The sequence below is a fragment of the Amblyraja radiata genome, chromosome 4 (assembly GCF_010909765.2).
Source record: "Amblyraja radiata isolate CabotCenter1 chromosome 4, sAmbRad1.1.pri, whole genome shotgun sequence".
In the NCBI taxonomy this organism is placed as follows: domain Eukaryota; kingdom Metazoa; phylum Chordata; class Chondrichthyes; order Rajiformes; family Rajidae; genus Amblyraja; species Amblyraja radiata.
Genome location: NC_045959.1, coordinates 75820162 through 75892250, shown reverse-complemented (window position 1 = coordinate 75892250; position 72089 = coordinate 75820162). Strand labels below are relative to the sequence as shown.

General features: G+C 45.9%; 1 long non-coding RNA gene across 1 annotated transcript; it reads right to left on the bottom strand.

Annotated features, from left to right (window-relative positions):
- Positions 1–34968: 34968 nt before the first annotated feature.
- Positions 34969–60262, bottom strand: LOC116972284. Its single transcript, XR_004411760.1, has 4 exons — positions 60131–60262; positions 52567–52573; positions 51478–51483; positions 34969–34979 (listed from the first exon to the last, which is right to left on the bottom strand). It is a non-coding gene; the product is annotated as an uncharacterized LOC116972284 (long non-coding RNA).
- Positions 60263–72089: the final 11827 nt, after the last annotated feature.

Here is a 72089-nt window from a genome sequence, read left to right as displayed (position 1 = left end):
GGTTGCAGGAGTTTTGAGGCAGAGACAGGGTAGACAGTCAGAACCTTTTTTCCACGATGGAAATATCAAATATTAGAAGGCATAGCTTTAAAATGAGAGGGGCAAATCTTCAGAGGTCTGCAGGGCAAGTTTTGTTTACACAGACGGTGACAAGTGCCTCGAATGTGCTACCGGAGGTGGTGTTTGAGGGAGATACGATTGTGGCATCTAAGAGACGTTTGGACAGCCATATGGATATATGCAGTAAATGGAAGGAAACGGGGGCAATGGAGCTGACATTGTGAGCCAATAGGCCTGTTTTTGTGCTGAACTGTTCTATATTCTTTGTTCTTTGTATTTCGATATGTCATTTCCATCTTGCGGTTGTGGATGGATGCCTAACCCCGTCTCCTTAATGACCCGAGGTTCTGCTCTCGCTCCCCCTCCTCCCAGCCAGAACAAGTTTAGATTTCCCTGATCCTTATCCTTCACCCCAACAGCCTCTGCATCCAACACATCACTCTCTGACATTTCCGCCACCTGTAACATAATCCAACCATCATTCACGTTTCCTTCGCACCCATCTTCCTCCCTTGCAACCGCGCAATGCAACATCTGAGTGCGCACCTCTCACCTTGTCTCCATGCAGGGATTCCAGCAGCCATTCCAGGTGAGACAGAGGTTCACATGCACCTGCACTAATCTCATCCACCGCATTTGGTGCTACCATCATGGCCTCCTTTACATCTGGGGGATAAGCGTGGAATAGGTGACTGTTTTAAAAACACTTGCAGGTCTGCCAAGGCCTGCTCGATCTCCTGGTTGCTAACCATTTTAAATTGCCTTCAAATTCCCAAACCGACCTTTTTAATTGGGCCTCCTTCATTGCTAGTGTGAAGCCATATGCAAAAAGTCAGAACAGCACTTCACATTCCACTTGGGTTGCTTCCTTCCCAACTGTATGAACATTGAATTCTCCAATTTTAGGTAACTCTCCCCCTTCCCCCACCCTTATTCCTCTGCCTCCCACCCCAGTGCCCCTTACCTTTTCTGACTCGCTACTGTAGACACGTGCGTCCTCAGCGATCACCTACATCTGTGACATCATGTGCACCTTGGCTTCCAGCTCCATTTCCAGGTCTCTGGAATTCACTCACCCAGGCCTGCCATGCACCTCAACTCCATTTCATCCTCCACAAGATTCACTTCTTCAATCAATGCTCCTTCACCTACCTGACCTCCACAAAGGACTGCAAGCTGACCTGCCTCCAGACCAAGCCCCCCACCAACTCTACACGACCCAACCACGCTCCTGGTCGCATGAAGGCCCCACAGCCCGATCGTGCCCCGCAACCAACTGCCAGCAGGATGAAACTTGTGATACAATTGCCGCTGGAGGACACAGGGCCACTGGCACCAAAGATCACCGCCTGCATGTGGTCGGTGCCATGGATCTGACCCTCACCAGTTCCTTGGCCCTGCTACCAGGCCAGAGCCAGTGATGCTATTGGGTTCCCCAGCTATTCGTGGGCTGGGGTTGTGAATAGTTTACTGAACCAGACTAGGGGTGTAAGAACCGGAATCAATATTTGGGGGTTCGTATTTCCAACACAAGTTTGCTATCGAGGAGCTGAATTGTCTCGGATCACGGAAGGAGGAATTGGGCCTCCGATGCAAGTAGTTTTACTACATTGGTTTTCCCCAGTCCAATGGTCTGGCGACGAATTGGTCATTCGCTGACTTGTGAGTGGAATTCCCGACAAAATCAAGGTTAGTCTGGCGAGTACTAGTAGTAGGGTATTGGGTCAGTAGCACAGGGTTGCTGGGGATTGGCATTAGGTCAGTAGCACAGGGTTACTGAAGACTGGTAAAATTACTTACTGAGGATTGGTATTTGGTCAGCAGCTGTCTGAAGGTCAGGACCATTGAGTTGGTTACTGATAAAGGCCTGGACCACTTCCGGTGGCACCATGCAGCTGTGAGAGGCGCAGCATTCAGCTCCGCACCCGATTAATGCGTTAAATCGCTAAAAAAGACGATTAGGAAGACGGGACCGATCTAAAAATACTTACCGGAGATGTCTGACGTCGCGTAAGTGACGTCATCAGAAATCGCCGCTAAATAACGGGGAATAACGGTACTTTTAAATGAGAAAGAGGAATCTTCCCCAAATACATACTACAAGACCTCTTACAAGACTCAGTGTTAAAGAGCTGGGTAAAACTCTGCAAACAACATCAGAAAGCTCTGAAGAAGAAACTGAAGCTCAAAGATTAGCTACTGAAATGGCTACAAAGGATTAAAAAAATGGAACAATCTATAAGAGCTTCGGTAACGAAAGACTTTGCTGAGATGCTACACGAAGAAATTTCTGCACTGGATACAAGTCTGACTAAAAATATGAAGCTCGGGAATCGTGAAGTTATTGAGACAATCGGTACTCTAAGGAAACGTATTGATGAAGTTGAGACCAACTTAAGTGCAGAAATCGGACGGGTTGAAAATGAGTGCAATGAAAAGTTGGACTGTTCTTCATACCACTGAAGCATACAGCACTGCTGTTAGGTATGGGATATAATTAGCATATAATTAGTATATGTGATGTCTTGTGAAGTACGCATGTGCAGGAGGAGTCGGAAGGTGGCGTTCTGGAATAAAGACGTTTGTAAGAGTACTCCTGTGTCTGAGCCTTATTGAAGTCTGTTCCAAGCATCCAAATACACAACAACGACTTCCGGTGGCGCTACGGAGTAGGAGAGACTCGCGCCAACTAGCTCCGTGAAAAAATGAAAAAACGGGGGGAAAAGACAGATCCTCCCTGCAGAAAACGGCACCGATTGTTTTGCACTAAGCCCGTGACGTCATCAGGCGCGCGACACCGGCTGTATGTCGACTCAACATACTCCCCCCGCAAGACAAAAAACGGCAAGACTAAAGAGGTAGGCCCAACTGAAGCCTCGGCCTCAGGTTTAACAGCATCCCGAGAAGATATCTCAAAGAAGAAGAAAAAGTCTGAGATGGAAGAATTAAAAACGTTCCTTAAGGAGGAACTTAAAAATCTTAGACAGAACTTTCAAGAGGTTAAAGAGGAGCTGGCATCTTTTAAAAAAGAAATTAAAGAACAAATTAAAGAAGATGTTACAGAGATTGTACACAAAGTCCTTGAAGACTGGAAATTAGATATGGAAAGAAATATGACTCAAAATGTTGAAGAAATAAATGAAAAACTGAATAAGATGGAATCCAGATTTGATTCTAAACTTGAACCTATTCTCCTGACATTAAACCAACACTACAAGATTGTAAAAGAACTTGAGGAACTTGCTGAGACAAGCACCGCAACTACAAAACAACTCATCACTGAGAACCAACGCCTATCGAAGTTATTGCATCAAATAACTGAATAATGTACAGACTTGGAGGGACGACAGAGGCGTCAGAACTTAAGAATCGTGGGCATCCAGGAAGGCAGAGAGGGGACTCGTGACCCCCGTGAATTTGCTGCAGAAGTACTGAAAACAATTTTGAACCTGGACCAGGCGCCATTACTTGCCCGAGCGCACAGAGTGCCGAGACGTCCCCCAAAGGTGGGGGACCAACCAAGAATAATGATAGTAAAGGTCCAATATGACCATGTATTGGATGACATGATGAGGAAAATTGGCAAAAGCAGAAATCTTGTATATGAAGGAGACAAGATTAGCGTATTCAGAGATTACCCTGTGGAAGTTGCTAAGAAAAGAGCGTTGTTCACAGAAACAAGAAGAATACTGAAGAACATAAAGAATCTGAGATATGGACTGTTATACCCCGCAACACTAAGAGTCAGTTACGAGAAGAAGGAATACTTCTTCATCAAGCACACGGAAGCATTTGAATTTGCCAAGAACATCGAGGACAAGATCAAAGATTGAAAAATATTCAACTCTTAACACCTACCCCGGATACTGCTATCTCGCAGAGAAGATATGGAACTCTAAACTTTAAACTATTATATTTAAGAGTTGCCTAAAATTCGCAATAAGAATTGGGTATATTTCCTGCAACGGATATATAATACTAACATTCTAGTACTAACCTCTAACAACTATTAATAATCAAGAATATTAACTAACACTAACTAATGATAATAAGATTATTTAGATTATTTAAGAATTAACTAAAAGTATGAAATATAAGTAAAGTACGATTCAGGTATTTTATAATGAGAAATGTTTGGTGGCTCTTTCTCTGATGTTTTCGTTTTTGATTATTCTTTGATAAATGTTTATATTATACAAAACTAACATTTCAATTTGAGACTACTAATTATACCATTAATGGAATATAATCAATATTTCTTTCCCCCCCACAAATTGTATGCATCGAATTGGAAACTTTCCTTTCAAGGAAAGTACGGAGCTAGTATTTTTATAAACCAAAAGCTACGGAAGTCCATAGATGCTTAGCCACATTAGGGTGGCTATCACTAACTGCACTAATTGTAGTTGTAGTTGCTTTTCTTTTTTACTTTCCACACTTTACTAACCCTATTTGCTATCACCTTTTTTATCTTATATCATATTATATTTTGTATTTGGAATGGAATTGCATATTTTATTTAAGGAGATATGTTTGGATGGAAAACAGACGTGACCTAAAATTCATCTACCTGATGTTCAAGTATAAGGTAGGGTTGAGTGTGCTGAATCATCTGCTCTACCACTTAATCACAAGATGCAAGACATGAATATAAAAATTGGGGGTGAGGGAATTAAATTCTGTAGTTGGAATGTTAAGGGAATTAATGAACCTATCAAGAGAGGCAAAGTGTTAGCTCATTTAAAATCATTGAAAACAGATATAATATTTCTCCAGGAGACACATCTTAAAAAGGAAGCACAACACAGATTGAAAGCAAAATGGATTGCTAAAGCGTACCACTCTTCATTCTCACATAAATCAAGAGGTGTTGCAATATTAATTCGTAAAGGTATACCCTTTAAACATATATCAACGATAGAAGACATTGAAGGCAGATATATTGTAATAATAGGTGTTATACTTAAAAAAGGTGACTCTCCTCAATGTGTATGGACCAAATTTTGATAGCCCTCTGTTTTTTAAGAGAATTCTTAACAATATCCCGGAAGGTACACAACAAAACTTAATAATCGGTGGAGATTTAAATTGCACTTTGGATGCTTGTTTGGATAGATCATCAACTCAAAGAAAACTAAAATCTCGATCAAGTGAATTTTTAAATTCATACATTAATACTACTAATATTAAGGACGTTTGGAGAATTGAAAATCCATCGGGCCGAGAATATTCATTTTACTCACCAGTACATAAAACTTACTCAAGGATAGACTATTTTTTAGTAGATTCAAAACTTATCCCATTTACCTATAACTCACAATATCATAACATCATAATCTCAGACCACGCTCCATTAACATTTATGATCAAAGTAAACGGAATGGCAGAGACACAATCACAATGGAGATTTAATCCCCAAATCTTAAAAGATAAGTCATGTAATGAATACCTAGTAAAACAGATTAAAATGTTTTTTGAGGCTAACGATAGCCCTGAAATCTCTGCCTCCCTTCTTTGGGAAACATTTAAAGCATTTGTACGAGGAGCATTAATTTCTTCCCAATCATTTTTTAATAAAGAGAATAGGGCCAAACAACAGAAACTGGATATGGAAATAAAGCAATTAGACACAGAAAATGCAGCAGCACCATCCACGATAAAACACAATAAAATTGCAGTATTGAAATATAAATTAAACAAGATTTATTCAGACCAAGTTATAAAACTTTATCAACATACAAAACAATTAAATTTTGAATTTGGTGACAAACCACAAAAACTATTAGCACGTCAACTTCGCAAATTGGATGGGGAAAAAACAATATACAAAATTAGAACAGACAAGGGAGAAACATTAACACTGCCTAAAGATATTAATGATAGATTTCTACAATACTACCAAAAATTGTATTCATCTAAAATAACAGAACAATCAACGGGAATGGAAACATTTTTACAGAATTGTAAGTTTGCGGGTCTAGATCAGAAAGAGAGAGAATTGCTAGGGGCAGAAATTACGATAAAAAACATTGAAGAATCAATAAAGTCCTTAAAAAACGGAAAGTCGGCAGGACCCGATGGTCTAAATTCGGAATTTTATAAAAAAAATTATGATTTGCTTTCCCCACGCCTACAGACAATGTACAAATACGCATATACTCAACAGAAACTCCCAGAAACTCTAAATGAATCTACAATCATACTTATACCAAAAACAGACAAGGATCTTGAAGACCCAGGTTCATACAGAGCTATAGCCCTCTTAAATACTGATCAGAAAATATTAACTAAGATTCTATCTAATAGATTGAGCTTAGTGATCAGCAAATTAATACATCCCGACCAAACAGGGTTTATCCCCAAACGGTATTCATTTTATAATCTGAGAAGATTATTTAATATTATATACTCCAATAGAATCCCTAACGCAGAGCTAGCAATTATCTCGTTAGATGCTGAAAAAGCATTTGACCAGGTAGAATGGCCATATTTATTTTCGGTGATGGAAAAATTTCAACTAGGAGAGAAGTACTGTACATGGGTTAAATTGTTATATTCTAATCCAACAGCTAGAATATTAACAAACAAAATGTTATCAACTAAATTTAATCTCTCTAGAGGCTGTAGACAAGGATGCTCACTATCCCCACTATTATTTGCTTTTGCAATCAAACCCCTAGCAGAAAGCGTTAGAAACCATCCAGGAATATTTGGATACAATACTAGAGACACAAGGAATAAAATCTCCTTATATGCAGATGATATACTAATATATATTACAAAATTAGAAACTAGTATTCCAAACCTATTAAATCTAATAACTTAATTTGGTCAGTTTTCGGGATATAGAATTAATTGGAATAAAAGCGAAATCATGCCAATAACAAAATTCAATTTACATACAATACAACAATCCCCTTTTAAAATAGTTAAAGATAAATTTAAATACTTAGGAATCTATGTAACTAAGACATATACCTCTTTATTTAAACTAAATTTCCCACCCTTACTGAATAAACTACATAAGAATATTCAATACTGGAAAACACTCCCCATTTCTATGCTTGGGAGAATTAATGCTATAAAAATGATTTTTTTACCGCAACTGCTGTACCTACTTCAATTAATTCCGATATATATCCCAAAAACTTTTTTCAAAAAAGTCGATTCCATTGTTACAAGTTTTGTCTGGGATTATAAGAATCATAGAATAAGTAAAAAACATTTATGTAAATCAAAGATAAATGGAGGCCTGGCTTTGCCAAATTTCTTATTTTATTTTTGGGCAGTCCATATTAAAAACATGAATTTCTGGCTGGAAGAAATGGATCAACAACCAGATTGGCTAATGATGGAAAAGGAAGACTGTCTACCTTTTGAAATTGGACCGATCATATTTGCCCCCACAAAACTGCACAAAAAAACCTATAAAGAAAACCCCATAATACATAGTGGAATACGAATTTGGATACAAGTAAAAAAAGATTTAAAATTGAATAATATACCACTCTGCCTTCCCATTGTAAATAATCCTTTATTCAAATCATCCTTTATGGACAAAGGTTTCACACAATGGAAAAATTATGGAATCAAAAATATAGGACATCTTTATGGGAAAGGTACTTTTCTTTCATTTCAAGAGTTACAACAGAATTATGGACTGCACTCAAATAATTTCTTCAGATATCTACAAATTAGAGATTATGTTAAATCTAATACACAAGTCTACAGGAATAGGGAATCAGAAATTCTTGATGAATGTCTGAACAAGCATCCTAATACTGAAAAACTAATAGCTTATATTTATAACACCCTACTAAACAACGAGGTACCACCGACCGAACCATATAGATACAAATGGGAAAATGAAATAGGTCATCCTATCACGAAAGATATGTGGGACGAAAGTTTACAACAAATACATCAATGTTCATTAAATGCCAGACATACTTTAATACAATTCAAGGTCTTACATAGACTACACTTCTCTAAAATAAAACTAAATAGAATCTTCCCACAAATCTCTCCTATTTGTGATAAATGTCTACATTTAGAGGCTAATTTAACACATACGTTTGCAAACTGTATAAAACTTAAACATTTCTGGACTGATATTTTTGAAATAACTTCAGAAGTTATTAATACAAAACTGGACCCAGACACAAAATTAATAATACTTGGAATATCAGAACAAAGCTTAACACTCACAACAAACCAAAGAAATTTCCTCAACTACAGTATAATAACCGGAAAAAAATTAATATTAAAATTTTGGAAAGGCCCTACAACCCCCACAATTAAAATGTGGATTACGGAAATGTCGGAGACCCTATACTTAGAAAGAATTAGACTTGTCTTAATGGACAAACAAGATCTTTTCCATAAAATTTGGGCTCCATTCATTAACTATCTGAAGGGATAGATTGGCACAGCACGAGGACCCAACTGAAACTTGAACTCAGGAATAGATGAAAAGCTATACTTTACAACCTACGAACCTATCTCCATTGATGTATTACAGGTAACCCATTCCACCTCCCTTGTTTTTCTGTTGTGTGTTTTTTTTGCTTTCTTTTTTATTTGTAACTTTCTACCCTCTCTTTTTCCCTCTTTCTATAAAAAATAAAAACACTAGAAGCAGAAGTAATTGATAATGGAAAATTTTAATAATGTATGACTGATGTATATGAAAAGTTTTTTTACTATAATATGTAACTACATTTTATAATATGTCTACTTCTAATAAATAAATAAAAAACAAAAAAAAAACAAATACACAACAACTGCTATGAAAGAAATGGAAACTGCAATGAAGGAAATGTCTGAAGAGATGAAGAGAATGAGGAAAGACCACAACAGTTTCTTGGGGCAACTGGCTAAAATGATGGACAAATGCCTTGATTTGGAAGCCCGATCAAGATGGCAGAATTTAAGGATAGTTGGAGTGAGAGAGGGAAAGGAGACTGGAATGGATTCCCGGGAGTTCGCTGCCAACTTACTTAAACAAGTATTCAAGCTGCCTGACAAACCGAAAATAGATGTTGCACACCAGGCTCGAAGAGCTCAATCGAGGCCAGGAGCCCCCCCCCCCCCCCCCCCCCCCCCCCAAGACAGATCATAGTAAAATTTCATGACATTTCAGCTCTGGAAGACATTATGAAAAAAATTCCATTCGCAACAAATATGATGTTCGATGATGAAATTGTTCGATTTTTTAGAGATTACCCAGCGGAAGTGGCTAAGAAACGGGACCTGTTTAGAAAGACAAGACAGATCCTGAAAGGAATCCCAAACCTAAGATATGGGATAATTTACCCTGCAAAAATGAGGGTCACTTACAAGAATTTGGAACGTGTTTTTACTGATCCAGAAGAAGCATACACATACGCACAAGAACTAACAAAGGAGATTAACGGATAAGTAAAACAGCACGGCTATCAGGAGGTTGCCAGAGAGACGCAGGTCTGAGAGGATAAAAAGACCACCCAACAGATTTGGGGATTGCGTTCTGTATAAATGATATCCCATAGAGTAAGGGGTAAGGTATTGGGTTTAAGGGAGAAGAGTGTTAGGTAAAGTTAAGTGTTAAGTTAGGTCGGACTATTACGGTTACTAGGATGTATTCATGAGATGATTTTAAAAATACAAGTGGGGAACCGTATTCGTCAATTATATTTAGATGAAGGGCATATACAGTGTTGGTGAAATGGTGACCTACCTCCGGGTTAAAGGGGGAGGAGGGTTAGGTACGGGATATAATTAGCATATAATTAGTATATGTGATGTCTTGTGAAGAACGCATGTGCAGGAGGAGTCGGAAGGTGGCGTTCTGGAATAAAGATGTTTGTAAGAGTACTCCCGTGTCTGAGCCTTATTGAAGTCTGGTCCAAGCATCCAAATACACAACAACTGCTATGAAAGAAAGAAATGGAAACTGCAATGAAGGAAATGTCTGAAGAGATGAAGAGAATGAGGAAAGACCGCGACAGTGTCTCGGGGCAACTGGCAACTGACAAATGCCTTGATTTGGAAGCCCGATCAAGATGGCAGATTTTAAGGATAGTTGGAGTGAGAGAGGGAAAGGAGACTGGAATGGATTCTCGGGAGTTCACTGCCAACTTACTTAAACAAGTATTCAAGCTGCCTGACAAACCAAAAATAGATGTTGCACACCGGGCTCGAAGAGCTCAATCGAGGCCAGGAGCCCCACAAGACAGATCATAGTGAAATTTCATGACATTTCAGCTCTGGAATACATTATGAAAAAAATTCCATTTGCAACAAATCTGATGTTCGAAGGTGAAATTGTTCGATTTTTTAGAGATTACCCAGCGGAAGTGACTAAGAAACGGGACCTGTTTACAAAGACAAGACAGATCCTGAAAGGAATCCCAAACCTAAGATATGGGATAATTTACCCTGCAAAAATGAGGGTCACTTACAAGAATTTGGAACGTGTTTTTACTGATCCAGAAGAAGCATACAAATGCGCACAAGAACTAACAAAGGAGATTAACGGATATGTAAAACAGCACGGCTATCAGGAGGTTGTTCTGTTATAAATATCGGGAGAGGGGAAGCTGAGAAAATATGACTTCTTAAATAAATGTAACTATAAATGCTCTCGTTAAGATGGCGGAATACTACACAAAGTGAAGTCTAGACATTTTATCAACTCTGGAATGTTAACCCAAGAACAATTTTTTTTTTCGAATGAAAGACTTAAAACCAAAGGGGAGTCGTGGAACATGGAAAAATTAAATTAAATGGAGTTGGAAGTAATAATTTACTAATAAAAAGATTTTCATAATCATATACTAACACATAAATAACTGAACTAACCTAGCTATACCAATCTAAAATGAATTAGTATAACCGAATAATGATTCACTCCTCCGGGGGAGGGGGTTTATCTTAAATTATTAACGAATCTGTAGGTCTATGATGGCGAGTTAAATATATTGATATATGTTAATATCATACTAATAAACTAAAACACGTGTAACCAATTCGGGAAGGTAAATTCCCAGCTATGCTTAAGATAACCTAAGAATGAAAATAGCTGGAGGGAAACGATTTAAACAACTGGCAAGCAAGCCAAGAGTGTAATTTTGGTTAACCCCTTCCAAACAGCAGGTTCTTATTTTAAGATACTGGGTTTTGATTGCGAAGTTAAATATAATAATTGTTAGTATATAGAAAATACATGTTTATTTGAAGATTTAAGTAGATCCACATGTTTGACATTTCTCTATATATCACCCGGTCTCGAACTGGCCCTTCTTCCTTTCTATAATATTTGTTTAAGGGAGCGGAGCTTAATGTAATTTAACATAGACGGAAGTTTTCAAGAACGTTTCTACCACCAATTGGTGGTTTTCCTTTTGCAGTATCTTTTTTTCTAGATACTGTAATATCACTATTTTTATTTTTATGTCACTTTACACTTTTTTGGTTTTCTCTCTAAGGTTACTTCCAAAAGGGATATACCAACAGAGTTTCGTAGCCGCGAGTACCCACCCAACACCTAGAAGCCTGAGGTATTGTGTTGCACCATATGACATAAAGGTACCAAAGTAATTCATAATGCAAGAAGATACATGGATGGGAAAGGAATGGAGGGTTATGGTCTGAGCGCAGGTATATGGGACTAGGGGAGACTATGTGTTCGGCACGGACTAGAGGGGTCGAGATGGCCTGTTTCCGTGCTGTAATTGTTATATGTTATATGTTATATGTTATACGCAGAAGAAAATTGGAGGAATCACGTTTTGTAGCTGGAACATAAGGGGTGCTAATGAGCCAATCAAAAGGGGTAAGATTCTTGCCCAATTAAAATCACTTAATGCCGATATAATTTTCTTACAGGAAACCCCAAGCTCAGACCAGGCTGAAGGCAAATTGGATCGGCCAAACATATCACTCCTCCTATATCTCTAAATCTAGAGGCACGGCAATTATAATTCGCAAAGGCATACCATTTAAACCAAAGAATACAATAGTAGACAAAGAGGGGAGGTATGTTATAGTTACGGGAGAGATACACTCTACTTCACTTACCATGGTAAATATTTATGCGCCTAATTTTGATAACCCTCAATTTTTTAATAAAATCCTGAATATAATCTCCGAGTTTAATGATCAAAATGTGATAATTGGGGGAGACTTCAACTGCATCCTGGATGAATACCTGGATAAATCTGCACAACAAAAGCGACCTAACATAAAATCAAAATCCAGTGAACTCTTAAATACATACATAAAAAACACTAATATAACAGACGTATGGAGGATTGCAAACCCAGCTGGAAGGGAATATTCCTTTTACTCAATGGTACATAAAACCTACTCACGCATTGATTATTTCCTAGTGGACATGAAATTTTACTTCGGAGTCACCTGATTAAGGATCTGGTAGAATTTAAGACTGCACAAATAATTTATAAAGCAAAAAATAAACTGCTACCTGTAAACATACAAAAACTGTTCAAAGACAGAGAGGGGGGTTATAACTTTAGAGGGAAACTAAACTTGAAACAGCATTATGCTCGGACCAATTTAAAAAGCATATGTATTTACATTTGTGGGGTGGTTTTGTGGAATGGTCTTGACGAAACGATTAAACAAAGTAAGAATATAATGCAATTTAAAAAAATGTACAAAAGATATATCTTTGAAAAGTACAGTAATGAGGAAGGAGAATGTAAATCTCACAGATGTTAATGGTGCTTGTTCTTTTTGTTCTTTTTTTTTGTTCTTTTTTTCTTAATAGCTTGATTGGAGTAGTTTTATTTGAATTGTCTGTTTAGTTTATTTTATTGAATTTTGCATTTGTTAATGGTGAAGAATGGGGGTAGGACTTGACAAGCATAGGCTTCTTCCTATCCCTTTTCGAACGAGTCTAATGTGTATTATGTTGAACTTGGCTTTTGATTTTTTAATTTATGTATGTACATATATGTTATGTATATAACCATATAACCATATAACAATTACAGCACGGAAACAGGCCATCTCGGCCCTACAAGTCCGTGCCGAACAACTTTTTTCCCTTAGTCCCACCTGCCTGCACTCATACCATAACCCTCCATTCCCTTCTCATCCATATGCCTATCCAATTTATTTTTAAATGATACCAACGAACCTGCCGCCACCACTTCCACTGGAAGCTCATTCCACACCGCTATCACTCTCTGAGTAAAGAAGTTCCCCCTCATGTTACCCCTAAACTTCTGTCCCTTAATTCTGAAGTCATGTCCTCTTGTGTATGTGTGTATATGTATGTATGTATATATGTACATGTATATGTATGTATGTGTGTATGTATTTATGTATATATATATGTATATATATAATTTTCCTTTTATTTATTCATTTTCATCTTTTCTTTTCTTCTTTTTCTTTTTAATCGTTCGAAATAAAAGATATCATTCATTCATACGTGAAGAGCCCGCCAGGACGCATGCGTGTCATATCGTCTCACGCATTGCGAAACGACAGGCGGGGTGGAGCGTTCCCCCGCAGCGGTATGTTTAAAACCAAGACCTGCAGGTAAATGCATTACTCTGCGGTCGTTTTGTTATTCCTGTGCTGTATTACAGGAAGAACCATGGACAAAACGAAGAAGTCCACAAGGGCTGCGTCTAAGCTGGCTGGGGAGGACCACGGAGTTGCGGGCAGCCAGCAGCGGACGACTGCACCGGAATCGCCAATAGTGCGATCAGCAGTTCCCGAATTGGCACCTGCGCCGGCCAGATCAACACCACGGCCGGGCGGGAAGGCCAAACAAAAAACGGACAGGCCCGTTGACTCGGACAAGTCGGGCTGTGAGGAAACGCCGCGGGCGGCTAGCGTCCGTGATCGCTTAGGCCGCATGGAGCGGCTTATGGAGCAGATGCTCCACCGTGACAGACTTCGGGAGATGGAGTCTAGTCACATGGGTCTTATAATATACCCATGGCAGCACCTTACCCAGGGCTGCATAGCGCATCTCCCTCGACAGAGGGGAGCACTAGGAGCCATTTCTGGCCTGGCTCTGAAGAGGGGTTGGCTGAAGACTCAACAAGTATGCTGGGGTTGCAAGAAAAGGAAAACCTGCTGGATATGGTGTCCAAATTTGCATTGCCAGCGCAGACAGGACAGCCACTACAACCCAAACTAGCAGCAAGTATAGACCACCTCTCATTTAACCAGCTGCAAGAGCAGGCTGTGATGGGCACAACTGCCAAATATATGGCACCAGTAAGTTGTGTCTCCCTCAACATTCCCGTGGTGAACAGTTCCATCTGGGGGTACTTCGGTGCGGGAGGCAGAAGCCAGCAGGTCAAGCTTCAAAAAATCCTCAAGCTATTGACTTCAGGAATGGCAGCATTTGCCCAGTCAATGGATGGTAAGAAGATGTCAGAATCACAGCAAGACGCTCTGGCATTATTCTGCAATACGCAGTTCGAGATTAACAGTCTCAGGAAGAACGCCATCCGCCCAGCCTTAAACCCCAAGTTTGCAGGGCTGTGCAAACCTGGTGGTACAAAACCACCAATATTGCTATTTGGGGGCAACCTGTCTAAACAGGTCAAAGAGCTCGAATAGGAGGCTAAAGCCGTCGGGCTCATGAAGGCGGCATCGGGCAGGGCCTCCTACCTACGGTGACAGCACCCCTACGCACCCACCAGCAGATCAAGATACACAGAAGCTGATGAAAGCTCAAACGCCGGGCAAACAGGACAGAGGTCTTTTTTAGGCCATGGCCCAGACCGGCCTTCGTGGAAGATGCGCAATCCCCACACTCCGAAGCCTCTACCTCTACGGCAACAGAAGAAGAAGAAATAAACACTCCACAAGTAACCATGGAGGTAGGTGGGTCTGGTTCCTTCCAAAAAACAGGAAGTGTAATTAATACACAAATTGGTGGTAGGTTGCACTTCTTTTGGGAGGCATGGAATGCTATAACTACTGACACTTATATCCTGCACAGTATTCAGGGATATGCAATCAAATTTGTGCACAAAAACCATCCTCCAGTTCAGCATGTACCGAACTGAACGTTCGTACTTTCACGACAGGAAAAACTGGAAGCACATGCTGGGCTGGAGAGGCTCTATGCTAAGGGGGTAATTGAGAGATCCCAACGCATGGGAATTCTCTGGAATTCGTGTCAAATATCTTTACAAAAAATAAAAAAGATAGTGGTTGCCGCATCATTATAGATTTGACCAAATTGAATACATTTGTGCAGTATAATCATTTCAAAATGGAAACCTTTGTTACTGCCAAACAATTGATTTCCAAAGGCTATTTCATGGCTTGCATCGATTTAAAAGATGCATATTATTCGGTGCCTATACGGAAGGATCAAAGGCGATATTTAAAGTTTAACTGGATGGGGCAGCACTGGCAGTATAGAGCACTGCCTAATGGTTTAACATCTGCCCCCAGACTCTTCGGAAACAGAAACACATGGTCATGGCTTACCTAGATGACATATTAATTGTGGGGAAAACTTTGGATTTAGCAAAATCAGCTGTATCAGCCATCAAACAATTGTTTGAAAAACTGGGGTTCATCATCCATCCCGTTAAATCTAAGCTGACGCCTTCCACTACTATGGATTACTTAGGGTTCACCATTGATTCCGTTCACATGTTGGTGACTTTACCTAAGGGCAAGGCAGCAGACTTAACTGAGGCCTGCAACAACCTCATTGTCATCAGTGAACCATCTATTCGACAGGTAGCAAGGGTAATTGGCAAAATTGTGGCTGCCTTTCCAGCCACACAGTTTGGACCTTTGCATTACCAAATTTACAAAGGGCAAAGGTGCAAGCACTCAAAGTCAATACTGGTCATTTCGATAGGCCAATGAAGCTACCAACCAAAGCAATTTCGGAATTACAATGTTGGAGGCAAAATATTTGGCATTGTTCCAGTCCTATTATTGTCAGCAACCCTTCAGTGGTGCTACAAACTGATCAGTGCTCACGGTTGGGGTGCTACTAATTCCATCTCCAGATGTGGAGGTCGATGGGATGCACATGAGGCATCTTTACTTCAGACACTTGGCATAAACTACTTAGAAATGTTAGGTCTGTTCTATGGGCTAAAGGCATACTGTTCACCTGCATGTCCACCTACAGATGGTGGCATATATTAACCATATGGGTGGAATCAAATCGATATCATGTGATGATCTGGCTAACACAATCTGGCAATGGTGTATTCATAAAAATATTTGGATATCAGCTAGTTACCTACCAGGTAAACTCAATACAGTGGCAGACACCAGGTCACGAAGTTTCAATGACAACATCGAAGTGGATGTTGGACCGCAAAGTGTTTGCTGATATTGTATCACGATATGGAACACCAAATATCGATCTATTTGCATCTCAGCTTAATCACCAGTTGCCAAATTATGTTTCTTGGGAACCAGACCCTGGGGCAGCAGTGATGGATGTTTTCTCGCTGTACAGGGGGAAATTGTTTTTCTATGCATTTCCTCCTTTCTGCCTCATCAGTCGGGTCTTACGCAAAATACAACAAGACTCGACGTCTGGTATTTTGGTAGTGCCTGATTGGCCTACTCAACCATGGTTCCCTGTGATGCTCGACATGGTCTTGGAACCATTTATCTCCGTTCCGAAACGGCCAGATTTGTTGGTTCATCCTGTAACGGGCGAAAGCCACCCATGCCATGACAGGACAAATCTGTTGATTTGTAGAATCTAAAGAGACCACTTCTGGACCTGGGGCAGACGGACCGAACTATGAATATAATCACAGCAGCTCACAGGCAGTCCACCAAAAACCAATATCTGGCTTACATCAGGAAGTGGGAGAAATATTGTTCTAGGACCAACATCACGTACTGTACGGCGAACATAACATCTGTTCTGGAATTCCTGGCTAGTCTTCACTATGATGAAGGGCTCAGTTATAGTGCCATAAACTGCGCCATGTTTCAGCATATTTGTGGCATGGATCAGAGCGTCATTCTGTCGGGTCTCACCCCCTAGTAACCAAACTAATGAGGGGAATATTTAATACCAATCCCCCTAGGACCAGGTATTCCCATATCTGGGATGTGAGTGTAGTCCTTACGCTACTGAGGAATTGGTCACCAGCAACAGCTCTGTCCCTGCAAAGACTAACTCAACAAATAGTCATGCTGATGGCATTGGTCTCGGCACAAAGAGTCCAGTCGTTACATAAATTAAGGCTGGACACAATCGCCATTTCAACTAGCAAAATAACCTTTTTCATCTACGAATTGGTAAAACAGAACAGACCGGGATCATCAGGCCTCAAATTGGAATTCAGAGCTTACCCAATAGATGATCGTCTATGCGTTATGACGCATTTATTACTATACATGAAGATCACTAAACAGCTCAGAGGCAATGAGATGGCATTCCTGCTCAGCCATAAACAGCCCCATAGCCATAAAAGGGTATCTGTACAAACTATTTCCAGATGGCTTAGACAGGTTTTGGCGGCTGCCGGGGTGGATACTAACATATTTAAATCTCATTCCACCAGGGCTGCAGCTACATCGGCAGCTAAGGGATTAGAGGTACCCATGGACCACATCCTGGGGACAGCAGGATGGTCCAAAGAAAAAACCTTTCAACAATATTATAACAAACCGGTGGTCAAACCTGCGACGTTTGCAGAATCTATTTTAAGTTCTGTACTATGATTTACCCCATATAAAAGGGGCTATAATTTTGTTTGTTAATAAATTCATCATGATTTTTTCCAATGGCTGATTCATGTTTGAATACGTTAAAAGAATTCCTCCCTTAGTCAACTAAGACAGACTGTGCGGCATGGATTCCACAGCATGAAATCACAGGGCTTAAAAATCTTCACACTCACGTGACTCCGAAGTAAAATAGTAAGATTAAACGAGAACTTACCAGTTTGAAGTTTGATCTTTATTTTATGAGGAGTAACGTTAAGGGATTACGAAATTTAAACTAAACAGAATCTTATCTGCAAGAGTTATCAGATTATTTCAAATCACAAAACAGGGACATTTCAAATTCGGCGATAAACCACATAAATTTATGGCACGTCAGCTGAAAAAACTGGAAAAGGATCATACGATTCCAAAAATTAAATCAGATAAAGGTGAATTGTTAACGTTTCCTAAAGATATTAATAAAAGATTTGCTCAATTTTATCAAAATTTATATACATCCAAAACATCAACAGATAGCATTAAAGTCCTACATTTTTTGGATATCTGCAACCTCCCAAAACTCAATCTGTTGGAACAAGAGGAATTAGGAGCACAGGTTTCAATTAAAGAAATAGAAGAGACAATAAATTCACTGAAGAACGGTAAAACACCGGGACCGGATGGATTCAGTAATGAATTTTATAAAAGATTTTACGAGATAATCTCACCATGTTTACACAAGCTTTACATATATGCTTTTGAAGAACAGACACTACCAGAAACATTAGCGGAATCAACTATCACACTTATACCTAAAGAATACATTCTTTCCATAGAGGGAGTACAGAGAAGGTTCACCAGACTGATTACTGGGATGTCAGGACTTTCATATGAAGAAAGACTGGATAGACTCGGCTTGTACTCGCTAGAATTTAGAAGATTGAGTGGGGATCTTATAGAAACTTACAAAATTCTTAAGGGGTTGGACAGGCTAGATGCAGGAAGATTGTTCCCGATGTTGGGAAAGTCCAGAACAAGGAGTCACAGTTTAAGGATAAGGGGGAAATCTTTTAGGACCAAGATGAGAAAAACATTTTTCACACAGAGTGGTGAATCTCTGGAATTCTCTGCCACAGAAGGTAGTTGAGGCCAGTTCATTGGCTATATTTAAGAGGGAGTTAGATGTGGCCCTTGTGGCTAAAGGGATCAGGGGATATGGAGAGAAGGCAGGTACAGGATACTGAGTTGGATGATCAACCATGATCATATTGAATGGCGGTGCAGGCTCGAAGGGCCGAATGGCCTATTCCTGCACCTATTTTCTATGTTTCTATGTTTCTATGTCTATAAAGATATAGAAGATCCTGGTTCATACAGAGCTATTGCACTGTTAAATACAGATCAGAAAATACTAGCGAAAACTCTAGCAAGAAGATTAAGCAAATACGTTAGTAAATTACTAAATGCGGATCAAATGGGGTTTATACCCAAGAGACACTCATTCAATAATCTGAGACAATCTGAGTCTTTTCAACATAATGCATTCATATAAAATTGAAGAGGAAGATTTATCAATTATTTCATTGGATGCAGAAAAAGCATTCGACCAAGTAGAAAGTATTGCAAAAATTTCAAATGGGAGAGAATTTTATCGCATGGGTAAAATTATTATATGACAAGCTGACTGCTAGAATATTGACCAATACTATACTGTCTCAGAAATTTCAACTATCCAGGGGCAATAGACAGGGTTGTGTATTATCACCCCTGCTATTTGCTCTTGCGATAGAGCCCTTAGCAGAAAGTATAAGAATGCATCCGAATATCCACGGTTATAATACTAAACACTCTAATAATAAAATATCACTATATGCAGATGACGTACTATTATACATTACAAAATCGCAAATTAGCATACCAAACATATTAAATTTAATAGAGGAATTTGGTTCCTTCTCAGGATATAGAATAAACTGGAACAAAAGCAAAATCATGACGATAAAACGTCAAGAGCCGACACCCTTTAGAATTGCTACAGAAAAATTTAAATATCTGGGTATCCAAATGACCAGAAAATACAACTCTTTATTTAATGCAAACTATTTGCCCTTACTTACCAAATTACATGCCTTGACTCAATTTTGGAAAACATTTCCAATGTCTTTAATAGGCAAAATAAATGCCATAAAAATGATTTTTCTCCCACAAATTTTGTACTTATTTCAATCAATACCAATATATCTATCTAAAAACGTTTTCAAAAAACTCGATTCCCACATCACAAATTTTATTTGGGACTATAAATCCCATAGAATCCACAGACGACACTTATGTAAACCCAAAGAATTTGGTGGACTGACACTCCCCAATTTCTTGTACTATTACCGGGCAGTGAATATCAAAAATGTAATCTACTGGTTGGACAATTCAGCCCAACAGGTAGACTGGATAGTAATGGAGAGAGAGGATTTTTCACCTTTTAACATAGGAGCTGTGGCGGCTCCCAAGGGTCATGCCATCATAGTGTCGAACCCCTCGGCACAGGAGTGGTTCAGTCCGGAGGCGGCCCTTAGCCGGAGGCTTTAAAGGCAGGGGTTTGGGTGCCATTTTCTCTCTCGTTTGGTCTTCCCTACAACCGGGAGGAACATAATAAAAAGTGCCTCTCAAAACACGACTTCATGCTTCATTCTGAGACCCACGCACTACATTAGTGACCCCGACGCTCCATTGGCATCATGATGGAGAGAAGAGCAAGCCCTACCTCCTCACAGGCTGGCCCGGCCCTGTCTCTGGACGCGGTCTCCGTAAAACTGCCCAACTTCTGGACCACCCGGCCGCTCATCTGGTTCCAGCAGGCGGAGGCCCAGTTCAACCTGCGGGGCATCACGGTCGATGCCACCCGCTTCTATTACCTGGTGGGAGCCCTCGACCAGGATGCGGTTGAAGAGGTCACGGACTTCCTCGCAGACCCTCCGATCAATAATAAATACCTCGGCCTGAAAGAGCTCCTGCTCCAGATTTACGGACTGAGTAGGATGGAGCGGGCAGGTAGGATCCTGCATATGGGGGGCCTGGGCGACCGGCGGCCATCTACCCTCCTAACGGAGATGGTGGCGCTACTAGACGGGCACACGCCGTGCCTGTTGTTCGAGTATACCTACCTGCATCTGCTGCCGGCCTACATTCGGTTGCAGCTCACCGACGTCTCGTTTGCCGACCTTCGGGCCCTCGGGAGGCGCGCCGACACCCTGTGGATGGCGCGCCCTGATGACGTCAGCGCGCTGGGCATCAGCAGAGACGGGGTCGCGCTGAGGTCGACGCGCCCTGATGACGTCAACGCGCAGGCCGTCAGCAGGCACGCCGATGACGTCACCCCAGCAGCTCCCGATTTCCTCCGGTGAGGCGGGGGAGCTGTGGAAGGAGTGACAGCTCCAGCCCGACAGCCCGCACGATCACCCCCAGCGGCAGTGAGGGGTACTGCACCTGCAGTCCAGCGCCAGCAAGCTGCAGGCACCACCAGCAGGAGCAGGCAAGCTCCAAGTGACTCCAACAAGAGACGCTGGTGCTACTACCATCAACGCTGGGGTGCTGCAGCACGACAATGCCGCCAGCCATGCACATTCCCGGGAAACGCCTGGGCCGGCGGCCAATAGTCCCCGCGGCGGCCGGCCAAATTCACCGCCTTTTCGCCTGGGATCGGCGCTCCGGGACCCGCTTCCTCGTGGATACTGGAGCGAAGCTCAGCGTCCTGCCCCCTTCGCTGGCCGACATTCGTTCCGGTAAGCGGGGGCCCGTCCTCACCGCGGCGAACGGCAGCCCCATCCACACATATGGACTGCGCATGGTTCCCATCGTGCTCGGCTCCTGCCATTTCTCATGGAGCTTCACCATTGCCGACGTCTCCCAACCATTGCTCGGGGCCGATTTCCTCCGGGCGCATTCCCTCATGGTGGACGTCGGGCGTCAGCGTTTGGTCAACGCCACTACGATGGAGCCGATCACGTTGCGTTTGGATCAACCGGTGGGACGGCCACTGGCGTCCGTGGACTCCCGATTCGCACGGATCTTGGCTGCGTTCCCGGACATTCTCACTCCGCAGTTCCAATCATCAACCCCCAGCCACGGGGTGTTGCATTATATCCCGACTACCGGCCCACCACTACATGCACGAGCACGGCGACTGCCACCAGATAAACTGCGTCTGGCATGGCGGGAATTCCGCACGATGGAGGCCTTGGGGATCGTCCGCCCTTCGAGCAGCCCTTGGGCGTCCCCACTCCACATGGTCCCCAAGTCAAGTGGGGGCTGGCGACCTTGTGGGGATTACCGACGGTTGAACGCTGCAACAACAGCGGATCGATACCCCGTACCCCACATCCAGCACTTCACGGCCCATTTGGTTGGGGCCACAATTTATTCAAAAGTGGATCTGGTACGGGGTTATAATCAGATCCCGGTTCACCCGGATGACGTGCCGAAGACGGCGATCATCACGCCATTCGGGCTTTACGAGTTTACTCGGATGCCGTTTGGCCTCAAAAACGCTGCACAGGCCTTTCAGCGCCTCATGGACGGGGTTTGTCGCGGTCTCGATTTCGTGTTCGTGTACCTGGACGACATCCTGGTGGCCAGCCGCTCGCAACAGGAACACTGCGCTCACCTTCGGCAGCTCTGTCAGCGGCTCAGCGAGCATGGTTTGGCCATCAACCTGGACAAGTGCCATTTTGGGGTAAACGAGATTGACTTCCTCGGCCACCGCGTGACTGCGCAAGGCGCAGTTCCCTTGCCTGACAGGTTCGACGGCATCCGTCGGTTTCCTCGCCCACGCACGGTGCGTGGCCTGCAGGAATTTGTCGGCATGGTGGCATTCTACCATCGTTTTGTGCCATCCGCGGCCCACATCATGCGGCCCCTGTATCAACTTCTGGCGGGAGGGCAGCACAAGAGCGTTGAGTGGACCCACGAGGCGGAGGCAGCTTTTGACGGCGCGAAGGAGGCCCTTGCTCGGGCCGTACTGCTGGTACACCCGCGGGGAGATGCCCCGACTGCTCTCACGGTGGACGCCTCGGAGTCGGCGGTTGGTGCTGTGCTGGAGCAGCTGACGGGCGGAGGTTGGCGGCCCCTGGCCTTCTTCAGTCGGCACCTCAACCGTGCGCAGACCAAATACAGCGTGTTCGATCATGAGCTCCTGGCTCTGTACCTGGCTGTGCGCCATTTTCGCTACTTCCTGGAGGGCCGCCCGTTCTCCGCCTACACCGACCATAAGCCGCTCACTTTCACCCTGCAGAAGGTTTCCGATCCCTGGTCCGCACGTCAGCTGCGGCAATTGGCTTACATCTCGGAATACACCACAGTTATCCGCTACGTCGAGGGGAAAGAGAACCGGGTGGCCGACGCATTGTCCCGCCCCGCTATAAACGCCGTGTTCGAGGCGGCGCCCGGAATGGACTATTCTGCTCTGGCGGCGGCACAGCTCACGGACGATGAGGTGCCTGCCTACCGGACTGCCATCTCCGGCCTCCGCCTTGAGGATGTCCCTCTCGGTCCTGGGGGAGTGACAATCCTGTGCGATGTGTCGTCCGGTCAGCCGCGCCCCATCGTCCCTGCCACCTGGCACTGGTGGCAGCTCGTTTCATGTGGCACGGTCTGCGCAAGCAGGTTGGCCACTGGGCTCGCACCTGCATTCCGTGCAAGACGGCAAAAATCCAGCGCCATGTCCGTGCGCCTCTCCAGGAGTTTGGTCTACCTCACCGGCGGTTCGACCATCTCCACATAGACATTGTAGGGCCTCTCCCGCCGTCCCGGGGCATCACCCACCTTCTGACAATGGTGGACCGCTTCACGCGGTGGCCGGAGGCCATTCCGTTGGCTGACACTTCAACGGCTACGTGTGCCTGTGCGTTGTCCGCGCACTGGATTGCTCGCTTCGGGGTGCCGGCGCACATCTCCTCCGACCGGGGGCCACAGTTCACCTCCGAGCTGTGGTCAGCCATGGCTCGCTTGCTGGGTGTGCGGCTGCACCACACCACAGCTTACCACCCGCAAGCTAACGGTCTGGTGGGGAGGTTCCACCGGCAGCTAAAGGCGGCATTGAAGGCGGCACGACTCTCCGGCCCGGACTGGATGGACGAGTTGCCATGGGTCATGCTGGGCTTCCGGACCGCTCCCAAAGAGGACTTGGCCTCATCATCGGCGGAGCTCGTCTACGGGTCGCCACTCACAGTGCCCGGGGAGTTCGTGCCGTTGGCGCCGGAGCAGCAGGGAACGCCCTCCTCCACCCTTCAACGCCTTCGTGAGCGAGTTGGTAAGCTCGCACCCGTCCCGACGTCCCGCCATGGGACATTTCGCCCACACGTGCCATTGGCCCTCACGGACTGCCCGTTTGTTTTCCTGCGCCGTGATGCCCACCGGACGCCACTCCAGAGGCCATACGAGGGCCCGTTCCGGGTGCTGGAACACGGGCAGTCGACTTTTGTCCTGGACATGGGGGGCCGGCCGGAGGCCGTGTCGATTGACCGTTTGAAGCCGGCGCACCTGGACATTGACCAGCCGGTGCTGGTTGCCCAACCTCGGCCTCGAGGGCGCCCCCCTTCACGGCTCCCTCCGCCTGTCACTCCATCAATCCTCCCGCCGGTCCCTCGTCCTGTCCCTCCACCTATGCCTCCGCAAGCCCCACGAGCGGCTAACTTCCGCACGCGGGCCGGCCGGGTCGTGCGCCCGCCGGTGCGTTTCGTGCCTCTGGTTCTGGGGGGGGGGGGTCCTGTGGCGGCTCCCAAGGGTCGTGCCATCATAGTGTCGAACCCCTCGGCACAGGAGTGGTTCAGTCCGGAGGCGGCCCTTAGCCGGAGGCTTTAAAGGCAGGGGTTGGGGTGCCATTTTCTCTCTCGTTTGGTCTTCCCTACAATCGGGAGGAACATAATAAAAAGTGCCTCTCAAAACACGACTTTGTGCTTCATTCTGAGACCCACGCACTACAGAGCGATCCTTCTCTCCCCAATAAAATTGAAGAATATAATATACAAGAAAAATCCGATTATCCATAGCACAATACGAATTTGGAGACAAATAAAGTTTACTCTTAAATTAAGAAACCTATCGCTTCTCCTATAGCTAATAATCCGTCGTTTAAACCATCTATTATCGACAAAACGTTTACTCACTGGGAACGAATAGGAATTAAAACGTTTAGAGATATGTATGAAATCGGAAACCTTTTATCATTCCAAAATTACAACTCAAATACAATTTGAAAAGTAATCAATATTTTAGATACCTTAAAATTCGAGATTATTTGAAAAAACATACACAAGAATACGTCTGACGTCAGATATATTAGATGAAGGCATGAACAGAAAGGCGGAATTAAATAACTTAATATCATACTTGTATGATATCATTCTAAATATAGAGATACCATCATCAGATGCAATTAGAAGAGAGTGGGAACAAGAACTATAAAAATTTCTAAAGACAGATGGGATAAATAAATGCTCGATTAATGCAAGACATATCCTAATCCAATTTAAATTTTTACATAGACTGTATTACTCGAAAACCAAACTGAATAAAATTTTCGCAAATGTTTCCCCCATCTGTGATAAATGTTTATCTCAAGAAGCAACTATAGCACACTCCTTCGTCTCCTGCGTAAAACTCCATAAATTTTGGAAAGAAATCTTTGAAATCTTCGCAAAACTATTTAAAATAAAATTGGACCCCAACACAGAATTGATTATTTTCGGAACAATGGAAGCTGCTCCGAACTAACTTCATTTCAGAGTTTCCTTAACTATGGCTTGATAATGGCAAAAAAACTTATACTCAAATTTTGGAAAAATGCACCCACCCCAACGCTTAAAACGTGGATCACAAGCATGTCTGAAACGTTACATCTCGAAGATATGAGATTCGTCCCAGCAGGAAAATTAGAGCAATTCTTAAAGATATGGTCTCCTTTCATCGATTTAATACAAGTATAATATGGTGCAACATAACTCGGGAAATTAACTGTTTCAGAACTGGGTGAGGGGTGTGTAAAGATATGAAGTAGGTATATCCCTTTTCTCTTCTGTTCTGTTTTTGTTGTTGTTTTTTTTTGTTTTTCCGTTCTTTCTTTTTTCCTTTTTTATTTACAACTTTATGGGTTCTTTCTCTCTATCCTTCCACAAACTATCAATTGTTAACTCCTGGAGTGGTACTCCAGGGGTTTACACATCACTACTTTCCTTACTCTTTTCTTTTCTCTCTTTTTCTTTCTTCTGTTATTTCTCTATTGTTAAATTTAAAACAAGAAGTTGTACACGAAATGTATTATGTTATATGCCACGGTTTATACTACTGTATATTGCTTCTAATAAAAATCTTAATTTAAAAAATAAATAAATAAATAAAAACCTTTAAACTCATAAAGATCGGGACCATTGAGTTGGTTACTGAGAGGTCGGTATTGGGGTAAAATTGGCAACTTACCTTAAAGGACAATACTGGGGAGGTCAGTACTAAGCGGGTCAGTACCAAGGTAAAATTGGCATCTTACTTTACAAATTAGTACTGAAGTAAAATGTGTAATAACGTTGATACGACGCATCCGTGATATTCTAAAATTGTACGATTCCAATATTCTTCTGCTCTAAATTTCTGCTCTAAATTTAAAGTGTTAATATTGAATGCTTTTGCCTAAGTTTGTATTTACTCTTGTATTATAGTTGCTATGCCTTCGTTTAAGTTCATGTGACTTTGCTATTGGATTATGTGATTTACTCTTGTATTATAGTTGTATATGCTCTTGTTTAAGTTCGTGTGATTTTGATGCTTTAGTTTGAGTTTGGGTAATTTTGCTATAGTATTATAACTGCTTGCTCCCTTAAGGAGGTAATGTTGCTTTAATACGTTGTGTGAATTGTGTGTGGGCCCCAACTGCTTACTCCCTTAAGGAGGTAATGTCACTTTATTATTATAGTTGTTTATGTTCATGTGATTTTGCTATTGTATTGTGATTGCTTGCTCCAGTATTGCTTTAATACGTTGTGTGAATATCACTTTTATACGCTTTGTGAATTGTGTGTGAATTGTGTGAGGGCCCCGTTTGTCTGGAGATACGTGTGGGTGAAATACTTGCTGTATTGTATTATATGTAGATCGATGGCTCAAATGGGTATTACCTAGATACTACCACTGATCTCGAGAGTCCGTTGCAAATATTATGTGTTAAGTATCCCAATTAAGTAGGACAATTGAAGCAGTTGTCTGGAGCATTAAATAAAAAGTTAGGGAGTGAATTGCGGCCTGAGGGAGGGATTGGAACCCTGGAAGGTGTGAAATACATAGAGAAAACAATTTGGAAGTATAGTCAAAATATTGCTGCTAAGGAGCTTATTGGTCTCTCGAGACAACATTATCAAGAGCTGAGGGAACAGAAAGAAGTCGCAATGTTAGCAAATTGTCAAGAAACGGCTCTGAAACAGGGGATAGAGCTTACAGAAAGAGGATTGATCAAACCTATGGATACATTGAAAAGAGAATGTGTTTGTGGTTACAAGGAATATAAGGAACGGGAGTCCAAACAGACCTCGGATGGGTTAGAAAGAGGTAAGAAAAAAGGATCACGCGATCCAATGGTTGGCTTTGGCTTAGAAGAGAGAGACAATGATTATTTAGAAGATTTGGAAAGTGTCCGTATTAGGACTCATCTACAACCCCCCCACCTTATGCAGATATTGATCCCGCAGCACTATCTGCATCCCCTGCAACAGCACTAACTCCGAGTTCCCTGACCCCAACGGCCTCGACATTGGCAGGCGGCCCGGTTGCATTGGTATGAGGAGTAAAACTAGAAAATGTATACTCATGCCACGAGTTCAGGAACGCCCTAAACCAAGAAGGATAAAGTGTAGACCGAGAGAACGGAACCTGTCCTTTGAAAATTATCGACTTCCCCTCAAAACCGAGATCGAGGATTCTGAGAGTGATTTGACCCCCTGGGAATCTGGAGCTGACCCTGAGACAGAGACAGACAAGATAGTTGAGCGATGACCCGCTCGCCGCCAATTCCCGGTTAGAGAAATGCCTAACCCCGCTTTTAATCCAGCAAATGCAATTGGCGCCAGTAACACCCAAACCATAGGTGTTTATTCCCCTTGGAAGCCGAATGAGGTGATGGCCATACTGAGCCAGATGCCTGATAGGAAGAAGTCACCTGCCTCATTTATAGATTACCTCCAAACTACCATGCATGTATATCATGTAGATTCAAGAGATTTATGGGCTCTAGTACAACAAGTTTTAACCGCATTTCGGACGGTGGGGGCGCTGCGAGATGGCAGTGTGTTAGTCAATTCTACTTTTTTTGTTTTTTTTAGTATGTCCAAAAGTGTGTTTTAATTGGATGATCAGCCATGATCATATTGAATGGCGGTGCAGGCTCGAAGGGCCGAATGGCCTACTCCTGCACGTATTTTCTATGTTTCTATGTTTCTAATGTCTCTCGGTGTGTCTTGTGCGGGGGATGGTGAGGGGGGGTAAGGGGGGGAACCGCTTTATGTCGCCTCCTCCACGGAGAGGCGACTTTTTCCATGTCGCCTCCCTCGCGGTCTAACACCAAGGATTGGTGTGGCCTTTCCCGTAGATGGGCCCGGAGATTCAGCAGCGGGTGCAGCGTGAACTTTTCATCGCAGAGCAGGCGAGCCATCGCCAGGGGTCACCAGAAAGGAGTACTCCGATCACTGGCCTACGGCAGCCTGAAGCCGCGGTCTGCGGAGATTCCAGCTGGCGCGGCGTCCGGAGCCTGAGATCCCTCGTTGAGGACCCCGGAGAAGAGCTCCGACCGCCGGCCCGCGGCCTACATCATCTAGAAGCCGTGGACTGCGTTGCTTCTAACTGCGGGCGTGGCGGAGACTTACCATCCAGAGTGGGATCCCTCACCGGGGATCCCTGGAGAAGAGCTCCGACCGCTGGCCCGCGACCTACAACAGCTTGACGCCACGATCTGTGGTGCTGCTAGCCGCAGGCGCGGTGGAGACTTACTTACTTACCATCCGGAGCGGTAACCCTCGCCAAGGATCCCTGGAGAAGAGCTCTGACCACCGTCCCGCGGCCTACAACAGTTTGAAGCCGCGGTCTGCGGTGCTGCAAGCCGCAGGTGCGGCGGGGACTTACTTACTTACCATCCGAAACGGAATCCCTCACCGGGAATCCCTGGAGAAGAGCTCCTACTGCTGGCCTGTGGCCTACGTCATCTCCAAGCCGCGGTCTCCAGTAGGGAAGCACCGATTCGGGACTTACCTTGCCTGTACATCTGGCCATCTGCAGTGGCGACTTATGATCCCGACCACAGGGAAAAATGGAGGAGGACTGACTAAACTTTGTGCCTTCCACCACAGTGATGAATGCTGTGCTGGATGTTTTGTGTGAAATGTTTATTGTGTATTGTGTTTTTTTTATTGCACCGCTGCTGGCAAGTTCATTTCACTGCACTTCATTGTGTATGTGACGAATAAATCTGACTATTGACTATTGACAGCAAATATCCTATAGCGGAGCAAGATGGATTACTCTCACGCAAACGTGTAGTACGCTCATGGGCGGATTCATGGGTGATTTTATGACTCATTTTAGCAACCTGACCCCGCCATCTTGGTCCGCCATCTTATTCCTCTATCTGCTTTCGGCCAAGATCTGATTTTTGCTTCCGCCTCTGCTCCCGTATCTTCACTTTGGTCTTTGAATTTGACCATGCCGTCCACATCTACGAGTGTTGCCTACTGCTCTGCCCTAAATTGTTTCAATCGCCAATGTAGGCGACCCGACTTATCTTTCTTCAGGTTCCCCGTTAAAGAGGAAAGGTAAGAGAACTTTTATTACTTATGTTGCATATAGAAAATCTTATTTTGCCTGTACAAGCTCACTGTAGTTAGATCATAGAGCTCAGATAGTCGAGGCCTCATGGCAGCAAACTTGTAAAAATCTTTCTACCTCTCAGTTATTTAAACGCTGTTGTACAATGAGAATTTTATTCGGTCTGCACAAACTTTCAATATAGATCAGACCTTAAAGCTGTGTGCTTGCTCCCCTTTGTCCCATATGCAGTCGAGGCATCATGGCAGCAAACTTGTAAAAATCTTTCTGCCTCTCAGTTATTTAAACTCTGTTGTACAATGAGAAATTTATTAGGTCTGCACAAACTTTCATTTTAGATCAGAGCTTAAAGATGGGTGCTCCCCTTTGTCCCATATGCAGTCGAGTCTTCATGGCAGAATCCTTGTAAAAATCTTTATACCTCTATGTTATTTAATACAGAATAAGCACATATTGGCTCTGTTGTACACTGAGATTTTTAGTGCCCCCCGATCCCTTTAGCCACAGGGGCCACATCTAACTACCTCTTAAATATAGCTAATGAGCTGGCCTCAACTACCTTCTGTTGCAGAGAATTCCACAGATTCACCAGTGTGTGTAAAAAAAAAAATGTTCTCATCTCGGTCCTATAAGATTCCCCCTTATGCTTAAACTGTGAGCCTTTGTTCTGGACTTCCCCAACATTGGGACTAACCTTCCTGCATCTAGCCTGTCCAACACCGTACGAATTTTCTTCTCAGGAGCATTTCCCCAATAGCACCCCTCAAGAGCTTTTTCTTTCTACCTCTGTTATTTAATGTAGAATAAGAACATATTGACTGCATGATATTTTCTATAATTTCAGATGTCAACAGTGAGTGCAGAATACCCGCCGACATGATCTCCTACAGCGAACTGCGGCGTATTTGTCACAGAACTGCCGTCTGTGTTCTGAGCATTTCGAACCTAGCCAGTTTAACAACAAGCATACCAAGAACAGGCTAGTTTGGGATGCAGTTCCAACGCTCTTTGACATCCATAACCCTCCGAAACAACTGTATACTCAACGCAGGATACTTGAGAGGAATAATGAGAACCTTCCATCTTCACCGAAGCCTTCAAAGCGGCAAAGGGGCAAGTAATTTTTAAATAACCATTTAATTTCTCTCTTTTGCTAAATCTATCACAATGTATTATCATAACTGATACAATTGTCAGTGGCACAATATGAAATGTCATGTATGGCACTAACATTTTCATGTGTGAGATCTTTCAGAACATTCCAGAGCTAACGCCGCTTGCCAACCGTGTGACTCGGTGGCATGCGAACACCAGCCGTGGTGAGGGTGGAGCGGTCAAAGAGGGACCCTGACTGGCACCGGAGCAGCAGACAGCAGCACTTACTATTTTTTTTACATGAATTGGGTATCTTACATTGATTTTAAATGAGAATTACCAGTGGATACAAATTTATTTACATGTATATGCTAAATCCATTTCATTTGTATACCTCTTTTAAGTCCGTACTAATTTTTTTTCCCTCGGCAGTGTCAGACAACATACAGGACGACCATTGTTACTGCTTAGCTGCGGACCCGGTTCGTGAGGAAGGACTTCAATTCACACCAGATGTAACTCACAGAGTGTCACACAACATACAGGCCGCCCATTCTTACTGCTTAGCTACGGACCAGATTCGTGAGAATGTTATTCAATTCACACCAGTTGTAAATCACAAAAGAGCTCTGAAGAAGGAAAGACAGCGTACTTTCCGCCTCAAGAAAAGGGTGCAACAGATGAAGAAATCAGCGAGAAGGAGAGCTACAGAAAGCTTGATCAGTTGCGATTTTTTACAAGAGCCTTTAAAGTCTTTTTTTGAATCACAATTGCGGAATGCGCCAGGGCGTAGAAGCGCAAGAGGAAGACGATGGGATTATGCAGACAAGATACTTGCCTTGTCCCTCTACCACAAGAGTTCCAGCACATATCAGATGTACCAGAGCATATTCACACTTCCATTAATTTCATCGCTGCGTAGATGGTTGTGTAATGTCAAAGTAAGACCAGGATTTCCCACTAAGATCTTCGAGCTTTGGAAGGACAGGGTAGCAGGCATGTCAGAGAGTGATAGAGTCTGTATAGTCTCCTTTGATGAAATGAGTCTACGTACAGGCCTCTCGTACAATATTACAGAAGATTCAGTTGAAGGTTTTGAGGACTTTGGATCGCTAGGGAAGACGTCACGGCCTGCCAACCATGCTCTTGTTTTCATGGTTAGAGGCCTGTTTGGAAAATGGAAACAACCTGCGGGTTACTTTCTGTCGCGAGATTGCACAAGGGCGGACAAACTGCAAGCTTTACTCAATGAATGCTTGCATAAGGTTAAGGCAATTGGACTACAGCCTAAGGCCGTGGTTTGTGACCAAGGCCCAAGCAATGTTCGGTTGTACAACAACTTGGGTGTGACAGAAACACATCCTTTCTTCTTCCACGGGGGAGCCAAGATCTTTTGCCTGCATGACCCGCAACACCTGCTAAAAAACACGCAAACAAATTTGGAGAAGTATGTTTTTGAGGTAACAGGAGAGGATGGCCGAAAGAAACTGATCAAGTGGGCACATATTCGCGCATTTTATGAAATGGATTCACAGTTTCCCGTTAGGAAAGGCCATAAACTGACCAGAGCCCACTTTGCTCTGAACAGCTTCTCCAAAATGAGAGTCAACAAAGCAGCGCAGGTGCTCAGTCTTTCAGTGTCAGCAGGCATGTTAACCTATTCAACTATGGGATGGTTGCCTGGGGGTGCTGCTTATACTGCGGATTTCATTGCAATGATAGATGGACTGTTTGATGCATTTAACGGCAGGTGCCTCAAGACAACAAAAAAATTGAGGAGGCCCATGTCTGCAAAATCGGCACATTGGTCATTCTTTGAATCATGCCTGCCTGTACTGCAAAGCTTAAAAGTGCTTGGAGCAAGAAATGTATTGTTTGTCAAAGGATGGCGGCTTGCAATTTCTTGCATTACACAGCTGTGGCAGCACATAAAGGAAAATACAGACGCTTGTTTCATGCTCACATCCAGGGTTAATCAGGATGTCGTTGAGAATTTATTCGCGACCATTCGGCGAAAGGGCGGATTCCGAGATAACCCATCCGCAAAGGAATTCCGCTGTGCTTTAAGAATGGTCATGGTAGCTGAACTGATAAAGCCATCTCTAAGTGCAAACTGTAAACCTGACGATGCTAAATTTCTCTTATCACTGCAAACACTGACAAAAGACAGAGTCAAGAAACCATCTCCATCTATCTCCCATCACAATAGGGCACAACAGAACACTGCATTTTGCAGCACGTCACTTGATCTCCCGGAAGAGAACACACTGGCTTACATCGCAGGCCACATCTGCCGTAGATTCCTCATCCCACATGAACTGATCTCAAAATGTAACATATGCAGAGAGGTTCTGCTACGACCTAATACAACCTTAGTTGATCCCGCCCTCATATTTATCCACCATAAGGCATATGACACATCGACATCAGACTTCGGCTCCCTGATGGTGCCTTCAGAACAGTTTCTCGCATTCTGTCAGGTGTGCGAGAAAGTGTTCCGCACAGAATTCGACAATGCTAACATGACCAGGAACAACATCTCCAATCTAATAAATACAGCGATACACAATACTAAGGAATACAAGGACATGAACTTATGCTGCCATAGAGTCAAGGCGCGAATTGTAGCTATCTTTGTCAGTGTCCGCATACATTATGGACTAAAATTCAAGAATAGAGACCTGCAGGACCTGACCATTAAAAGGAAGTGTAAGAAAGTTCTGAAAGTGACGCATAAGTAAAGTAGATTATGTCAAATTATTTCTTGATGAAATGCCAGAAATGAAGTGTTGACCATTGATTAGTATTATGAATTTAAAATGGAGTGGGTTGGTGCAATATACTACTAATGTGCCGTTATGAGATATTCACATTAAAATCTCACCATGTATGACAGAATGAAAGTTGTTATCCTTGCTTGTTTACGGATCTTGCCTTTGAATAATTAAATTGAGTGGGTTAGTGCAATGTTGGTTCCATGTGCTGCTAATTATGTAATATTGAGTGGGTTGGCGCAATATACTGCTGATGTGTCGTTATGAGATATTCACATTATGAGATATTCACATTAAATCTCACCATGTATGACAGAATGAAAGGTGTTATCCTTGCTTGTTTATGGATCTTGCTTTTGAATGATTAAATTGAGTGGGTTAGTGCAATGTTGGTTCCATGTGCTGCTAATGTGTCGTTATCAGATATTCCGTGTTAAAAAGACAAATAAATCACAATAAAAGCGAAAAGATGCCTATGCCTATGTTCCTTCCACAGCGTGCGGGGGAACCTGACCCGGATCAGCACGGCCAAAACACCAGAGTGAAGCTGCGGGGAGGTTTACAATTTTTTACAATGTTTATTTAATGTACCTTGTCTGGTCAGAAATAAAGTTCAACATTGGATATAAAAATCAGAATAAATATAATTTTGTGTGTAACATGATTATATACATCTATATCACATTCATGTCTGTGTGTTCCTTCCAGCACAATTTAGTCCGTTGTATGCTCGCTGAATAAAACCATCCTTAAGTTATACATCATTTATAAATCTTGCTTAAACAAATTTAATTTTGTGAAATTCTACAATTAGATAGCCCCACCATTACAGACCGATCTCATTCCACTCTCTGGTTATTGGGAAGACCAGACGCCGTTTATTGTGGAGAAACAACTCCATAGAAAAAAGAAAATAAGCACAAAAACTTTAAGTAGTAACATTTCAGGGCTAGAGAACTGTAATCTTCATATTGCTATTATTTTCCCAAATAGTGCAGATGTGAACAGTGTGATTACATTACTGTGATTAATGAATGAAATACAGAGTGCAAGTGTAATACAAAATCAACACAGCATATGAGCCATTCAAAAGAACTGATTTTAAAACCTTAAAAAAGAAAATTACCAGAGGCAAAATTTATAACCATCTTTTTCTTTAACAAGAATTAAGAGAATTATGAACTAACATAATTATGAATCTAACCCTATGTCACACGCAAAAACTTCCCCGTAACGTTGAACAGCCTGCGAGTCTGGTCGGGTCGGCTAGGTTCCATTTTACACAAAATCTACTCAAACACAGCCTATGAACCATTTAAAAAGAATTTATTTAAAAAACATTAAAAATAACACTATTACCAGAGTAAAATTTTATTCGTGACAAGAATTAACAGAGGTGACAACTAAAAGAATTACATCCAAAGATCCTATAACTCCGCTATAAGATTACATTGCGAGTCGGGTCGGGTCGGAAGGATCAGGTTACTAAAATGGGCAGAGAAAAACGCCCAGGATTGCCTCCGTAGCGTACTACACGTCAACCCATTGTATTTCGCAGGAATAGCCTATCTTGCTCCGCTATAAGATCTTTGATTGACAGTAGAACATGTGAGATTCTTGGTTAACTTAAGATCCCCAACTCATGATGCACTAGCTAACCTGCTTGCCCAGAGCACAGCACAGAGCTGCTGTGGATTTGGAAGCAACAGCAACAAAGATAAGCAGGAGAAAAGACTGATTGGCTCTAGCCCAAGTGGGAGGAGAGAAGTGAGTCAGAGGGGGGAAAACAGTTGAAAAGGAGAGGCAAAGCACAGGCAGACTTTACTCAGAGCTGCTGTGGATTTGGAAGCAACAGCAACAAAGATAAGCAGGAGAAAACACTGATTGGCTCTAGCCAAAGTGGGAGGAAAGAAGTGAGTCAGAGGGGGGAAAACATTTGAAAACTGAGGAATTTGGTTTGTAAATTGGTAAATTAGGCAATTTATCAGTCAATATAAGCAAGACGGCTCTTAGCAAGCGGCAGTGAGTGAGCGGCCTTTTGAGGGAAGTGCCCTGTGAGAAAAGTGCGAGTCTTTGGCTCGAAAGTCTTCGGCGAGGAGGCTGAGGAGAGGAGGCTACACAAAATGCTGAAGAGGGAGAGACGATAGAAGGAGATGTTAAGCAAGCTGATTCAGTGTGATGCTTGCAGTATGTGGGAGGTCAAGGACACTGCTGGTGCCTCTGGCTGCTACAAATGTGAGAAGTGCATCCAGGTACAGCTCCTGAGGGACCGTGTTGGGGAACTGGAGAAGCAAGTGGATGACCTCAGGTTCGTCCGAGAAACTGAGTCGTTCCTCGACAAGTCCTACAGTAAGATTGTTACACCTAAGGTACTGGAAGAGAGAAGGTGGGTGACGGTGAACAAGGGAGGGAAGCATAGAATGCAAACGTCCCCGGGTGTTGTACCTCTTGTGAACAGGTTCACCCACTTAAAAGCTGTCGGGTCAGAAGACGTTATTACACCGAGCGGCGGACTGGCTTGCGAAGCAAAAAGGGCTGTTGAGCCAAAACCAAAGAGGCCAACGTCAGGCAACGCCATTGTAGTGGGAGACTCCATTGTGAGAGGTACGGACAGGGGTTTCTGCGGCAACAGACGGGATTCGAGGATGGTGTGCTGCCTTCCTGGTGCCAGGATCCTGGATGTCATGGACAGAGTGCAGAAAATCCTCAAGGGCGAAGGTGAACAGCCGGAAGTGGTAGTGCATGTCGGCACAAACGATGTCGGAAAGAAGGGGATGAATATTCTGCAGCGTGACTTCAGAGAGCTCGGAAAAATGCTGAAAAGCAGGACCTCCAGGGTTGTTATCTCCGGTTTGCTTCCAGTTCCTCGTGCTGGCGAGAGCAGGAACAGGGACATGCGGGACCTGAATGTTTGGCTGAGGAACTGGTGCACGGGGCAGGGATTTAGATTCTTGGATCACTGGGATCTGTTTTGGAGTAAGGGGGAACTGTACAAAGGGGGCGGATTGCATCTTAACAGGTGGGGGTCCAGCATTCCGGCAGGCAGGTTTGCCACGGCTACACGGGTGGTTTTAAACTGAATAAGGGGGGTGGGGTGTCAAATGAGATAGTCGAGGATGGAGTTAAAGGGAAAGGGTTTCTTAAATGTGTGAGCGTAGGCAAAAATCAAAAAGGGCCACTTTTCACCATAATTGTATAAGGGGTAAGAGTGTTGTAAAAACAAGCCTGAAGGCTTTGTGTCTCAATGCAAGGAGCATTCGTAATAAGGTGGATGAGTTGAATGTGCAGATAGCTATTAATGACTATGATATAGTTGGGATCACGGAGACATGGTTCCAGGGTGACCAAGGCTGGGAGCTGAACATCCAGGGATATTCAATATTTAGGAGGGATAGACAGAAAGGAAAAGGAGGTGGGGTAGCGTTGCTGGTTAGAGAGGAGATTAACGCAATGGGAAGGAAGGTCCAGAACAAGGGGTCACAGTTTAAGGATAAGGGGGAAATCTTTTAGGACCGAGTTGAGGAAAACATTTTTCACACAGAGAGTGGTGAATCTCTGGAATTCTCTGCCACAGAAGGTAGTTGAGGCCAGTTCATTGGCTATATTTAAGAGGGAGTTAGATGAGGCCCTTGTGGCTAAAGGGATCAGGCGGTATGGAGAGAAGGCAGGTACAGGATACTAAGTTGGATGATCAGCCATGATCATATTGAATGGCGGTGCAGGCTCGAAGGGCCGAATGGCCTACTCCTGCACCTATTTTCTATGTTTCTATGTTTCTATGTCATTAGCTTGGAGGATGTGGAATCGATATGGGTAGAGCTGCGAAACACTAAGGGGCAGAAAACGCTAGTGGGAGTTGTGTACAGGCCACCTAACAGTAGTAGTGGAGATGGGGATGGCATCAAACAGGAAATTAGAAATGCGTGCAACAAAGGTAAAACAGTTATAATGGGTGACTTCAATCTACATAGAGATTGGGTGAATCAAATTGGCAAGGGTGCTGAGGAAGAGGATTTCTTGGAATATATGCGGGATAGTTTTCTAAACCAACATGTAGAGGAACCAACGAGAGAGCAGGAGGGGTTAGTTAGCAGTCTTGTTGTGCGTGGCCCCTTGGGCAAGAGTGATCATAATATGGTTGAGTTCTTCATTAGGATGGAGAGTGATGTTCTTTAGGATGTTCTTTGTGTTTAAAACTCTTATTGATGTTATATCTGTATTCCTTCTTCATGTGCTGCATTGGCAAGAAGCATTTCACTACACCTAGGTGTATGTGACTAATAAATAATCTTTGAACCTTTGAACCTTTGAGTGACATTGTTAATTCAGAAACAAGGGTCCTGAATTTAAAGAAAGGTAACGTTGAGGGTATGAGATGTGAATTGGCCAAGATAGACTGGCAATTGATTCTTAAAGGGTTGACGGTGGATATGCAATGGAAGGCCTTTAAAGACTGCATGGATGAGCTACAACAATTGTTCATCCCAGTTTGGAAAAGAATAAATCAGGGAAGGTAGTGCATCCGTGGATAACAAGGGAAATCAGGGATAGTATCAAAACCAAAGATGAAGCATACAAATACAAGCATACGGCTGGTCCTGGCCCACATTAAGTCCTCACTCCCACCCACCCTGGATCAGCATCAATTTGCGTATAGAGCTAATAGGTCAACGGAAGATGCCATCAACACAGCTCCACATTCTGCACTGGCACATCTGGAGCGTCCTGGCTCATATGTGCGGATGTTATTTGTAGATTTTAGTTCTGCATTTAATTCAATCATCCCCAGCAGAATGGTGGACAAACTGTCTGATCTAGGTGTTAATGCAAACACATGTGGATGGATTAAGGACTTTTTAACAGACTGCCCACAGACTGTCAGGATGGGGTCCAATTACTCCCCAGTCCTGACGCTTAGCACAGGTGCGCCACAAGGATGTGTGCTGAGTCCAATATTGTATACAATATACACTTACGACTGTATACCAACACACAGTACAAACAGGATCATCAAGTTTGCGGACGACACGACTGTGGTGGGACTGATAAACAACGATGACGAGTCTGCCTACAGGGATGAAGTCCAAAAACTGACCGTCTGGTGTACCAAAAACAACCTGGTACTAAACCCATCAAAGACAAAAGAACTTGTCGTTGACTTCAGGAGGAAGAGGAGAGAGGAACCTGCTCCCTTATACATCAAAGGAGACATGGTGGAGAGAGTCAACGACTTTAGGTTCCTGGGAATAAACATCTCTCAGGACCTCAAATGGCAAATGAACACCGTCACTCTCTTGAAGAAGTCTCATCAACGGCTGTATTTCCTGAGGTCTCTACGGAGAGCTAACTTCTCACAGCCGCTGCTGCTGTCCTTCTATCGATGCGCCGTGGAAAGTATCCTCACCTACGGAATCCTGGTGTGGTTTGCCAGCTGTACTGTGGCTGAGAGGAGGGCGCTGCAGGGAATTATAAAAACTGCGCAGCGCATTACAAACGCTAACCTGCCCTCCTTAGACGACATATACAAGGCCCGATGCTTGCGCAGGGCCATAAATATCAAGAAGGACACATCCCACCCTGCCAACCACCTTTTTACTCTGCTACCCTCTGGGAGGCGACTCAGGTCTCTGCAGGCTCGCACCGGTAGACTAAAAAATAGTTTCTACCCATGTGCGGTAAAAGAGCTTAACTCCAATAGTGAACACTGGGAAGCAAGAAGTAACTTCGAGGAATACCGCTAAATTCTTTTAAATTTTTTTTAAATGTATCTATTATTTTACTATTAACTGTACATATGTGTATTGGTTGTTGTGTTGTATTTCTTTTAACGGAGGAGAAGCAAATGGAATTTCGTTGCTCAGTTTTGTGCAATGACAATAAACATATTCTATTCTATACTATTCTATTCTATTCTATTCTATATTCTATTCTATTCTATTCTATTCTATTCTATTCTAAATTAACCAGAAAAAGCAGCCTACCAGAGGACGGGGTGAAATTCAGAGTCCAGCAGATGAGGATAAAGGGCTTAATTAGGAAAGGGAAAATAGATTATGAAAGAAAACTGGCAGGAAATATAAAAACTGACTGCAAAAGTTTTTATAGATATGTGAAGAGAAAAAGATTAGTCAAAACAAATGTAGGTCCCTTGCAGTCAGAAACAGGTGAAATGATCATGGGGAACAAGGCCATGGCAGACCAATTGAATAATTACTTTGATTCTGTCTTCACTAAGGAAGACATAAATAATCTGCCGGAAATAGCAGGGGACCGGGGGTCAAATGTGATGGAGGAACTGAGTGAAATCCAGGTTAGCCGGGAAGTGGTGTTAGGTAAATTGAATGGATTAAAGGCCGATAAATCCCCAGGGCCAGATAGGCTGCATCCCAGAGTACTTAAGGAAGTAGCCCCAGAAATAGTGGATGCATTAGTGATAATTTTTCAAAACTCTTTAGATTCTGGAGTAGTTCCTGAGGATTGGAGGGTAGCTAATGTAACCCCACTTTTTAAAAAGGGAGGGAGAGAGAAAACGGGGAATTACAGACCAGTTAGTCTAACATCGGTAGTGGGGAAACTGCTAGAATCAGTTATTAAAGATGGGATAGCAGCACATTTGGAAAGTGGTGAAATCATTGGACAAAGTCAGTATGGATTTATGAAAGGTAAATCATGTCTGACGAATCTTATAGAATTTTTCGAGGATGTAACTAGTAGAGTGGATAAGGGAGAACCAGTGGATGTGTTATATCTGGACTTTCAGAAGGCTTTCAACAGGGTCCCACATAAGAGATTAGTATACAAACCTAAAGCACACGGTATTGGGGGTTCAGTATTGATGTGGATAGAGAACTGGCTGGCAGACAGGAAGCAAAGAGTAGCAGTAAACGGGTCCTTTTCACAATGGCAGGCAGTGACTAGTGGGGTACCGAAAGGCTCAGTGCTGGGACCCCAGCTATTTACAATATATATTAATGATTTGGACGAGGGAATTGAATGCAACATCTCCAAGTTTGCGGATGACACGAAGCTGGGGGAGCGTGTTAGCTGTGAGGAGGATGCTAAGAGGCTGCAAGGTGACTTGGATAGGCTGGGTGAGTGGGCAAATGCATGGCAGATGCAGTATAATGTGGATAAATGTGAGGTTATCCACTTTGGTGGCAAAAACAGGAAGGTAGACTATTATCTGAATGGTGGCCGATTAGGAAAGGGGGAGATGCAACAAAACCTGGGTGTCATGGTACACCAGTCATTAAAAGTAGGCATGCAGGTGCAGCAGGCAGTGAAGAAAGTGAATGATATGTTAACATTCATAGCAAAAGGATTTGAGTATAGGAGCAGGGAAGTTCTACTGCAGTTGTACAGGGTCTTGGTGAGACCACACCTGGAGTATTGCGTACAGTTTTGGTCTCCTAATCTGAGGAAAGACATTCTTGCCATAGAGGGAGTACAGAGAAGGTTCACCAGACTGATTCCTGGGATGTCAGGACTTTCATATGAAGAAAGACTGGATAGACTCGGCTTGTACTCGCTAGAATTTAGAAGTTTGAGGGGGGATCTTATAGAAACTTACAAAATTCATAAGGGGTTGGACAGGCTAGATGCAGGAAGATTGTTCCCGATGTTGGAGAAGTCCAGAACAAGGGGTCACAGTTTAAGGATAAGGGGGAAATCTTTTAGGACCAAGATGAGGAAAACATTTTTCACACAGAGAGTGGTGAATCTGTGGAATTCTCTGCCACAGAAGGTAGTTGAGGCCAGTTCATTGGCTATATTTAAGAGGGAGTTAGATGTGGCTGTGGCGGTCCCTGGGGGGTAGGCCACTCCTTGGATCATCCCCCTCGCCGATTGAGGGACAGGGGCGTTGGTCTGCCACGGGGTTTCCTGACGACTCCCTAGGGGTAGAGATAAGGGTGTCGTGGTGTGTACTCGGACTGCTGGAATTAAAAAGCTTCTTTTGAATCCGCGTGGTGTCCGGTCTTTTCCTGACCTTGACCAGGCCACTACACTGGTGACCCCGCGTCGTTCATCACGCATCGTGATGGATAATAACGCCATTGCGTTGAAGCTCCCAACTCTGTGGACCGAAGAACCCGAAACCTGGTTCTAGCTGGCAGAGGCACAGTTTGCTGTGAGAGGTATCACACAGGATGAGACTAAATATTATTACGTGGTTGGCCAACTATCTGCGAGGCGAGTTAAGCCTTTCCTCAGGGCCCCCACGGTAACAAACAAATATACTGGCCTTAAAGCATTTCTCATCAGGAGGTTTGACCTGGGTGACGCCGAGCGGGCAGCTCGCATTTTCAGAATGGACGGCCTGGGCGACCGCCAGCCGTCTGCCCTCCTGGAAAACATGCTCACCCTAATGGGGGACCATGAGCCGTGCTTTTTATTTAAATATGCCTACCTGCAGCAGCTGCCTCCCGACATTCGCATGCAGCTCGCCAGGGATCCGTTTACCGACATGCAGGCGCTGGGTGAACAAGCCGACGAGCTGTGGAATTCTCACCATCACAACCTGGAAGCAGTGGACGTCCTTCCTGAGGCGTTTGGAGACTCAGAGCAGCTCGTTGAGGGTTGCTGGCGGCCACTTGCCTTCTTCAGCAGGCATCTCAGTGGTCCTCAGCGTCGTTACAGCGCCTTCAACCGTGAGCTCCTTGCCCTGTATCTCGCCATACGTAATTTCCGCTATTTTCTGGAGGGGAGACCATTTACTGCATTCACGGACCACAAGCCGCTAACCTTCGCGTTCGCCAAGGTATCAGACCCGTGGTCTGCCCGGCAGCAGAGGCAGTTGGCGTATGTGTCCGAGTACACTACCTCCATCAGGTTCGTTGAGGGCAAATTTAACAGGGTGGCCGATGCCTTATCAAGGCCTGCAGTCCACACAGTTCTCCAAGTCGGTGAGGGGATCAACTATTCCGCCCTGGCAGCCGCTCAGCTTGTCGACGAGGAGATGGCCGCCTATCGTACGGCGGTTTCAGGCCTGCAGTTGGAGGATGTTGTCTGTGGCCCTGGGGGTACCACGCTGCTGTGCGATGTCTCCTCTGGAGTTCCGCGACCCATCGTCCCCATCGCCTGGCGGCGCAGGGTGTTTGAGGTGCTCCATGGACTTGCACATCCCTCCATCAGGGCGACAGTAGCCCTGGTAGCCTCCCGCTTCATGTGGCACGGGCTGCGGAAGGAGGTTGGACATTGGGCGCGCACGCGCCATTGCAGGAGTTCCCCATTCCTCATAAACGTTTCGACCACATTCACGTGGACATCGTGGGGCCGCTGCCGTCATCCCAGGGCATGACGTATCTATTCACCGTTGTGGACCGCTTCACGCGGTGGCCTGAAGCCATTCCGCTACAGAATTCCACAACAACCACCTGTGCTCAAGCATTGTTGGCGCACTGGATCGCCCGATTCGGTGTTCCACTGGACATAACTTCCGACCGGGGGCCTCAGTTCACGTCAGAGCTGTGGTCGGCCATGGCACGCCTCCTGGGTGTTCGTCTGCACCACACGACAGCGTACCACCCGCAGTCGAACAGCCTAGTGGAGCGGTTTCACCGGCAGCTTAAGGGTGCCCTGAGGGCGCGGCTCACTGACCCAGACTGGGTAGACGCTCTACCGTGGGTTTTGCTGGGGATACGCACCGCACCCAAGGAGGACTTGGCCTCCTCCTCCGCCGAGTTGGTGTATGGGTCTCCGTTAACGGTGCCCGGGGAGTTCATCCCGCCGGCACGTGGCCAGGTGGAGCAGCCTTCGGACGCTCTGCAACGTCTTCGGCAGACGGTGGGCAAGCTGGCGCCGGTGCCCACGTCTCGTCATGGGTCCTTCCGTCCGCACGTTCCCTCTGCTCTGGAGGACTGCCAGTTTGTTTTTCTGCGCAGGGATGCACATCGGACACCTCTACAGCGGCCGTACGAAGGTCCCTTCCGGGTCTTGGAACATGGCTCGTCAACTTTCGTCCTGGACATGGGGGGTCGGCGTGAGACTGTTTCAGTTGCGCGGTTGAAGCAGCACATATCGATATCGATCGGCCGGCGCTGGTAGCGCTGCCCCGAAAGCGAGGGCGGCCTCTGTCTAGGGTACCTCCTCCTCTGGCTACTTCGTCCCCCGCACTTGTTGACCAGGCGCCTGTTCCGGGGCCGAGCGTTGTGTGCACCCGGGCTGGCCGCAGTGTACGCCCTCCTGTCCGTTTCGTACCTCGGGTACTTGGGGGGGGGGGGTCCTGTGGCGGTCCCTGGGGGGTAGGCCACTCCTTGGATCATCCCCCTCGCCGATTGAGGGACAGGGGCGTTGGTCTGCCACGGGGTTTCCTGACGACTCCCTAGGGGTAGAGATAAGGGTGTCGTGGTGTGTACTCGGACTGCTGGAATTAAAAAGCTTCTTGAATCCGCCTGGTGTCCGGTCTTTTCCTGACCTTGACCAGGCCACTACATGGCCCTTGTGGCTAAAGGGATCAGGGGGGTATGGAGAGAAGGCAGGTACAGGATACTGAGTTGGATAATCAGCCATGATCATATTGAATGCGGTGCAGGCTCGAAGGGCCGAATGGCCTACTCCTGCACCTATTTTCTATGTTTCTATGTTTCTAACTGCCCTTACTACCACTCTGCAGAAACCCATTGGTTCTCTAAAATTTTGGATATTAGAATTAGACCCCTAAGTGGACAGGGAGCAGAAGAATTTTTGGAAAGATTTTCAGAGATGTATATATATATCAGTCGGGAGATGTTAATTATCAGAACGGTGCGAACTCACCCCAGTATTGTGCCATTTTAATAAACAGCCTGCCAGCCGCTGTTGCACAGGCAATAAAAACGAATAACATGGACTGGTCTGAAAATAGTCAGTCAAATGGCCCGTCCAGTTAAATATCATTGGAAGGATAGTAAGGGACAGGACAATTAGCCCCAGGTTAAAGCAAAAATGGAGTATGTCATGAAGAAGGAGGGATCGAGAGCTGTTCCAGATGCCAGCAATTACCAAGCAACAGCTCTGGCACTATCTCGTTGTGCCATGGACCCAGATCACCTCCATCAGGCTATCAGCAGAGAGCAGAGGCCACACCAACTGAGGTCCTGTCACCCCTTTGCTCCACGTGGAAAACAACTCCTAGCATCCATCCAGCCAGCTGAGACAAAAGCACACTGGATAGCCACCAAGTGGTCATTGGAGTGGAAGACAACCTCATCTCCACTACACAGCTACGTCTCTTCACCAGATAAAAGCTGTCCAGGGTTTGACCTCCCCAGAGGAGCATGGGTGAAGCTCAACAGACTTCGTACTGGAGTTGGGCGTTTCAATGCCAGCATGTGGAGATGAGGACTCTGCTAGAGCCCAGGCTGTGAATGCGGAGCAGAACAGACAGCCAACCATGTCATCTCTGAGTGCCCGCTCTACCACCCACCAAATGGAGCTCAGGGCCTGGCAGACATTGTCGCAGAGACAACAACCTGGTTGCTCAACACCCGGCTTGAGATCTAACTATTCCTTTGGTTTATTTATGTTTCATTTGCAAGAAGACCAAGCGGAACCCCAGTACTGTGTGCCACGATGGGTGGAGAGACAAGAACAAGGGTATACAGGTCACCACAATGGACCATATGCCCCCACTTACAGCCACCCTATGTTCCGAGGTAGCGTTGCTGGTTAGAGAGGAGATTAACGCAATAGAAAGGAAGGACATTAGCTTGGAGGATGTGGAATCGATATGTATAGAGCTGCGAAACACTAAGGGGCAGAAAACGCTAGTGGGAGTTGTGTACAGGCCACCTAACAGTAGTAGTGGAGTTGGGAATGGCATCAAACAGGAAATTAGAATTGCGTGCAACAAAGGTAAAACAGTTATAATGGGTGACTTCAATCTACATATAGATTGGGTGAATCAAATTGGCAGGGGTGATGAGGAAGAAGATTTCTTGGAATGTATGCGGGATAGTTTTCTAAATCAACATGTAGAGGAACCAACGAGAGAGCGACCTTATGGGCAAGAGTGACCATAATATGGTTGAGTTCTTTTTTAGGATGGAGAGTGATGTGGCGGCTCCCAAGGGTCGTGCCACCTTAGTGTCGAACCCCTCGGCACAGGAGTGGTTCAGTCCGGAGGCGGCCCTTAGCCGGAGGCTTTAAAGGCTGGGGTTTGGGTGCCATCTTTCTCTCGTTTGGTCTTCCCTACAACCGGGAGGATCAGAATAAAAAGTGTCTCTCTCTAAACACGACTCCGTGCTTTATTCCAAGACACACGCTACATTGGTGACCCCGACGCTCCATTGGCGTCATGATGGAGAACAGAGAAAGCCCTACCTCCTCACAGGCCGGCCTGGCCCTGTCTCTGGACGCGGTCTCCGTTAAACTGCCCAAGTTCTGGACCACCCGGCCGCTCATCTGGTTCCAGCAGGCGGAGGCCCAGTTCAACCTGCGGGGCATCACGGTCGATGCCACCCGTTTCTACTACCTGGTGGGAGCCCTCGACCAAGATGCGGCTGAAGAGGTCACGGACTTCCTCGCAGACCCCCCGGACAATAATAAATACCTCGGCCTGAAAGAGCTCCTGCTCCAGATTTTCGGACTGAGTAGGATGGAGCGGGCAGGTAGGCTCCTGCATATGGGGGGCCTGGGCGACCGGCGGCCATCTTCCCTCCTAAAGGAGATGGTGGCTCTACTAGACGGGCACATGCCGTGCCTGATGTTTGAGTATACATACCTTCATCTGCTGCCGGCCTACATTCGTCTGCAGCTCACCGACGTCTCGTTTGCCGACCTTCGGGCCCTCGGGAGGCGCGCCGACGCCCTGTGGATGGCGCGCCCTGATGACGTCAGCGCGCTGGGCGTCAGCAGAGACGGGGTCGCGCTGAGGTCGACGCGCCCTGATGACGTCAACGCGCTCGCCGTCAGCAGGTACGCCGATGATGTCACCCCAGCAGCTCCCGAATTCCCCCGGTGGGGCGGGGGAGATGTGGAAGGAGTGACAGCTCCAGCCCGACGGCCCGTACGATCGCCCCCAGCGGCAGTGAGGGGTACTGCACCTGCAGCCCAGCGCCAGCAAGCGGCAGGCACCACCAGCAGGAGCAGGCAAGCTCCAAGTGACTCCAACAGGAGACGTTTGTGCTACTACCATCAACGCTGGGGTGCTGCAGCACAACAATGCCGCCAGCCATGCACATTCCCGGGAAACGCCTGGGCCGGCTGCCAATAGTCCCCGCGGCGGCCGGCCAAATTCATCGCCTTTTTGCCTGGGATCAGCGCTCCGGGACCCGCTTCCTCGTGGATACAGGAGCGGAGCTCAGCGTCCTGCCCCCTTCGCTGGCCGACATTCGTTCCGGTAAGCGGGGGCCCGTCCTCACCGCGGCGAACGGCAGCCCCATCCGCACATATGGACTGCGGATGGTTCCCATCGTGCTCGGCTCCTGCCATTTCTCATGGAGCTTCACCATTGCCGACGTCTCCCAACCATTGCTCGGGGCCGATTTCCTCCGGGCGCATTCCCTCATGGTGGACGTCGGACGTCAGCGTTTGATCAACGCCACTACGATGGAGCCGATCACGTTGCGTGTGGATCAACCAGTGGGACGGCCACTGGCGTCCGTGGACTCCCGATTTGCACGTATCTTGGCTGCGTTCCCTGACATTCTCACTCCGCAGTTTCAATCAGCAACCCCCAGCCACGGAGTGTTGCATTATATCCCGACTACCGGCCCACCACTCCATGCACGAGCACGGCGACTGCCACCAGATAAACTGCGTCTGGCACGGCGGGAATTCCGCACGATGGAGGCCTTGGGGATCGTCCGCCCTTCAAGCAGCCCTTGGGCGTCCCCACTCCACATGGTCCCCAAGTCAAGCGGGGGCTGGCGACCATGTGGGGATTACCGACGGTTGAACGCGGCAACAACAGCGGATCGATACCCCGTACCCCACATCCAGGACTTCACGGCCCATTTGGCTGGGGCCACGATTTTTTCCAAAGTGGATTTGGTACGGGGTTATAATCAGATCCCAGTTCACCCGGATGACGTGCCGAAGACGGCGATCATCACGCCATTCGGGCTTTACGAGTTTACTCGGATGCCGTTCGGCCTCAAAAACGCAGCACAGGCCTTTCAGCGCCTCATGGACGGGGTTTGTCGCGGCTTCGATTTCGTGTTCGTGTACCTGGACGACATCCTGGTGGCCAGCCGCTCGCAACAGGAACACTGTACTCACCTTCGGCAGCTCTGTCAGCGGCTCAGCGAGCATGGTTTGGCCATCAACCTGGACAAGTGCCGTTTTGGGGTGAATGAAATTGACTTCCTCGGCCACCGCGTGACTGCGCAAGGCGCGGTTCCCCTGCCTGACAGGGTCGACGCCATCCGCCGGTTTCCCCGCCCACGCACGGTGCGTGGCCTGCAGGAATTTGTCGGCATGGTGGCGTTTTATCATCGTTTCATGCCATCCGCGGCCCACATCATGCGGCCCCTGTATCAACTTCTGGCGGGTGGGCAGCACAAGAGCGTTGAGTGGACCCACGAGGCGGAGGCAGCTTTTGACGGCGCGAAGGAGGCCCTTGCTCGGGCCGTACTGCTGGTACACCCGCGGGGAGATGCCCTGACTGCTCTCACGGTGGACGCCTCGGAGTCGGCGGTTGGTGCTGTGCTGGAGCAGCTGACGGGCGGAGGTTGGCGGCCCCTGGCCTTCTTCAGTCGGCACCTCAACCGTGCGCAGACCAAGTACAGCGCGTTCGATCGTGAGCTCCTGGCTCTGTACCTGACTGTGCGCCATTTTCGTTACTTCCTGGAGGGCCGCCCGTTCACCGCCTACACCGACCATAAGCCGCTCACTTTCGCCCTGCAGAAAGTTTCCGATCCCTGGTCCACACGACAGCAGCGGCAATTGGCCTATATATCGGAGTACACGACATCTATCTGCTACATCAAGGGGAAAGAGAACCGGGTGGCCGACGCATTGTCCCGGCCCGCTATCAACGCCGTGTTCGAGGTGGCGCCCGGAATGGACTATTCTGCTCTGGCGGCGGCACAGCTCACGGACGATGAGGTGCCCGCCTACCGGACTGCCATCTCCGGCCTCCGCCTTGAGGATGTCCCTCTCGGTCCTGGGGGAGTGACAATCCTGTGCGATGTGTCGTCCGGTCAGCCGCGCCCCATCGTCCCTGCCACCTGGCGCCGGAGGGTGTTCGAGGTGATCCACGGACTGGCTCACCCATCAATCCGGGCGACAACGGCACTAGTGGCCGCTCGTTTCATGTGGCACGGTCTGCGCAAGCAGGTTGGCCATTGGGCTCGCACCTGCATTCCGTGCCAGACGGCAAAAATCCAGCGCCATGTCCGTGCGCCGCTCCAGGAGTTTGGTCTACCTCACCGGCGGTTCGACCATCTCCACATAGACATTGTAGGGCCTCTCCCGCCGTCCTGGGGCATCACCCACCTGCTTACAATGGTGGACCGCTTCACGCGGTGGCCGGAGGCCATTCCGTTGACCGATACTTCAACGGCTACGTGTGCTCGTGCGTTGTCCGCGCACTGGATTGCTCGCTACGGGGTGCCGGCGCAGATCTCCTCAGACCGGGGGCCACAGTTCACCTCCGAGCTGTGGTCAGCCATGGCTCACTTGCTGGGGGTGCGGCTACACCACACCACGGCTTACCACCCGCAAGCTAACGGTCTGGTGGAGAGATTCCACCGGCAGCTGAAGGCAGCACTGAAGGCACGACTCTCCGGCCCGGACTGGATGGACGAGTTGCCGTGGGTCATGCTGGGCATCCGGACTGCTCCCAAAGAGGACTTGGGCTCATCATCGGCGGAGCTCGTTAACGGGTCGCCACTCACGGTGCCCGGGGAGTTCGTGCCGTCGGCGCCGGGGCAGCAGGGAACGCCCTCATCCACCCTACAGCGCCTTCGCGAGCAAGTTGGCAGGCTCGCACCCGTCCCGACGTCCCGCCATGGGACATTTCGCCCACACGTGCCATCAGCCCTCAGGGACTGCCCGTACGTCTTCCTGCGCCGTGATGCCCACCGGACTCCACTCCAGAGGCCGTACGAGGGTCCGTTCCGAGTGCTGGAACACGGGCAGTCGACTTTTGTCCTGGACATGGGGGGCCGGCCGGAGGCAGTGTCGATCGACCGGTTGAAGCCGGCACACCTGGTCATTGACCAGCCGGTGCTGGTTGCCCAACCTCGGCCCCGAGGGCGCCCCCCTTCACGGCTCCCTCCGCCTGTCACTCCACCTGTCCTCCCGCCGGTCCCTCGTCCTGTCCCTCCACCTATGCCTCCGCAAGCCCCACGAGCGGCTAACTTCCGCACACGGGCCGGCCGGGTCGTTCGCCCGCCGGTGCGTTTCGTGCCTCTGGTTCTGGGGGGGGGTCCTGTGGCGGCTCCCAAGGGTCGTGCCACCTTAGTGTCGAACCCCTCGGCACAGGAGTGGTTCAGTCCGGAGGCGGCCCTTAGCCGGAGGCTTTAAAGGCTGGGGTTTGGGTGCCATCTTTCTCTCGTTTGGTCTTCCCTACAACCGGGAGGATCAGAATAAAAAGTGTCTCTCTCTAAACACGACTCCGTGCTTTATTCCAAGACACACGCTACAGTGACATAGTTAATTCAGAAACAAGGGTTCTGAACTTAAAGAAAGGTGACTTTGAGGGTATGAGACGTAATTGGCCAAGATAGACTGGCAATTGATTCTGAAAGGGTTGACGGTGGATATGCAATGGAAGGCATTTAAAGACTGCATGGATGAACTACAACAATTGTTCATCCCAGTTTGGCAAAATAATAAATCAGGGAAGGTAGTGCAACTGTGGATAACAAGGGAAATCAGGGATAGTATCAAAACAAAAGTTGAAGCATACAAATTAGCCAGAAAAAGCAGCCTACCAGAGGACTAGGAGAAATTCAGTCCAGGAGAGGAGGACAAAGGGTTTAATTAGGAAAGGGAAGATAGATTATGAAAGAAAACTGGCAGGGAACATAAAAACTGACTAAAAGCTTTTATAGATATGTGAAGAGAAAAAGATTACTTAAAACAAATGTAGGTCCCTTGCAGTCAGAAACAGGTGAATTGATCATGGGGCACAAGGACATGGCAGACCAATTGAATAACTACTTTGGTTCTGTCTTCACTAATGAAACATTGTTGCAGGGGACTTTAACCAGGTCGACCTACGTGCCACACTCCGCAAATTCCACCAGCATGTGCAGTGCCCTACCAGGGGCTCAAACACGTTGGATAAAGTGTACACGAACATCAAGGACGCATACAGAGCTCTCCCCCGCCCATCCCTGGGACAATCCGATCACCTCTCACTGTTTCTACTGCCTGCATACAGACCCCTCATCCGCAAGACCAAACCTGCAATAAGGATGGTCAAAATATGGCCCGAGGACGCCACCCTACAACTCCAGGACTGCTTTGATCGCACCGACTGGGACCTGTTTGCACAACAGGCTACCAGTGGTACAGAGATAGACTTGGAGGAGTACACATCCACTGTGCTCTCCTACATCAACTGCTGTGTGGAGACTGTCATAGTGGACAAGAAAATAGAGATGTTCCCAAACCGGAAACCCTGGATGAACAAGGAGGATCAGGATCTGCTAAGGGCACGCAACAACGCCTTTAAATCCAGGGACACTTCTGCTTACAGTGCGGCCAGGTCGAACCTGAACAGAGGCATAAAAAAGGCCAAAGTCATCCACAGGCAAAGGGTAGAAGACCACTTCAATACCGCGGACACCAGAAGCATGTGGCAGGGTGTCAGGGACATCACTGACTACAAGAGCAGCCCCGCCTGCCCCCACGGTGATATCACACTGGCCAACGAACTAAACACCTTCTTTGTCCGGTTCGAAACTGGCAACACCACCAGGTGTGGAATAACCCCGGCCATAGCGGAGGGACAGGCCTTAACACTGAGCACTCAGGAGGTACAGTGCGCTCTGCGTAGGATCAATCCACGCAAGGCTGCAGGCCCGGATGGAGTCCAGGGAAGAGTATTAAAGAACTGTGCTGGACAGCTGGTGGAGGTATTCACGAGAATCTTCAATCTATCTCTATCTCTGGCAACGGTCCCCAAGTGCCTGAAAACAGCCACCATAGTGCCGGTGCCGAAAAAGTCCAAAATCACCAACCTCAATGACTACCGGCCGGTTGCCCTGACTCCAATCCCTATGGTGCTTCGAAAGGCTGGTCCACTCCCATATTAAATCCAGCATCCCTGCCTCACTGGACTCCCATCAATTTGCATACAGGGCAAATAGATCGACAGAGGATGCCATCTCTCTGGCCCTTCACACTGTCCTGACTCACCTGGACAGACAGGGCACGTATGTGAGGATGCTCTTCATTGACTATAGCTCTGCATTCAATACGGTCGTCCCCACCAAGCTCACCACCAAACTCCACCAGCTAGGCCTCAGCTCACCGATATGCGCTTGGATCCTGAACTTTCTCACGGAGCGACCGCAGGCAGTGAGACTGGGCCCGCACCTGTCCTCCACCATCACCCTGAGCACCGGCACACCACAGGGTTGTGTACTAAGCCCCATGCTCTACTCCCTCTTCACTCACGACTGTGTCCCTGCATTCGACACCAACACCATCGTGAAGTTTGCAGACGACACAACAGTGATTGGGCTGATCACCAACGGTGATGAAACAAACTACAGAGCGGAGGTGCAGAACCTGGCGGACTGGTGCGCCAATAACAACTTGGCACTAAACACCTCCAAGACCAAGGAGCTGATTATTGACTTCAGGAGGTCCCATTCTGGAGAATACGCCCCAATCTCCATTTACGGGGAAGTGTGGAGAGAGTGTCCAGCTTTAAGTTTCTGGGTACTCACATTTCAGAAGACCTCACATGGTCCACAAACACCGCCGCGCTGGTCAAGAAGGCACAGCAACGACTGTTCTTCCTGAGGACATTAAAAAAGACTGGTCTGCCCCAACAGCTGCTGACAACGTTCTACTGCTGCACCACAGAGAGCATACTAACGTATGGTATCTCTGTGTGGTATCTCAGCTGCACGGAGGCGGAGAGGAGAGCTCTTCAGCGCGTCGTCAACAGAGCGCAGCGGATCATCGGGACAGAGCTACCAGCCTTGGGGGGCAGTTACCACACGCGGTGCCTCAGGAAGGCCCTCAGCATCCATAAGGACTCATCACACCCCTGCCACGGTCTGTTTCAACTACTTCCCTCCGGCAGACGTTACAAGGCCTTCTACGCCCGAACCTCCAGACTCAGGAACAGTTTTATCCCAAGAGCTATAGCGGCTCTGAACCGGCCCTAATGAGTGCCCCCCCACCCACCCACCCCCTTTGGATAGTCTCCCTCAGATGGTCACGTCAATCAATTCAGCTTGCTTATTTATGTATTGTATTTATTTACCTTTCTTGTACATCAGTGGAGCTGCACACTAAATCTCGTTGCACTGACGTGCAATGACAATAAAAGATATTATTATTATGAAGACTTAAATAATCTGTCGGAAATAGCAGGAGACCGGGGGTCAAATGAGATCGAGGAACTGAGTGAAATCCAGGTTAGTCGGTAAGTGGTGTTAGGTAAATTGAATGAGTCCACGGAGAGGCGACTTTTTCCATGTTGTTAGGCCTCCCCCGTGGCCTAACAACAAGGATCGGTGCGGCCTTTCCTGGAGACGCGCCCGGGGCTTCAGCGGCGGGTGCAGCGTGGACTCTCGGCGTGAGTGGGCGAGCCCTAGCTGGGGCTCGCCGGAGGGGAGCGCTCCGTTTCGCTTGCCCACGGCAGCCAGCAGCCTGAAGCCGCGATCTGCACAGCTCCAGCTGGCGTGGCGTCTACAGCCCGGGATCTCACGTTGGGGACCCGGGAGAGGAAGAAGCTTCCACTCCGACTGCCGGCCCGCGGCCAACTTTTACCGTGGGCGCGGCATGGACTTACCATCGGGAGCGGGGTTCCTCGCTGGGGATCCCTGGAGGGGAGCTTCGACTTCGACTGCCGGCCCTGCAGTCTGCGGTGCTTCTGGCTGCAGCGCGAACTCTAAATTACCGACCACTGGCCTGCGGCCTACACCAATCTGAAGCTGCGGTCTCCGGTGGGGGAGGCACCGATTCAGGACTTACCTTGACTTTTATCATCTGGACGCCCGCAGCGGCGACTGCGGAGTGTTGAGGTCCCGACCACGGGGGAAAATGGAGGAGGACTGGCAAAATTTTGTGCCTTCCACCACTGTGATGAATGCTGTAGTGGATGTTTGTGTTCAAATTTTATTGCGTTTTTGTGTGTTCTTTCTCATTGTACCGCTGCTGGCAAATTCATTTCACTTGCACTTTATGTGCAATGTGACGAATAAAACTGATTGTATTGTATTGTATTGGATTAAAGGCCGATAAATCCCCAGGGCCAGATGGGCTGCATCCCAGAGTGCTTAAGGAAGTAGCTCCAGAAATAGTGGATGCATTAGTGATAATTTTTCAAAACTCTTTAGATTCTGGAGTAGTTCCTGAGGATTGGAGGGTAGCTAATGTAACCACACTTTTTAAAAAGGGAGAGAGAAAACAATGAATTACAGACCAGTTAGTCTAACATCGATAGTGGGGAAAATGCTAGAGTCAGTTATTAAAGATGGGATAGCAGCACATTTGGAAAGTGGTGAAATTATTGGACAAAGTCAGCATGGATGTATGAAAGGTAAATCACGTCTGACGACTTATAGAATTTTTCGAGGATGCAACTAGTAGACTGGATAGGGGAGAACCAGTGGATGTGGATCTGGACTTTCAGAAGACTTTCGACAAGGTCCCACATAAGAGATTAGTATGCAAACTTAAAGCACACGGTATTGGGGGTTCAGTATTAATGTGGATAGAGAACTGGCTGGCAGACAGGAAGCAAAGAGTAGGAGTAAACGGGTCCTTTTCAGAATAACAGGTAGTGACTAGTGGAGTACCGTAAGGCTCAGTGCTGGGACCCCAGCTATTTACAATATATATTAATGATTTGGACGAGGGAATTGAATGCAACATCTCCAAGTTTGCGGATGACACTAAGCTGGGGGGCAGTGTTAGCTGTGAGACGGATGATAGGAGGCTGCAAGGTGACTTGGATAGGCTGGGTGAGTGAGCAAATGCATGGCAGATGCAGTATAATGTGGATAAATGTGAGGTTATCCACCTTGGTGGCAAGAACAGGAAAGTAGACTATTATCTGAATGGTGGCCGATTAGGAAAAGGGGAGAAGCAACGAGACCTGGATGTCATGGTACACCAATCATTGAAAATAGGCATGCAGGTGCAGCAGGCAGTGAAGAAAGCGAATGGTATGTTAGCATTCGTAGCAAAAGGATTTGAGTATAAGAGCAGGGAGGATCTACTGCAGTTGTACAGGGCCTTCGTGAGACCACACCTGGAGTATTGCGTACAGTTTTGGTCTCCTAATCTGAGGAAATACATTCTTGCCATAGAGGGAGTACAGAGAAGATTCACCAGACTGATTTCTGGGATGGCAGGACTTTCATATGAAGAAAGACTGGATAGGCTCGGCTTGTACTCGCTAGAATTTAGAAGATTGAGAGGGGATCTTATAGTAACTTACAAAATTCTTAAGGGGTTGGACAGGCTAGATGCAGGAAGATTGTTCCCGATGTTCAGAACAAGGGGTCACATTTTAAGGATAAGGGGGAAGTCTTCTAGGACCGAGATGAGAAAAATAAATTTCACACAGAGAGTGGTGAATCTCTGGAATTCTCTGCCACAGCAGGTAGTTGAGGCCAGTTCATTGGCTAAATTTAAGAGGGAGTTAGATGTGGCCCTTGTGGCTAAAGGGATCAGGGGGTATGGAGAGAAGGCAGGTACAGGATACTGAGTTGGATGATCAGCCATGATCATATTGAATGGCGGTGCAGGCTCGAAGGGCCAAATGGCCTACTCCTGCACCTATTTTTCTATGTTTCCCCCAAAGCCAAAGAGCAGAGCATTGGGACCAGACACGAAAACACCAGGGGGCTATCAGCATGAGCAAAGGGGAGGTTGGCAAAGAAATCGAGGTCGGGGGTGATATCTTCTCCCAGAATAATCCCAGAACCGACTGGCCAATTTAGTAGTGAACGGGTGCAACACTGAGGAGGAGCCTGTTTTATCATTACAAGTTGCGGGAAGAAGGTGCACCTTTTTAGTGGACACAGGGGCATCCATGTCATCTATTCAGTCCATTTACAATCTTCCTAAATCTGACGAAACCAAGAGACTGTCCGGATTCCAAGGACAGGTATGCCAATACCCCATCTCTATGCCAGTTGAAGTAACATTCCAAAGTGGGACAGTGAAACATCAGTTTGTAATCACCACAGGTCTGGATTGTAATCTGCTATATCGGGATTTGCTATGTGCCTTCCAGTTGAAAATTGAATGTGGAGATAACGGGATAACTGTAACCTCATGGGCTAAAAATAAAGTGTTACCTGTCAGTGACACACCATTGGTGGTCCCCAGATCTGGAAGATGAGCCCCCAATTCATATTACCCTGTCATATGACTGGAGTGGCAGAAATAGAGAGCTGGAAACCTTTTTCAAGTCCCGAGAACAAACCAGGTGGGATGTAAACTTCTAGGCTTTAGTGACTGACTACAGGGAACAGCAGAATATGCTGAGGTACCTCCGGAATTGTGGAAACAGGCATCTGGGGTCACCCCGCATATAACAAAGAAAGTGAACTTCCCATCTCATGCAAAAGACTTAGGATTTATGGTTCAGCGAGCAATCGGTCTGGCCAATCCAAACGCGAGCGAGGAGCAAGAATTACCCAATAATTGTATTGTTCTATTCTATCAGTCACCACGAACGGTTACATCGCGTTTACGCCATCATCTGGGGAACAAGGTACAAGAGTATGTGGACCCACAGGTGTGGGCAGAAGACCCTACTCAGGTAGGATGGCCCCATCCAGATTGACCCCATCCAGGTTGCTCTCCAGAAAAACATAACACTGCCTTCTATACAACAGTATCCGCTGAAGCAGCAGGCAATACCAAGCATTGGCAAGTTAATTCAGGGACTGCTAGAACAGGGCATTCTAGTAAAATGTCACTCCTTCTGCAACATGCTGATCCTCGCAGTACCCAAAGCAGGGAAACCGAATCAGTATAGATTTGTCCAGGACTTGCAGTCCATTAATGTCATAGTAGAACTGCTTCATGCACTGGTGTCTACTCCAGCCCATATTTTAGCCCAAATTCCAGCACAGGCACATATCTTTTCAATAGTGGACTTACAGCATGCTTTCTTCTCCCTACCTCTACATCAGAACAGTCATTACCTCTTTGCTTTCACCTACAACAAACAACAGTACACATGGATTTGATTGCCTCAAGGATTCGTGAATCCTCCAACATTGTTTTCTAGATGTCTCCAAGGACAGCTACAAACCTTAAGCTTTCGATGTGGCTCCACACTAATTCAATATGTGGGTGATTTACTTGTAGCCAGCCAGGATAAACAAAGCAACCGCGAAGACACCACTCAGTTGCTGAATCATCTATCAGCACTGGGAAATGTAGTTTCCCAAACAAAAGTCTTAGTGGCCCAACAGAAGGTGAAGATTCTTGGTGTAATACTATCGGCAACAGAGCAGAGTTTGGAGAACAGCCGAGTCGAACCAATCTGTGAATTCCCTGCACCACGGGAGGCAAAGCGAATGAGAGAGTGGCTCGGCATGGTAAACTACTGTCGACAGTGGAACCCAACATTGCTCTGGACACTAAATATGGAGGGTGACGCCATACACTGATATGGAGGGTAAGTTTCAATTGTCTGAGGAAGCTCAAGAAGCCTTTGAAAATCTGAAAAAGTCTCTGTTACAGGCACCAGCATTAGGAAGGCCACTTTATGAATGACTGTTCCAGTTATACTGCACAATCCTCTCTGATTGCTCCACTGCAGTTCTTACTCAAACATGGCGAGCAACATCGACCGGTGGCATATTACTCTTCAAAGCTTGATCCTGTAGCAAGGCGACATCCCATTTGCACACAGACCTTATGCAATCTACCACATCAATCTAGCATCCTTTCTTGCTAAACCAGCAGAGGAACAAATGGAATCAGGGCATGACTGCCTGTTTGTGATCAAATAAGATACTTCTGTTAGGGAACTCTGCTTGATTAAACAGCACCCCCAATCATTTCTAGGCCGGAGCTACTAACTCCAACTGAGTGACTCTCATGGTCCTACTCCTGTTGCCTTGAAACTGGGGACCTTGATACTGACTGCTCTTCAGCTGCTCTTCCCCCTATGTTAACCACATTTCTACCGCCCCACTCCCACACCATACACCCTTAACCTCTGAGCCCCCATCCTGACTCCACAGTACCTCCCCACCTGACCTAATAAGAGCCTGGGTCTGACCCCAGCCCTATCCCTGTCAGGTTCTCTGCATCCCTCCCCTGTCCAACGCAGATCAGTCAGTCCTCAGCAGACACCTTACCTTTGTACCATGATGCACACAACTGAATGATTTTCATGCCTGTTTGGAACTCTTTGCCACAGAAGGTAGTTGAGGCCAGTTCATTGGCTATATTTAAGAGGGAGTTAGATGTGGCCCTTGTGGCTAAAGGGATCAGGGGGTATGGAGAGAAGGCAGGTACAAGATACTGAGTTGGATGATCAGCCATGATCATATTGAATGGCGGTGCAGGCTCGAAGGGCCGAATGGCCTACTCCTGCACCTATTTTCTATGTTTCTATGTTATGATAAACTTTTCTTCCTTTGCCTTCGTTTTTGGGCATTTATTTCTGGTGAGTAATTCTCGCCACCCAGTTGATCTTTGGGTGATCCAAGATGGCACCCAACCCAGGCAACTCTTTGTGTGCTAGTCACAAAAATGGATCTGCAATCACGCATTACAATCACTCCGTTCTTTTTAATCTCCACTCTGAGATTAAATTTCTTACTTTAACTATGCTCTTCTTAATCTCCTTTCAAATCTGTCCATTCTCTGACGCCCGGGACCAGAAGACCTACCGCGCTGACTCCTGGTACCAAGAGAACCCAACCAGTGAGGCCTAGAGCGACAAGACCTGCGGCCTACCTTCCTCCCAGAACCACCAGCCGACTCTACTCTCCTTCCTTCAGTGCTACCGATCCCACGACTCGACCTCTGGACCCGACCGTCCACAGTCCCTGACCCACAGGTATCAATACCTACATTTCGAATGCTTCTTTCGTTCACCCCTCAGGCCAATCACGACCAACCTGACCTACGACATATCGTCCACATGGAGCCTCGGGACGACCTGACCAACGGAGCTGCCTGCCCCATAGGCCCAACCTTGCGAAGCACTTGCCGAGCGCAGGCACCTGCCTCCGGGATAGTCCAGTGCCGCCACCAGTCTCCAGACCCGAGGCCCGACCTCCCCGGCTGACAGCCAACGACACCAGGTCATAGGTCTGATTTAAGGCAGCTCCCAACGACGACTCGACCATCGAGAGCTGGACCCGCACTGAACGGAGAGACATGCCACCCGGAGCTCCGGATGTACCCATTGAGCTCAAGTACCCACCTCCAGGGCCATCCAACGCAGATGCCAAGCAAGGGAACAGATTCACGAGGTAGAAGTGCTACCAGTGAGGAAATGGTGTAAGCACACTGCACTGCAAGCAAGGTTAAAACAAAGGGGATTCAAAACCCCTTCCCCAGCACTATACTTGAATGTCTCAGCCGGACGTACTCGTGGACCCAGGCTCCGGAATCCTTCTAGGGAGCTGTAATAAAAGTTTTGCGTGAACTGTCTGTGGCTGACAGCACAGTGGCCGGTACCGAATAGTAAAAGGCTTAGATAGAGTGGATGATTCCACTAGTGGGAGAGCCTAGGACAAGAGGTCATATCCTCAGTATTAAAGGATTGTGGCTGGCAGAGCAATTTTGATATCGAACCTTCATTGGTCGGGCTCGAACTCTCGAGTGGACTGGGCATGATCTGGGCCAACCAATCACGCGGTAAGGGGGGCAGGACTGTGGTGAGATTAGAGAACAAAAGAATTTGGAGTTGGAGGTTAACTGTTGGCATGCTCACGAACAACAGCACGGTTATAGTTAAATATTAACTGGATGGGTCCTTATCTGAGAGATTTGGGTTAGGAAGAGGAACGAGACAGGGATATTGTCTTAGCCTTACCCTGTTTGCTATATATATTGAACCATTGGCTCAAGCGATTCGTCAAGATAGGGAACTGAGGAGTAACTATAAAATTTAGAGAACATAAAATTTTTGCAGATGACGTAATGATGTATCTCGCGGAACTAAACACCTCATTTCCAAGGATGATGGGGATCATAGAGAAATTTAATTTTTATGCAGGATATAAAGTGAATATTTCAAAAACTCAAACCCTTCTATTTAATTGTGTTCCGCCAGAAGAAATCAAGCAAAAGTATAATATTAAATGGGATTCAAAATCAATCAAATACCAAGGGGTACATATAACAAAAAATATCACATCAACCAAAACATAAGAAAGGATATAGAAAGATGGTCCACCTACCCAATGGATTTTAGTAGTAAGATAAACGTGGTGAAAATGAATATTTTGCCAAGGCTATTGTACTTGTTTCAATCTCTGCCAATAGAGATACCATTAAAACAGTTCACGGAATGGGATAAATTAATATCTAGATATATTTGGGGAGGAAAGAAGGCCAGAATTCAAAACACTACACTCCAGTTGCCAAAGGACAAAGGTGGAATGGCACATCCAAATTTTAGGATATATTTCTATGCAGCCCAACTTCGACCACTAATTAATTGGTGTGAGGACAGCTATATAGCCAGGTGGATGGAGATTGAGACATATATCCCAGACTTCCACATCCAAACACTCTTGGGAGAAAAAGCGCTTCCTGGATAAATCAGGAGTATAATCGATCCAATAACGATATTTACTTTAGAACCCTGGTTCACTCTTACCAGACAACTTAAACTGAATAAACAACAAAACGTTTTAAGATGGATAGCTTTGGATAGTGAATTTAAACCAGGGATGTGTGACTCAACATATAAAGAGTGGATGAAGTAGGTATGTTACAAAACTTACCTTCAGCGGCGCTGCAGTTCTGTCACTGGCCGTGTGCGCGACTTTGGCGCCTTTGAGGGGGGGGCGGGATTAAAATGCCGTTTTCCTCCTGCCTGTCCGAGATATATTTTCTCGGGCTACTAACTGATGCTGAATAATTGTTCCGACTGCTGATCTCGGAAAAAAAAAATTTAAACAGCGGGACAATTTAAGCGCTGGAGTAAAATAAAAATCTATTTCTTACGCCGTCAGCGGGACGGATCTCCCATACGGGACAAAACATAAGGTAAATCGTTTATTTTACATATAAACTTGCTTCTTAGGATTACTCTAATCAAAATTTCATCAGCGAAAATGTGATTATATAAATATACGAACCGGCAGTGTTTTTCCTGCCGATATGGGGTTTAAATTCACCACAAACCGCAACGTTCCAATCGATCACGTTCCACAAGATCTCACTCGCAAGAGGATTAAAATGGCCATTAATTTACGGGAATTAAACACTAAATTCCTTCCATTTGGCCTATAAATTCATGACAATGAGATTAAAAAATCATGTTATATTGTGAATTCTTGTGTGCATGTTATTTGCACACTTAAGGGCCTGTCCCACGAGCATGCGACAAGCGCGACCAAATCGGAAGCGGGGGCCGCGCAGAGGTCGAGTGATCCCGTACGAGTTGACGTGAAGTTCGAGCGAAGTCCGCGGGAAGATCGCGCTAGGCGTACGCCGTCAAGACGCTGCATACGGCATCGAAACATTGCGTACGCCCGTCGAGGCGGTGTGTACGGCATCAACCGCTGCCGCACGGAATTTTTGAACAGTGTCAGTTTTTCGGAGCCCCGTGCGATGTCGGGACCAGCTCCGCACAACTTATACGGCTCCGGTGATCGAAGTGGGACCGGCCCCGCGAGGCCGTACGGCTCAAGCGACCACGTTAGGTCGCGCTTGCCGCATGCAGTCGCATGCTCGTGGGACAGGCCCTTGAGGCTGTTTAAAAAAGTTAACCTTTTCTTAAGAAATGGATAGATGTTTAGATCTAGTAATTGAATTTTGTAATTAGCTACAATTTGGTAACTAACTAATTATATTCTTTAATTTCAGGTCATCCAAGTAAGATTGCTTCATATTTGTTTCAGAATGCATCAATCTATAATAACAGAAAATTTCATTCAGTTCTCTTAATTTTTAAGAAAGTTATGGGCTTTTGACTGTCCTCGATCACAGCTTTTGAGTTAATGGAAAAGCAATAGGGAACAAGATGCTAATTTCAGTATGAAAATGGCCATTACTTTTTTAATACTGAAGATATGAAAGTGAATCAGGTGTCAAATTAAACTTCTTTTTATGCTTTATCTGATGGGATAAATTGCAGACTTGATTTTTAAAATCTCAAAATTTTGTAACATTGCTAGATGAAGAAAGGAATGACTGCATTTTGTACTCAGAGCTGCTGTGGATTTGGAAGCAACAGCAACAAAGAGAAGCAGGAGAAAACACTGATTGGCTCTAGCCCAAGTGGGAGGAGAGTTAGAAGTGAGAGGGGGGAAAACAGTTGAAAACTGTGGAATTTGGTTTGTAAATTGGTAAATTAGGCAATTTATCAGTCAATATAAGCAAGACGGCTCTTAGGGAGCGGCCTTGTGAGGGAAGTGCCCTGTGAGAAAAGTGTGAGTCTTTGGCTCGAGAGTCTTCGGCGAGGAGGCTACACAAAACGCTGGAGAGGGAGAGACGAAAGAAGGAGATGTCAAGCAAGCTGATTCAGTGTGATGCTTGCAGTATGTTGGAGGTCAAGGACACTGCTGGTGCCTCTGGCTGCTACAAATATGAGAAGTGCATCCAGGCAACAGCTCCTGAAGGACCGTGTTGGGGAACTGGAGAAGCAAGCGGATGACCTCAGGTTCGTCCGAGAAACTGAGTCGTTCCTCGACAAGTCCTACAGTAAGATTGTTACACCTAAGTGTAATGTATTCATGCATATTCATTATATGTTAATGAGTTGGTCTTGTATATAAGTAGGGAATGTTGGGTAATAAAACTCTCTTGTGATCCCGGCAGCCTGCGTGTAAGTTATTGTTCATTCTACTGTCCGGAATATAACAAAATTGGCGACGAGGATGGGATAGAGTTTGTGAACTCATCCTTTAAATACAGTGCAGGACTGTTTTACAACACGCAGGATTGTTTAACAGTTTAAACAGTCAATACGGAGTTGTGTCGCAGTTGTTTGCGAGCTGGACACGAGAGGCCTGCAGATCCTTCTAGGCAGGGGGCTGTAGTAAAACAGCAGCTGGATAAATTGGCAAGAGTTTGTCAGACTATCTCTATGTTGTGTCTACGTGACAAGATGTCGTCCTTGGGAGTGTACAAGATTATTGACTGAGTTTTCTTTGTTGAATTCCTCAAGCTGAATAGTCTTTGTACAGCTAAGTTTTAGGTGAATTGTGACACCAGAACAGACAGGAATTTGGGGTTTTGAACGGACCTTTTATTTAATTTAAATTAAAAAAAAGAGAACGACACGATGGCAGCGTCCACAGGCTACATTGGGAACCTTGGAACCTTTGACAAGAGTAGAGAGCCATTCAGCTCCTACATGGAGAGAGCAAACATGTTTTTCACGGCAAATAATATATTAGAGATTAGTGGTGAAGGAGAGATAGTGGCTGAAACAAATAAGGCTGTTTGCAAACGCATGAAAGCAATTCTGCTCACGGAGGTCGGTCCTGAAGTGTACGGCACACTCGTGAATCTCCTTGCACCATTAAAGGCAAAAGACGTGCCATTCAATGACATTATAAATAGGTTGGAGGAGCACTTCAACCCAATGCCTATGGAAATTGCAGAAAGCTATAAATTTGGCACTAGAAACCAGAAGCAGAATGAGACAATCAATGAGTACATTGTTGCCTTGAAAAACTTAAGTTTACACTGTAACTTTGGAACATTTCTTGGACGAGCACTACGAGACAGATTTGTTTGTGGTCTAGTGGATGAACGAATTCAGTCCAAACTGATGAACACTCCAGATCTCACATTCGAGAAAGCATGCAAAATTGCTACCACAATAGAGATGGCATCAAAGAATGCTCGCGTGTTTCGTCCACCACGGACTGCAGTGGCCGTTTACAGTCACAAGGCAGTGCCTATGGCCAAACCAAGAGGTGCTAAACCAAAACCAAAGTATGGCGGGGAGCCAAGTTTAGCCAGTTGTTATTGTTGCAACGGTAATCACTCATCCCAATTTTGTCAGTTCAAAATGGCCAAGTGCTATAACTGCCAGAAGAAAGGCCATATCGCCTCAGCATGTTGGGCCAAGCTTAAAACAGGAAACCAACAATCTGCGGGAATCAAGCAACAACACCGAAGAGGAGTTCACAACTTGGAGATGAACCCAGATGGAAATGAACTTGGGTTGTACACCATTTATGCAACCAACATCGATAAGCCTACAACCAGCCAAGGCAAGGGCTTTCGAACCAAACTATTGATTAATAAACAGTTAATCGATATGTGTATTGACACGGCAGCAGATTGTTCGGTCATGAGCAAAGACCTGTACGAAACAAAGTTCCCACAGATACCATTGTTTGAGAGTAAGGTCAAGCTGAGAACCTACTCGGGCGAAGTTTTGGAGACTTGTGGACAAATGAACTGTAAAGTTCAGCATAATGGTCAGTCAGTAACACTGCCCATCATAGTGGCCAGCTACAGAAATAAACCAACCCTCCTTGGAAAGGATTGGCTGAGTAGAATAGAATAAGACTGGAAGAACATTTTCAGCGTCAATTTGTCCAAATCACGTCTTGAAAAAGTCATAAGCAAACATGCAAACATTTTTGCTGACAGTGACACGGGAATAACAGGGTACTCTGCACACATTCGACTTAAGCAAGATGTGAGGCCTGTGTATTGTCGACCAAGACCTGTACCATATGCACTAAAGCAACACGTGGAGGTAGAATTTGACAGATTAGAGCGTAATGGAGTACTTGTGAAGACAGACCAGAGTAACTGGGCAACGCCAATTGTGGCCGTACCCAAGGCTGATAAAACTGTTCGACTATGTGGTGATTACAAAGTCACAATCAACCAAGCCGTTGATGACGAACAATATCCGTTATCAACCTCACAAGATCCATACACAGAACTTAGCGGAGCGAGAGTCTTCACTAAACTGGATTTGTCTCGCGCTTACGCCCAACTCAATGTTGACAAGGAAAGTCAACAGTACTTGACTATCAACACACATAAGGGCTTGTATTCATATACAAAGCTGCCCTATGGTGTGAAATCATCCCCAAAAAATTTTCAGTCTGTCATGGATCAAATATTACAAGGCACTGTGTGTGCAACCAGGATGACCTATTGATATTCACGGAAGGCATGGTAGAACATCTGGAAATCCTAGAGCAAGTTCTCATAAGACTGAACTGCCACAATGTCAAACTGCGTCAAAGTAAATGTGCATTTGCACAGTCAGAGGTGGTCTACCTTGGACTCAAGGTAGACGCCAACGGACTTCGCCCAGTGAAAGCGAAAGTTGAAGCAATTGTGAATGCTCCAAAACCCAACAATGTGTCAGAGCTACGATCATTCCTTGGGATGGTGCAGTTCTATGCACGATTCCTTCCAGATTTAGCAACTGTGCTAAAGCCACTACATCATCTGCTACAAAAAGACGTGAAATGGACTTGGGGAAAGGAACAGCAACGTGCATTTGACATCTGCAAGGAAAACTTGACAAGTGACAAACTTCTTGTTCACTATGATACGACACGTGAGATGAAACTTGCTTGTGATGCTTCAAGTTATGGTGTAGGTGCAGTGATCTCCCACGTAATGAATGACGGACAGGAAAAGCCTATTGCTTTTGCATCCCGCACCCTGTCATCGAGTGAACGCAACTATGCGCAGATAGAAAAGGAAGCACTCAGCATCGTGTTCGGAATCAAGAAATTCCATCAGTTTCTTCTCGGCAGTCCATTCACCCTGGTAACTGATCACAAGCCACTATTAGTGATACTGGGTCCCAAGTCAGCTATACCTTCCATGGCGGCATCAAGGATGCAGCGCTGGGCAATTTTGCTGTCCCAGTATGACTACAAGGTTGAGTACAGAAGCTCCAAGTGCAACACAGTTGCAGATGCGTTGTCCCGGTTGCCCCATGAGAACTCTGACGTGGGAAGCGAGAACTCAAACTACACAATGCAAGTGGTAGATGAAGACTTTCCAGTGACTGCAACAGAAATTGCAGCAGAAACAAAGAAAGACAATGTGCTGAAGTGGGTTTATGAACAGACATTGAATGGTTGGACTGAAATCGATAGTGGATTGAACTCAGAGCTGAAGCCCTTCCATAATCGACGCCATGAATTACATGTGAGCAGGGATGCATTAAATGGGGTTACAGAGTGGTTGTACGAGTCTTTGAGAAACAAAATTATGAACGAACTTCATGCCGAAAATCCTGGCATAGTAAGCATGAAATCAATTGCCAGAAGTTTTGTGTATTGGCCTGGTATTGACAGTGACATTGAGTCACTGGTGAGCAAATGTAGCGTCTGCCAAAATTGCCGGAGTAAACCACCAAAAACACCACTGCAACCCTGGTCATGGCCAAGTAGACCTTTTCAGAGAGTTCATGTAGATTTTTGCGAAAAGGGTAATGATCACTTTCTGGTGCTGGTAGATAGTCATTCCAAATTGATTGAGGTTAAACATATGGGGCAAGCACTACTACTGAGCGTACCATAGATGAGTTGAGATCAATTTTACTTCGGAGTCACGTGAGTGACTACGTGAAGAACCCGCTTCCAACGCATGCGTGTCATATCGCTACACGCATTGCACGAGTCAACAGGAGGGGGGAGGACATCCCCCAGTAACGGGAGAAGATAAAAGGACCAGCAAAAGGCAGGTAAGGACTCTGCATTTTTAGTTTACACAAATGGACAGAGTAAAAAGGAAGCGGTCTGCTAAAAAGCTGCCCGAGAAACGCGTTGTAAACGTGGATGAACGGCAGAGACAGCAGCCGTCGGCTCTAGAGGCCTCGGTAGAGGAATCAGCTGGGCCAGAAATCATTCTGGCACCGACGAAACTTACTTCCCGGCCGGGAGGCAAAGTTCAAACGAAAACGCACCATCTAGAAAAGCCCGACTTGGAGCAGCAGCGGGCGACCAGCCCGTATCAATATCGGACCAGGGCTGAACGGGTGCGGGAGACGGAACAAACCCGCTATGAGTGGCTGCATACGGAGCAGCCAGGAGAAACAGCTGACCGGGAACAGACGTGGACCGACAGTCAGGACCGGTGTGGCCAGCGGCGGGACGAGGAAAGCCCGCAAACCAGCACCCGTGAGTACCGGGGACGGGAACAGCGGGGATACAGAGAAGAGCAGCACACTGCTGAAAGGCTGCAGGAATGGGAGCAGCCAAAAATAGCAAGTGCAGCTCAACATAGAGACCGTCTAAAGGAGCTGCTGGAGGAGCTCCTTTACAGTGGCAGTCCCATGAATGTGGAGACTAGCCACAGTGGGCAGGCAAGCCCCATATGGGTACCCCGTGAGGGACCCCCTGAAATCTCGACCTCTTCGGAGGAGAGTGGGCAGGACCCTGATGGGCCAGACCCTGATCACACAGCTTCCCATGATCCTGAATCTGCAGAAAAACATACACTGCTGGACATGGTGGCTGATTACTTCAAACCAAGTCAAACAGGGGCAGACTTGGATTCCAGGATGGCAGCCAGTATTAATTACATGTCTGGCCATCAACTCCAACAACAAATATTCACAGAGACACTGGCCAGACATCTGCCACCTGGTAACTGTGATGCATTACAAATCCCCAGTGTCAACCAATGCATTTGGAAGCATATGGGGAGGGACATCAGGAACCAGGACCTCAAAATCCAGAAAACCTTAAAGGGGCTTACGGCAGGGATCACAGCCTACACCCGCACCCTGGACATAACAGAGCTAACTAAAGACCACCAAGACGCACTAGCTCTGTTTTGTAATGTACAATATGAGCTGAATAGCATGCGGAAGGCTGCTATTCAGCCGACACTGGATCCCAAATACGCAACAATTTGCAAACAAAGAGCCGTTAAAACCTCAACCCTTTTGTTTGTCCAAACAGGTCAAGAAACTGGACGAAGAAGCCAAGACACTGGGGCTCATCAAAGCCAGCACGAAGGCTTATTTTGGATCACGGTACCAGCCACATGTAAGAGCGATAAGTGTGGCTCATACCAGTGGCACTGCCAGAAACCAATACAACCCGCAGCAGCCTTTTTTAGGGTATGGCCAGGGACGGCCACCCTGGAAGATGCGGAAGCATCAACCTCCAGTACAACCTCGAACACAATCAATAAAAACAGAACCCCCCTTTTTCAAAAAACCAAGAAAATAATACAACCACCAGTAACCATGGAGGTAGGTGGGTTGGGTTCTTTTGTTTAAAAAAAAGGGACCCACGACGGGGGGGGGGGGGGGGGGGGGTTGCAATACGACAGTTATGAATGGTGTAAAATCACTACAGACGCGTATATTCTAAGCAGTATTCAGGGTTATCTGATAGAATTTACTCATTCCAATAACCCCCCAGTACAACATACACCAGAAAGGCATTTCGTCCTTACAAAAACCGAACAATCTAAAGCCCACATGGAGCTACAACGATTGTATACAAAAGGTGTGATTGAGCATACTACTCATGAACAATTAAAATTTGTATCAAACATATTTATTAAAAATAAAAAAGATGGGGGTTGCAGGATTATCATTGACCTTTCAACCCTAAACACATTCAGTTCAATATGTTCATTTTAAGATGGATACCTTTATCACTGCTAAAGAATTAGTATCAGCTGGTTTCTATATGGCAAGCATTGACTTAAAAGATGCATACTATACAGTACCCATCAGAGGGGAACACAGACGGTAGTTAAGTGTAAATTGATACCAGAAACTAATATGGATTATCTAGGATTCACCATTAACACGGTCAATATGTTAGTAACTTTACCAATAGATAAAGCCGCAGCCCTACAGGAGGATTGCAGCGAGCTTCTTAACACCAACAGACCCTCCATTAGACGGGTAGGCCGGATAATTGGGAAGATTGTGGCTACTTTCCCGGCCACACATTTTGGGCCATTACATTATCAAAATTTGCAAAGAGCAAAAATTAGAGCACTCAAATTTAACAAAGGTCATTTTGATAGACCTATGGAGCTGCCTACGGAAGCTATAATTGAACTACAGTGGTGGGAACATAGCATTAGGTATTGCTCCAACCCCATCATTATTGACAACCCGTCTATGGTATTACAAAATGGTGTATCCAAAGAAACATTTGGATATCGGCAACATACCTACCAGGTAAGCTAAATTCAGTGGCAGACACCAGGTCACGCAAATTTAATGAAAACACGGAATGGATGTTAAATAAAAATGTATTTGCTGAAATTACAGCAAAATATGGTAGACCAGATATTGATATTTTTGCGTCCAGGTTGAATCACCAATTACCAAGGTATGTGTCCTGGGAACCAGACCCTGGGGCAGAAGCTACAGATGCTTTCTCACTGCATTGGGGGAAATGGCGTTTTTTATGCTTTTCCCTCATTCTGCCTCATCAATCGGGTACAAAGGAAAATTCAACAATATTCGGCATCTGGGATTCTCATAGTACCCGATTGGCCTACTCAACCGTGGTATTCGGTCATACAGGGGATGGTGTTAGAACCATGTTCCATTATTGGACATAGCCCAAATTTATTAATTCATCCAGTAACTGGGGGGCAGTCACCCATGCCATAAGACTATGGATTTGTTGATTTGTAGAGTCTGAAAGACCCACTACACGGCATGGGGCTGTCAGACAGGACGATGAATCTCATCACATCCGCACAAAGACTGTCAACACGGAAGCAGTACCTCGGACACATCAAGAAATGGGGCATATACTGCTTTGACAACAACCTCGACCAAAGGGCCAAGAACATTCCGGCCGTATTGGAATTCTTAACAAACCTCCATTATGATAAACGATTGGGCTACAGTGCCATCAATAGTGCCAGAAGTGCACTCTCCAATTACCTATCACAAGGAACGGAGCGGCACACGGTGGGAACGCACCCCCTGGTAACAAAACTTATGAGGGGCATATTCAATGCAAATCCCCCTAAAACCAGGTACTCCAAAATCTGGGATGTGGGTGTCGTTTTGAACATGCTGAGGAGCTGGTCGCCCATAACAGCATTATCACTGCAGAAACTGACCATGAAGATGGTTATGCTCATGGCGTTAGTTACTGCACAACGAGTCCAGTCATTAAGCAAACTGAGCCTGGACTCCTTGATCATCTCACCAGAGAAACTGGTGTTTGTCATACATGAGTTAATAAAACAAAACAGACCAGGTTCATCGGGTCAAGTGATTGAATTTATGGCATATCCATATGATGAACGTCTGTGTATAGCAAGACATATCCAATTATACATGGAATATACTAAGAGCATTCGAGGTCAGGAAATGGCTTTGTTAATTTCTTACAAGAAACCGCACAAAAGGGTCACGACCCAAACTATCTCAAGGTGGCTCAAATGTGTCCTAAAGATGGCAGGAATAGACACTAATGTTTTTAAATCTCATTCCACCAGGACTGCAGCAACATCCGCAGCAAAAATTCTGGAGGTACCCACGGACCAAATCCTCAGAATAGCAGGATGGTCATCCGAAAGGACTTTCCAAAGGTTTTATAATAAACCAGTTTTGGAGCCATCATCATTTTCGGAAAGCATTTTACGTTCAATATTATAATTTGCCCGAAGGGTTACAGGGCTATGATTTCAATTAATAAATTTATTTTCTCGTTATATCACACAAGTCTTTGTATAAGTGTGTCTAAAATTGCTAATGATACTCTCTCCCAATACCCAAGGCAGTTGTGAAGCATGGACTCGTTCCACGGCATGAGGTCACAGAGCTTTGAAATCTTCACGTAGTCACCCACGTGACTCCGAAGTAAAATAGTAAGATTAAACGAGAACTTACCAGTTTGAAGTTTGATCTGTATTTTATGAGGAGGAACGTTGAGGGAATACGTGCCCTCCGCTCCCACCCTCCTATGATCATATCAAGAACTGGTATCTCTTTGATAATCTTACTATGTTAGGTCATTATAGTTTCTGTGACCTCACACCGCTGCTTTGAAGAATGACATGCATGCGTTGGAAGCGGGTTCTTCACGTATTCCCTCAACGTTCCTCCTCATAAAATACAGATCAAACTTCAAACTGGTAAGTTCTCGTTTAATCTTACTATTTTTGCATGCCATGGTTTACCTGAAGAACTTGTTTCTGACAACGGGCCTCAGTTTCATTCAGAACAGTTGAACGAGTTCATGCAGCGGAATGGTGTAAAACACACACTTGTTCCCCCATACCATCCAGCCTCTAACGGGGCAGCGGAAAGGTCTGTTAGAGTTGTCAAAGATGCTCTCAAGAAACAGGTTTTGCAGGGTAGTTCGAAGCTCAGCATGAAACATGGCTAGTTTCTTGCTGAAGTACAGAACCACACCACACACAACAACAGGTTACTCACCTGCAGAACTGTTGATGAAGAGAAGGCTAAGAATACGCTTAAGTCTAGTTCAACCAAATTTGGCTTTGAGAGTTGAACAAAAACAATTAAGTCAAAAACGTCACTTCGACTCCCACAAAAAGGAGAGGTACTTCAAGCCAGATGAGCAGGTTCGTGTTCTCAGTCCTCCCAACAAATCCAGTCAAGACAAATAGGATGTTGGGAAAATAGTGGAAGTGTGTGGAACAAAAAGATACTTAGTTGAAGTTGGAGATAGGATCAAAGGTGTTCATGTTGATCAAATGATTCCAGCCAAAGATGAACCAAAAACTGAACATGAAGTCCTAATCCCTGAGTCTTTATCAGAAAGTGAGTTGGAAGAGCCAACTGTGATTGAAACACAAAGTTCAGTTAGTACAGACAAAGAAACAGATTCCTCTGGTCAAAGTCAGAGTACTAAAACAGAGCCAAACAAGTCTACAGTTGAGTCAACACCTAAACCTGTTACACCTGTTACTGTTAGACGATCAGGTAGGATCCGTAAACCAGTAGTCAGATTAGGTTTTTAAGTTAAGTAACTCACTGTCTAGGTAGAATGAAAATGTGTAAATATGTAAAATAAATATATTGTGCTATCATTTAAAATTGAATGAAAACTGGTTTAAATCAAGTATCATAACAAGAAAATTGTAACTGTGTACTTAGATTTAATACTTAAAAAAGGAGAGCAGTGTAATGTATTCATGCATATTCATTATATGTTAATGAGTTGGTCTTGTAAATAAGTAGGGAATGTTGGGTAATAAAACTCTCTTGTGATCCAGCCAGCCTGCGTGTAAGTTATTGTTCATTCTACTGTCCGAATATAACACTAAAGTACTGGAACAGAGAAGGTGGGTGACGGTGAGAAAGGGAGGGAAGCATAGAATGCAAAAGTCTCCGGGTGTTGTACCTCTTGTGAACAGGTTCACCCACTCAGAAGCTGTCGGGACAGAAGACGTTAT